Source organism: Cydia splendana, chromosome 1 (genome assembly GCF_910591565.1).
Source record: "Cydia splendana chromosome 1, ilCydSple1.2, whole genome shotgun sequence".
Classification (NCBI taxonomy): Eukaryota; Metazoa; Arthropoda; class Insecta; order Lepidoptera; family Tortricidae; genus Cydia; species Cydia splendana.
In genome coordinates, this window is record NC_085960.1 from 21,517,680 (window position 1) to 21,589,768 (window position 72,089).

A 72,089-nucleotide genomic window follows, 5' to 3' on the forward strand; every position below is an offset into this window, starting at 1 on the left:
CGAATCCAGAATTATTTATTTATTGCGAAATTAGATGTGATAATTATATTAAAATACTTCGGGTTCTTCAGCACGTTTAATAGGTACACTTACAAGGCTTACAAGTAAAAAGTTATCCCGACTACGTAGTATTTTTTGTATAAACGGCTTTAGAAATCAAATAAAAATGTAGCCTATCTTAATGAGCTGTAAAAAGTACTCTATTGACACCTCATTCACCAAAATCAGCCTAAGCTAAGGTACTAATACCTAAAAACTGAGGGGTTAGGTTAGAATATTATAAATTTGAATGCAAATATATCTGTCGCAGTCGGATCGTATAATCCGCCGTATTACATTACGGCTAGCCGTTTTCAAAAACAGGGGCGTTTTGAAATGCGGCGGTTTAACGATTAGCCGGATTGAATGCGGCTGAATGAGAATCCGCCGGAATGTATTCGGCGCCATACGTTCTTCAACACGGCTAGCCGTAATGTAATACAGCGAGTCATTAGCCGCCGCTTTGACAGTTTTTAGTTCCCATTTTTAACACCCGTGGCGCTGCCTGACAAACGCTGGGGTGTCCATCAAATCTGGAGTTCGTCGGACTGTTTCTTTTCAAAAAACATTTCTTTCGCAACTTAACTAGACGGAGCCCCGCTTCGCGGGGCTCCTATTTCTTAGCGGTTTGCCCTTCGGGCATCTGAAGCTACCTAACGAACCTAACCTACCTACTTATTGATTTAGTGAGACGTCCGTGAAAACATTACACTTTGGGGAAAAAAGCGTAGGTAGGTAAGTAGGTTAGGTTCGTTAGGTAGCTTCAGATGCCCGAAGGGCAAACCGCCCAGAAATAGGAGCCCCGCAAGCGGGGCTCCGTCTATTTAAGTTGCGAAGGAAATGTTTTGGAAAATAAACACATGTAGTGCGGTGGGACCATGGTAAAAATAAATTAAATTGCAAACATTGTCAAACTCCGGTTACGTAGGCGACCGAAAGAACTGGTCACTCTACAATCTAAAATAGTAGTACGATGCGGCTAAACGTTGGCCGCCTTATTGAAGAACGTATCGCAATGACAATCCGGCTAATCGTCGAACCGCCGCATTTCAAAACGCCCCTGTTTTTGATAACGGCTAGCCGTAATGTAATACGGCGGATTATACGATCTGACTACGACATATCCACTGCTAAAATCAAATCGTATTTCCTTTCTTTTCATCAAATGACTACAGTAACGAAGATGAATGGTAATGATTGTAATGAATAATGAAGATACTTTAACTTTAACAACTACTTATATGTTTGAAGTCAGTTGAGTATTTCAAATGTTATATTAATATTAAGTATACATATAAATATGAAAGTAACTCTGTCTATCTGTTACCTCTTAACGCATAAACCGCTGAACCGATTTAGATGAAATTTGGTATGCAGTTAGTTTGGGGTCATAGGATAGTTTTTATCAATCATCATCATTTCACACAATCGAAGCGGCGGGCAGAAGCTAGTTCAGTATATCTCTTTACCCGTAATAATAGCGTGACGTAAAAAGTTGTCACTCTCACTTGTTCAGATTCAATAAGGCGCTACTGGTGTACATAAAGACACAGACACGCAGCACTTTTAGCACTTTTGCATTCGGATGACAACTGCAGCTGCATAAGGCTAGATACACACGGCGTAATTTTTTCGCGCATACCGTACACGGGATTTTATCGAATACCGTAGTGACAGCAAAGTTTGTATGGCAACTTCTAAAATCGTTTACACGGCTAGACGGCTTTCCCGCATAGACGCCGTGTGAACGATTTTTAGCGTTGCCGTATAAATTTTGCTGTCACTACGGTATTCGATAAAATCCCGTATACGGTATAGGTACGGGATATATTAACGTGTGAACTAGCCGTCCTGTTGCGACATTACTGCTGCGGTCCAGACGTGGGCGCTGGCACTGCTTTTCCATAATAAATAGAGCGCTTTTAAAGTAATAGGGCGAACTCTGCGTTCGGTATACCAGTACAATTAAGCTACGAAATATAATTTTAAAAAGTAGTTATAAATTAGGAATTCAATGGTATTTCAAAATTACGAACAGCAACGAAAAAAGAAAATAGAATTGGGTTAGCAATCCATTTGGTAATAATTTATTAGACAGTTTTGCTTGTCTCCTTATCATGCTTATCTGTAGGTATCATTATGAGTATCAAAATAAAAAGGGTACATTACATAATGTTTGATATAACATAACTTTTAATTCTACTATTTATTTTCGTACAGAAAAGTCTGATTTATGACATTTATTGCGCTGAATATAAACTTAATAATATAACGTAGATAAAATTAAATATTGATGGATGCCTCCTTAATTATTTTTTTTTGTTATCCAGTAGTTACAGTCACTGTAGTTAATTATCTAAAAAAAAAAATTCAAACAGCTAAGTTTTACTTACAAATGGATTGTTGTATAAATTATACGCTGTTAAACTAGAAGTCTTTATTAATCTTAGTCATCGTCAAACTCCATTTAAATTGTCTGGATTATTTAGACACTTCATTGATTATGAAATTTAGGACTGATCACTAATAAAATTGTTCGAAGCATTAAGAAAACAATTGTGAGGTTATCAATCTTTTAGGCCTTGAGACGGCAATAGGGTCCTTAGCATTTTACTAGATTCACTTTACATTTAACTTCCAAATAATACTACTAGGTACCTAATCAAATTTAATTTGACAATCAAAATAAATAGTATAATATATTATGTTAATAATTTATAACCTTTCCAAAATGCCGGCTTAACATAGGTATAGCATACAATTTTAGTTAACTATTAACGTAATATATAAACCTTATCTATGTTACCTATAATTCAGTCACCTTTATTTTAAAGAAGCACTTGCAAAAACATGAAATGTGAACACTTTGCATTGAAAGTACCTTTGGTACGATAGCAAAAAAAAAACAACTGTGATTTGTAACAAACTTGCTTCTACTGTCTATGATACCCAACTCGTGCGCAGTCATTGACGTATAATATCTAAGGACGGGCGTTACGGGCACTAAAAATGGTACTAGTTCAGCGGTGTTACTCACGAATTCTAGCCAAGCCAGCCAGCGAATTCGTGCAGTCTAACGCAACCAGTTGCGACCAACAGCGCGCGTAATGCGAACTCCTCAACCAATCGCGTGCGTGTTACGAACTCATCAACCAATCGCGTTGTAGCGGTGTCACACCGCTGTACTGGCCCCTCTTATGCATCATTATTATTGCCCGTAAAGCCAGTCCCTAGATATCTATGTCAATGTGGGCAGTAAATAAGTTGGATAGGCTAACACAATATAAATCAGTTTGGTTACTAATTTAAAGTTTACCAAACAATTAGGCGTTACGTTTTAACTATAGAATCGGTTCCTTACTCGGTAAATGTATCTACTTAAATATATCGAGTGAAAATAACAAGTAAGTATTTAAATATCGCACTTGACGCAAAATAGCGTATCTGTAAATATCTTGGTAGCGCTTCGACAAACCTATTGAACAACCGAGTCATTTGGTAGTACCTACATACCATTCTCTTGAGTCCCAAAAATTCCACCTTTTAGTCTTACGTAACAAGAAATTTTACATATATATGACGATTTGGTAAAAAATGCCTACATTTTGTTTTTGTCATCTACATTCTCATAAGGCTTCTTCGTAATAAACTCCTACGTTGATCTGAAAAAGACGAAACAAAAGTTATTATACTTACAAATCAAATCATACATAAACTAGCTGTTGATAGTGCTTGGTATAGTTTTGAGGAAAACTATTAGATACGTACGATATAAAAAGTTTACTCCATGTAATATCATACAACTAAGTATGAGAATTGGGCAATATTTCGATAACGATGTATGATGTTAATATTTTTATTGGGTCTAGCCCTTTGTACTTGTAGTGTAAGTACTAGTACTTCTAAAAGTATAGTAATAATGATATATTATAATAATATGTAGTTATTGTATTGCCCCAAAAGTGCATACCCACTTTATAAATGGAATTCTTCCATAAATCGGGTATATATGTACTTTTTGTAGCTCGCTGTACATAATAAAGAAATATTAACTATAATTACTCATAAAAGCGAAGTTAGGCACTTACATATTATTCAGTGCTTATACTACACCACGTGTATAGGACACCCGTCTTTAGCATTAGCCACGTGGTCCAACGGTGGTGGAATGACGACGTAAGTGTCGCGGCTGGTGGACGGCAGGCAGTCGTCATCGAACAGCGGGGGCGGCGGGATGACGTCATCGTCCACCTCCTCCTCAATCACCTCCTGCCTCTTGCTCTTCCCAGGCATGTAGTTCATCACACAAGTAACCGCAATTAGAAACAGAAAAAATATGAACACTATGTCGAACATGATTAAGAAGTTTAGCATTACAAGTTGCATCACGTTAGTCCGGAACTCCCAGGTTGCATTCTGCGTGTTCTCTTACTGGGTAATCATTTTCCTCATTTACAATAACGTATTCTGCATCTTTAAACATTTTTTCAACATTGTTTTATGAAGCTTTTAACGCCGTGCTCAACGTTACGGGTCAGGAATCTGCAACAACGAAGACCAACTGTAAGTTTTATACTATTCATGGGCTGCTCAAAGCGTCAATGAGTAAGAAAAATACGACTAAGTCATTGTCCAAGTTGGGTAAGCCTGACTGCCAGTAGAACCTCTAACCCAGAAGGGTATTTAGGCCTTATTGGGTTTTTCCTCAGGATGTTTTCATCCACTGAAGCGATTGGAAAATATCAAATAATGTTTTGTTCATAAGTTTCCAAAAACTGTTTAGTACCTACGAACCGGGGTTTGAACCAGCGACCTGACCGGTTTAAAAGTCGTACGCCTTATAGTTAGGCTGCCAACGCTAAATTACTTCAAAGTAACAAAATTAAATAATAGCTTCAAATGTCTCGTGAATTTAGGAGAGGGGCAGAAAATTCCCCTTTCTCCAGTTAATTATCCATTAAAATGATTTGCAAGGTTGGATCCTCAGCCTGTATACATCGCTGCGAAAAATATTGTATCGCTAAACAGGACTTTCTCGCGGTTTACAAAAACGAATAAATTGTTCGGTGCTCGTTCTTTTTGTTCTCAGCCCAAATAATTTATTGTTCAACCCTTCATTTGGATAGGTTTTTCGTGTTTTTGTAGCAATAAAATAAACGATTGGCGATATGTCAAACGTTTTGCATATATTGTTTGGCAGTCATATAGGTATATAGTTAAGTACACACAGGAAAAATCATAGAAATCTTTCTAGTTAAATGATTATAAGAAATTATAATTTTCCTTTAATTTAAATTACGATTATGTATGTGTGTGTCAAAACTAACGAAAAAAATATTGTAGGTACTTTAGATCGTTTTTATAAGTGGCAACACAGTAACTTAAGTCTAATCCATATTTCCGCGGACAAGATTGACAACTCAATATGCACAAATTTTGCTACAGTTTGGCCAGTGTTGATCCCTAATGGACTACCATAAGAATTTGCTGCTAAACTTGCCTCCAGGATTAGGCCAACTTTTAGGGGCGTTATAGGGGCGCTACTGTCGCGTGTTTAGTTCAAATGCAACTTTCAATACATTTCTCATGGGATTTTACGAGTGTTCGGAATTATTTTGAAAATTGAACGCTCAAGACTCCACTTTTTGAACCATTCACTATGCTCGCTCAGTTTTGGAGTCTTTTACTTTCTCGGGGTTGATAAATATTAGCACGGGCGGTTATACAACAACTATGATTTATTGTAAAATAAATAACTATTGTCTGTTGTTACTAAACTTACATATGTTTCATTTCGATCAGAAAAATCGCCCCAATTCGTGTTTTAAATGTTTATAATTATTGCAATAAATGATCGGTTTGGAATATGTATGCAAAAGCTTATTACTATGTAATAACTGTTGTTTAGGAACACGTTACTCTTGCTTCTGTACCAAAACCATTCCTTTTTCTAATTTATATCATTGTTCCTTCCACCACCTTTCCTACCAGCGGCAGGTTTGTTGTATACAGGCTACGACATTCCCAATACGCACATACACAGCTACTGTAATTTCACGGCTTAACGATGCCAAATAACTTGAGTCACGTTATTGAATATCGATTACGGAAAAAGGAGCGCCTCGAGGAGGGCTAATATGACTATTTACGTAATAAATATTTAAGCAGAATTGGGCCAAACCGCGGGCTGTTTTGGGTTTTGATGAGTCACCGGACTTGTCTATACACGCCTTGATAAATTGCCCGTCGGCGGCTGCCCGATCAGCCCAGTCATTAACTAGGTACACGATTTGTGTAGTTTCCTTACACGGGTTGAGCTTTAAAGCCTTCAATCTAATATAAGTTTAGGGTGTGTTGTAGAAGTGTATTAAATTATAGGTACAGGCTTAAGAATAGTTAGACAAACTCATTTGCGAGATGTTGATCTACCCGTGTGTTTGCAAGCGTTCTTAATTAGACCAAGTGTAAACAATTCAGCACAAATAGAAGGAGGAGACGCGTGGTATACTAGCGTGTTCATTACTTACGGCTCGATTCGGAAAATGAATTAGATTTCTACTAGACTTCAACAAGTTACGATACGGATAATTTAAAGATATTTGTAAGATAGATATGTCAAATTTGACGTTTCCGCTATTCTGGAGGTCCTCTTGAACGATTTCGACAAGTTATGACTTAGATATCCAAGTCACATCTAGTCGATATGTAATGTAGATCTAGTTGATCTCTAAATCGTCTCAAGATCTTGTGATTATCTCGAAATCCGAATAGGTCTCTCTTACAAACTGGATTAAATGGTTCTTCATTTAAAAGTTCATGGCTTTTTCATTTAAAAGTTAAATTGTAATAACATTGTTGTCTAATAGTCTAATGTGAATTACCTAATGTTCTTTTGATTGAATGGAACAATTGCGTTTATTTGCATAAGCGCATGTAGTGGATTTGGATTGTTATTTAGTTGAAATATTTGATAATATGTCGCCGCGCTGACAATCAGATTAATATTCTAGCGTTAAATAAAGAAATTGTGGTCGCTTATAGAACAGATTCCGTGGATCTCTTTTTTATTTGTGATTAATACTTATATTTATTTTTAAAAGGTACCCAAAAATTACATTCTTACTGTGCTCTGGTTTGAAACCGAGGATATTCTTATATGTAGGCACCTATTGAAGACAAAGTTACAAAAATAACATATTATACGACCCTATAATATGTTATTTTAAACAAATGGCTTCCTTTTTAGTTCTTGCATATTTGCCTGAGCTAAAACGAAGAGGCTTCGCTTTTTTTAAATAATGTAATGAACTAGAAGTCTAGAAGACGTACCGACGATAAGAAAGTTTTATACCCTATAAACAATTGATCTGGAATTTGTCTCAATGCATCTTGCACGTAAATTGGAGTGAGCAAAATGCTTGTTTGATAGAGTGTGATTTAAAATGTTTTCAGTCGAATATTACAATTTTTATGGGAAGTATTATTAACGTAAACGAGCCTATTTATGACGCCCGGGCCGCAGCCCGCGGTCAAAGGGTCTTTTTAATTCGTATCGTAAAAATATTTCATCAAAGCGTTTCCATGCAAAATGCCTGTAACTGCTTGATGAAAATCCCAAATAGTATAACTTGTTGGGAATTAATTATATATTTGAGGCTTGAGCGCTGTAAAATTTAGGTATACTAAATAGTAGTTCGCCCCGAACTGAGAACTCGCGGTTTGCCAAAAATTATATAGAGCGATTGACTTTGTTGCACCTACTTACTCGTATAGTTGGACATAAAATAGTAGAACATAATTTTCAAGAAAAAAAACCGACTTCTATGGGGACCGGTGAAAGATTATTGAACATAGATTTGTTTATTTATTTGTTTATTTGTTTATTTTATTTTACAATTAGCACTAACAGTTAAACCTTACGTACTAATCGATGTTATGTTACTTAGATGGTGCACTATATAGAAAAGGAGGTAAAACCACCCACTTTTCTAGTAGGTAGCATTTTGTTTCTGTAAGGGTCGCAGTTTTAGCCTCACGAACCCACTTCTCTGATAGCAGTTCAGTTCTGTGAGGATTGCAGTTCGAACCTAACCAAAACCACTTTTCTAGTAGCATTTCGTTTCTGTAAGGCTCGCAGTTCTAACCTAACCTAACCCACTTTTTTTCGGTTCTGAGAGGATCGCAGTTCAAACCTAACCTAACCCACTTAACGGCGCGTGATGCGGTGCGGTGTACGGGGGTTTGAGCGGGAGGGGCTAGTAAGTTTGGCATCATTATACTTTATACCTACATTTTATGGTAGGTAATCATAGTGGTTTATTTAGCTTAGGTATCAGTGGTTTTCCGGGTCAAGGTCCGAGTCTGGGTCCGAGTCCGGGTCCGGATCCAGTTCCGGGTCCAGGACCAGGTCCAGGTCGAGGTCCAGGTCTAGGTCTTGGTCCAGGTCCAAGTCCAGGTCCAAGTCCGGGTCCAGGTCCGGGTTCAGGTCCAGATAAAAGCCCGGATCAGGGCCAGCTCGACAAAATCGAAATTCGAAATCGCCAAACGTGTAGTCATTGAAGAGTTCTGTTCTGATCATTATCAGCAGTTCCACTTCAATAAATGCGACAGTTTTTAATGTAAATTCTTGATTTTCTGATGAAAATACACAAATCTCTATACGCATGACTTTAAGATTCGTCGAGTTCCCTCGATTCCTCATGGATACCATCATCAGACCTCGAGCTAGACAAAAATGTGGCTTAAAAACTTAACTTGCTTAACAAACATAACGAAGAGGACAAATCGCCAAACGTGAACTATGCGTCGTTGAAGAGTTCCGTTCTGATCACCATCAGCAGATCCACTTCATCAAATGCGACAGTTTTTAATGAAAATGCTTGATTTACTGATGAAAATACAAAAATCTCTATACTCATGCCTTTGCGATTTGAGGAGTTCCCTTCATTCCTCGTGGATCCCATCATCAGAACTCGAGCTTGACAAAAATGTGGCTTAAAAACTTAACTTCCTTAACAAACATAACGTCTTCGTTATGTTTGTTAAGGAAGTTAAGTTTTGGCCTCTTGGCCAAATCGCCAAACGTGAACTATGCTTCGTTGAAGAGTTCCGTTCTGATCATCATTAGCAGTTCCACTTCATCAAATGTCACTTTTTTTAATGTATATGCTTGATTTGTTGATAAAACACATAAATCACTATATGTATGCCTACAATTAAAAAAATATTTTCAAAATCGGTCCAGTAATGACGGAGATAGGGAGTAACAAACAAAAAAAATCACAATCGAATCTCCTCCTTTTGAGATTTGGAAGTCAGTTAATAAATGAGGGCGCCACTTTCTACGTAGCTGTCATATTTTTGACGTAAAATGCTTACACATGGCAACAATTTATAGTCTGTCAAGCCATTTCCGTCAGAAGAAAAAAGCGGCTAAAAAATGTAGGCGCGTAGGGTTATCGTTCCATAGAAAATTTGAATATCGCGCCTTTTTCTACTGACAAACTTGTTTGACCGACTATAGTATGGAAATTTTAGAGTTCCATTTTATTTAATTTCTACTATTTTATGTCCCACTATAGGCGGCAATGGATCAAAAATCGCGTGGATATATATATTACAAGGTCTGTGGAGCCCTTAACTGATACTGTATCTGTGGTAAGCCGAAATATTTCCTGTCAAATGTCAAATACCTATATTATGTTTATTTTTATCTTGCTAATTATTTCAAAATGGTAAATTTAAAAACGATATTATAAAAGTGCAAGCCGAGCACTTTCATTTGATACCAAACTCAACCATACTTTCTTGCAAAAAGATGACCAGAATAGCAAGACCCCTCACAAATAGCTTTTTAGCCTTCTAAGCTCTTCTAGCTCAATAACCCCTTGATCGAGCCTGCTCAGAATTTAATGACTAAAATATAATGCCCTCAACTACACGTTTATCCAATCTCATTTAAATTAGAACAAATTTACTTAAGTTCTTGAGTATCAAACTATCCTCTGATAGTTCAGCTTAAAAACATCGAAATGCCGGGACGTGCCCTTAGCCAGCCGCGTGTTCCAAGTCGAATGTAAGAACTTCGTTCGCTTCGCTCGCTCGTTCGAAAATATATTAAGCACCTTATTCAATCATATGACGAATTTACAAACCTCATAGCATTCGTACTTATTCTTTAATTATTATTTCGCTTTGTACCAGAGGAACTGCATCGCCTTATGATACTTAAAATTATCAGTTAGATACCTTAAGAGGGTAGATTAAAAGTGGTAAAATTTCCATACAAATGTTTTCGACATTTTCCTATCCGGATATTGGCCCTATCTGAGTATTTTTAGGGTTCCGTACCTCAAAAGGAAAAAACGGAACCCTTATAGGATCACTCGTGCGTCTGTCTGTCTGTCCGTCTGTCACAGCCTATTTTCTCGGAAACTACTGGACCAATTAAGTTGAAATTTGGTACACATATGTAAATTAGGGACCCAAAGATGGACATATTTTTTTATAATTTTAAAATGCATAGGTTCGAAGTTATTTAAGAAAATAGCCAAAACAATACCATTCTTCCCCCTTAATCTCCGAAACTACGGGGTGTAAAATTTTGAAATAATACACAAATAGTTCTTTACCTATAGATGACAGGAAAACCTATTAGAAATGCGCAGTCAAGCGTGAGTCGGACTTATGTACGGAACCCTAGAAACGCGAGTCCGACTCGCACTTGGCCGGTTTTTTTATATGAGTTCAATATTACCAGTAGGTATCTGTGTCTGTTTGTTTTGCTTCTTTGATATTCTTATTTTTATAAGAACTAGGTTATTTTAAATATCGCTAAAACGGCCATGTAAATACGCCGTAAACAGACGCCTAGCATACAAAATCGGCAACAATAAACGCGAAAATCAAAACAATCAGACACAGATAATTTCTTTCTCATTCCGTTCCCAAATTTTTGTTACGATTGGTTCAGTTTTGGAGGAGGAAAATGTCGAGAACGAAACCTTTTTCTGACATTTTTCGCCTAAGGTTCAGTTGTCCTTATCGCACTAATTTTATGAGCCGTCCCCACCAGCGCGATGGAAAAAATTACCTAAAATTTTCTAATCTGAAAAAGGGATCAGCTTTGATGTTTAATGATAAATATTTAATAATATTCATTTGAATTTGATTTGTAATGTTTCCAAGTTAATATTTCCTTCGTTTGTTTCTTGTCAAAGCTTGTTTAAACCTCGTGTCTTGAAACCCTCGCTATGCTTTCGGTTCAATTTTGGAATCTTTCACTTGCTCGGGTTATAAACATTAGCACAAGGGACAAAAACTTTTGGTTTTATGTATCTAAAGTAAAGTACCTGTTACATAACTCTAACTGTGCCAATCAATACGTGATATTGATATCTAAATGCCTTTATCTATCAATAGGCCGAGCAGCAAACTGCCTCTTATCTACGGAAAAAGACGTTGTACATAAGAAACGTTTTCCTTGTTATTTCCGCACCGACAATATCGAATAGAAATTGATACAGCACTCGCAAGGGCGGCGAGGCTCTTTCACACAAATCTATGTTAGTAGGTAGACTGCCGTGTCACGCCAAACTCCGTTAACTCGAGTTACATGAGTTACGGTTAACCAGTCTAAATCGTCTTAAAAACCATTAAATATATATCTTCTAAAAGAAATTTTTGAAAATCTTCATTATTTACCGAGAAAAGCATATGGCTAACTCATGTAACTTCATTTTTTTGCCGATGGCGTCAGGCACAACTCAGTTAACTTGAGTTGTATGACTGACACAACCAAAATATCAACATTGTTTCTTAAGTTACCGGAGTTAGGCATGACTGGCCGAGCGCTTGATTTATACGACAACAATATTGGTATAGTAAAACGTGTCACGTTTGATCACGCGTATGTCATGTAACTTGACTTACATGACTTCGTGTGACCACTATAGTATGGAAGAGATGCTCATGCGAAATCATTTAATTCGAATAAAATGAAAACTATACAATAATGCGAAAAAAAAAATTAAAGGGCCTAATCTGTGACCATATTTCCTACATGTAGATAAGGAAAAATAAAAAAAATACGACGAACCGTCAACGATAACAGCATTTGAATCTTTAAAACTTTAAACGTAATTATCTCGAAACTCAACTTTTAAAGTTACATGAGATGCGCGTGACACGGCAGTAGATTGAGTTTAGGTCTGTATAAAGATTCCAAAACAAAAACAGTGACAGACATACGAGTATATGTTGCTGAATTGCTGCATCGTCAATAACTATGTCTAATAAACTGGCTGACGATGTAATACAAATTTAAAACGATGTCTCCTTTTAATAATATAAAAAATATATATATAGTTATACTCGTATCTTGACTAGTATTTTATTATTTATGTGACTTTTATAATGAAGCGTTTTATAATCGATTTCACTAAGGTAGAAGTATTGTAATTGAGATTTTAATGACACTTAGATTGTAATATGATTGACATTTTAATGTTTGTATAGAAATAAAATACTGCATACAGCTTACTTGGGAAACCGGGGGCTCAGACAGCAACCAAATCCCAAGAATGCCAACCGACTTACCTACTATCTAAAGAGGAAACTAGGATTTAGAAGGATTAGTCCGGTTTCCTCACGACGTTTTCCTTCACGAAAAAGCGACCGCTGAACATCAATAATGTTTCGTAAAAGAATTTGAATGGGCGGGGGATCGAAATCGAAAGTCACACGCCGTACCAGTACCAACGCTCTGGCCTGATCTCTATGCATGAGATCAATGCCTTTTATTTAAAGCGAGTACTCAGGAAAACAAATTAACTAGTTTGTTTTTAGGGTTCCGTACCCGAAGGGTAAAAACGGGACCCTATTACTAAGACTCCGCTGTCCGTCTGTCCGTCCGTCCGTCTGTCTGTCTCCAGGCTGTCTCATGAACCGGCGGTTGAAAATTTTCACAGATGATGTATTTCTGTTGCTATAACAACAAATACTAAAAACAGAATATAATAAATGTTTAAGTGGGGCTCCCATACAACAAACGTGATTTTCTTGCCGTTCGTGCGCGAGTCCGCCGACTCGCACTTGGCTGGTTTTTTTATGATACCTACCTATCCGAATTTTGACGTATCCGAAGGAAAATTTAGACGTCTTAAAAATCGAACTACCCCGTTTTTTATAGATATTATATGTATGTCATACTCTCTGTTTAATTTTAAAGAACTTCTGAGTTAGCATAATATTTATTCTAATTGTACGTGCAATATCATCTCAGCGTCGTTATATTGTTAAAAAAAAATCACTGCTCTCGTAGCAAAAGTTGTTCCCAAATTACGTCATCATCACTAGAATATTGTTCCACTCACCTTTGCTCTTATAGTGCTACGTGTAATAAATCTACTTAATGCACTGCGAGGGATCATATATATCACGGCTATCATGGGAGCTTACAAACATTTGCAATAAAGAGGGTATTGTTCCCTAAATCTTTATATTCTCATGGTATTGTAATTTTGTAGCGTAAACTTTCTAAAAAAGATTATGGCCGACTGCTTATATAAGACTTCTGTGAGGAATTTAAGGTCAATTTAAGTTAACATATTAAGATTTTCGTTTCCATTACCTATAACTGACGGTTTGATGCTGCTGAGCTACACTGAGTCTTGCATTGTTAACATATGACATATTTATTGTCAGAATCAAACACAAGACCGACTGCTATAAAATTATATTACATATAGGTACGTTCACCTCCATACGGAAAGCATTTGGGCCGTTAATGTTTCAGTGCGAGTGTTGGGCCCAGACAATAGGATCACGTCAAACATACTTATCCCTCCCATACTGGCCTTGACTTCGGGGATATATTGCTGATTCGATTCTATTATTACTGCCCATATCCCAAAATAATTCACAAGGCATTGAAAGTACTCAAACCTACGCGCAAACCATTTTTAGCTTCGTGCATTTGAATATTTATTTATCAATGGACGAGTGGACGTGTGCTCCAGGCGAGGCAGCACAGTAGCAGTACATCGCACTTGCTAAATTGGGAGCAACAAATTGAAAACATGATGTAGAAAAAAAATTGACTGGTAGATGCCATCTCATGGAAATAGAAGTACATAGGTTTTACGGGGAGAGGTTTGATAACTGGGTTGAAAAATACTGGGTTGTTATTCATTTTATGAACCTAATTGGACTGTAGTTACTAACCGTTTGTTTGTTTGTTTGTTTGATTTGAAGCATTATGTATCGAATGTTTGTATATGTAAGTATACGTTCCTCGTAAATTGTGTTCAAAGGGCTTAACTTTGTGGTTGCGATAGAATATTTATAGTATTAGACTAAACTTTGCGGTGTATTCTCAAATTGTTAGGGACCGGAGCGAAAAATGCCGCAGAACTTAACGTTGCCTTTGAAATAGCACGAAAATTCTTTAAGAATTAACGAAATAATTTCATACGCGTAATTAAAACAATAATTTTCATAACATGCCGTATATTATCTATTATAAAAACGAATAATAGGTACTATTATTGTGTGCATGGAAAGTGAAAGTGTTCATACCTATTTACTTAAAATATGACGGTCTTCAAATTATACTGGTGAAAAAAAAATAAGGTGTCCCAGTTCGATACGTTCTGAACGCGCCCAATGTTTACCGCAACCGGCGTTGCCGTCGCGTCGCCGCGTGATGTGTTTCCTACGGTAAAATGTTGAAACACATTGTTGAGGGTAAATTTACAATACTTATACACCGCAAACACACCTTTGAAATGCGGACATGACAAGAACTTAGTAAACAAGCGATTTGCTTAAATTGTGGCACATGTGTAGGTATATATTTTTCATCACACTCGCTCAGTCCCAAGTAACATTTTAGTCCTATAATTTTAGTTTTTATCGCTAAAAGCTTGTATAGACGTCGTATTAAGGTTTCAGAGATGACCACCTGTCGTATAAAAGCGCTTGGCAACACCTTTTTGCTCTATAGGCTTATACAGCTAATATATTCTATAAGCAATTGATGTAAAGGTTTACTTCATCATTTTATAGAGCCGTTACAGGCGTGTACTATAACAGGTTCAAATATAATCACTATAGAGCAATATTACTGTATAATAGTATTTGGAATCACTTTTATGCAACTAATTTGCGCTATTAAGGTTCCCTGCCAAGCCGCTATAGTTTTGTGTTTTAACAGTGACAAAAACCCAACTATACAACGATTTTAGGATATAGTGGCTTTAGAGATGACTGCTATAGTACATAATACTTTAGTAGTTTGCGCTATTAAGGTTCCCTGCAAGCCGCTATAGTTTTGTGTTTAAACAGTGACAAAAACCCAACTATACAACGATTATAGGATATAGTGGCTTTAGAGATCACTGCTATAGTACATAATACTTTAGTAGTCATATGAACACTATTATAGAACTGTTTTGCTCTATAGTAGCGTTTTTGGGACATATTTATAGCGTTAAAAAGCGCTTTAGTAGTTTTTAAATCCCTATTATATCTCATCGCTGTAAACGTCACAATGACTCTTTTATATCACAAAACTGTTGTATAGTGGTTTTGTTTTTTCTTTTAAAAGACAACAGCGTTATAGCTGAGTTTTTATGTCTTTTATAAACCGAGTTAGATACATAAAGGTAGAAAACGACTACTTGTAAATGATCAATTTGATCCGTAATGGCTACTTATATCTTGCTTATATAAGTTCAGGCCTAAGCCACATAATGTGGTTCCGTACAAAATATTTTTATATTTTAATGAATTGATAAAAAAGACCCCAGTGATATTAGTGATTGTAAGTGAGATTTATCATCAATGATTTAATACAAGCATAAAATCGTGACGGTTTAGATATTTATCGAAATCCATTATTAGCACATTTTTTTTACCAATCACATTGAAAAAGGAAACAACAGTAATTACTACATCTAAATAAAAAAAAATCCTATATCTTTCTAAAGAGTTTGTACGTGCAACTGGGTCACAGCAAAATTCTTTTGGAACCCTAATTTTAATCATGATGGCGGTGAATATTTCGTCGTAAGTTCTATAGTTAGCCTATAAAAGCGTCGGATTTACTTCTTGGCTGTATAGTAGTAACTATGGTGAATATCATAATATTTTATTAAATTATTTTATTAAAAACATAAATAAATCGAGGGGGCATTTAAAATTCCTCATTAACCTAATACTATTCTAACGGTAAAACTTCCGTCCCATATACTTTTTGCACTAAGGACCGAATTATTCGACATCTAAATGGCGCATATTAATATAACGTCTTTATTGATCACCATTTTACTTAGTACCGTTTATGTGAAGTAAACACACAACAAAACCACTGACAACAGTTGATGGAAAACTTGATAGCAAATTTCGTAGTAAAGGAACTATGAATTCTACAATAGTATAAAAAAGCACTATAATAGAATTTCAAATACTACTATAGTATAAAACAAGCACTATAATGGAATCTCAAATGCTACTATAGTATAAATTAACACTATAATGGCGTTACTGACAACAAATTAGCACAAAAGTGATCATCACATAACTTTTATAGACCTAAAACGTCACGACTGACACTGCTACAGGTCTACTATATCACTGAATGGCACATAAGATGCGCCATTTCGGCTTTATACAATCTTCTTAGGTCTTTTATAGGAACTTAGGTGGTATTTGGGAAACGTTCTATCGACTACTATAGAACCACAAATTGTTACTTGGGGTAAATGTGGAATTGCACGCAGGTTTAGCGGGAGTTATAGAAAAAGCGTTCTCCCTAGGGAGTTATGAAGTTTCTAGTGCCATAATTAACAGTTTTTGTCTTTATACTTAATTTTTGTATGCTTTATACTTTATTCTTAATTTAATGTACAAGTGTGATGAAAAACATTGTGTGTAACTCGGGGCGTAATAATATTGCAAACTCGAGTCTACTTACTCTCGTTCGCAATATTCAACTTACGCCCCATGTTGCACAATGTACTATAAGTAAAGTAATAAGGGTGAATAGACATCATAACTGTTTAGATTTTTTACAAATACGTGACAAACTTCCCTATTTCGTTAAAATTTACATTAGTAGAGCAGCGTATGAAGACTACAATTTGATATGATATTTACAAACTATTGCTATTTCTTCAGAAGTTGAAAATCGAACCAGATAGGTTATATTGTTGGAAAAATCCTTTTTTTGTGCATTCAAGTACAAAGCCGGACATAAATTAGAGTTAGACTAAGACAAGTCTTCAACGATTTTAAAATTATTTACAAGTAATCCTCGTTAGAATTATAATTGTTATAATAATTTCAAAATCAAATAATTTCGAAAAAGTCAGTAGGTATCTGTTTATTTATTTATTTTAGGTATCTGTTGTTTTCGATCTTCGACCACGGAGGCAAGAACAGTATATTCGCTGATATTAGTAATATAATATGTAAGTAGGTAAAGACGCCGCGCCGTTACGGTCGCCTGGCGGAGACATCGCGATGCAACGAGCTTTGTTGTCCCAATTTTATTTTACCGACAGCCAATTTACTGCTATTGTAGAAGCTTGGCAACGGTATCTATGGACTGCCTGAAATTTAGTACGTTGTGATATACCTACTTAAAACGTATAGGCTTACTTGTGTACTTACAGGATAAAGTGAATTTAAACGGTATTCTGAATTTGAATGTGATTTTGTTAGAATGAATGAAAAAACCATATGAATTAAAATAAGCATGTTTTAGTCACAAAAATTTTATCTTTAAAATTAGGCCTAATCAGAATATGATCAATACAAAAAAAAACGATTATAATCTAGAACACACCGACCACTCCTAACTACGGGTTCCTCCAGTGCACCCCGTAAATGTAATCGATTTACTTTACTATTTATTATGGTCACGCAACCTGAAATGGAGCACTTCAAATTGTTGGAAAATGTACAGTAGGAGCCCAATTCAGAATTTAATTTCTTGTATTGAAGCTGTTACGAATCTGATCTCACAGCTATCAAAAGTGACGTTTCTGGGCCAGAAATGGGCTCCCGATCTTTTAACTAAAATTGCTTCAGTTCTAACAAACACAGTTTTATCGGGCTTTGTTGATGATGGGCAGAATGATTATATACCTACATTTAGTTTCAAGTGACATTCGGATGGCAGCTGCAGCTGCATTACTGTTGCGGCAATACTGCGCTGTCAATTTCTTTAAGAAAATGAGTGACGGATATTATATGATATTTTTTTATTTGGCAATAGTGCTTACTTGATGAGCAATAAATACTGACTATATATTATATAGTTGAGTTAAGTACCTAAAGTAACTTACAAGTTACAAGTAAGGACGTGTACGAGATTGCAATCAATAATAAAGTTGCCACTGTTGGGTAGGTATTTATTTTAATATACCATCCGTAAATAAAGTCAGCCTAACCTCAAGAAATATCATATCGCGTTGGAAAAGATTTGCGGATAGACGCAAAAGTAAACATCTGAAATTGAATTCTACCAGCACGGGGTTAGACAAGCCTGTGGGTACACAAAAGTTGGTTGGCACTCAGATCTGTTGAATAAGTATCTTACCCCTGCCGTAGCATTTACTACTCACTGCCTTTTGTTTGTGGCTTGTGGTCGATCTGTCAAACGCTGATAGGTTTTCGTGTGAATCAATTTTACTTATGTTATGAACTATTTCATTTGGATATTAAAAAATACATCACATGCCAATTCGATCGTACAAAATCGTACAAATTCGGTTGTTAAATGTCATTCAGTTATCGGACATTTCGATCGTAGTGTTTGTCATAACATAATATTATGTAATTTAATTCACTTAATTAATTAAATTTATAAAATGTTTTACCTTATTGACCAATTGGAATACACCATGAATGCCATTATTAAGATTATTTTTGCATTTCGGTATTTTTTTGCCGTCAATGCTGCTTCAGTGTTACATCTCAAATTGTGATGTAAGTACCTACTCTAGAATCTCAATACAGTAACAGGTTTTTGTTTTGAAGTAATATCGATACCTTTTTTGTAGCCCTAATCATCGTTAATTCCTTCTTTACAAAAACATTAGTTACCTCACTAAAATGTAGACTGTAACTCCTTATTAAAAGCAATGATAACAGGCTGCTAAAATTAAGATAAATTAAGATGTTCTCACTTTAATTGTGGTGATAGCTAGATAGTAGCGCCACACATTGAGCACTAGACACGAATTTGATATGCGGGTTGTGTTAACAAGTTAATTAATTCAGCTTTGTTAGCCGCTGACCTAGAGCTTCGTATACGACCGTAAATTTACTAGGCAAATATAGTTATTCGGTAATGTTAATTACAATTTACAATAATGTTAATCAAATATAGGCTAATAACTAATCAAACGAAGTCTACTTCTTAGCTAATGATAAACAAACATTACCTTTTGATTTGCCAAATCCAGATCGGGAATACCACCCATTGCTAGCTATAAAATATGAAAGTGATAGAATTATCAAACTACCCGTCAAAGTTAAAAACTTAGCTGAACTTGTAAAAAAGTGAAACAAGTTTTAACAAAAACCGAGATCTGGAAAAGTTTGGAAGAAAAGATTTAGTCAGGCGAGCTGCAGAAGCTTTGAATAGTGGGGTCGAGGCTCAAGCGAATCCATTAAGCGCCCGGATAACTCGAGTGGTGATTATTTGATTCTATAAGTAAATAAGTGAACATGCATGGTTATAATCCATATATGTAAGTATTAATATTTGCGTAGGTAAGTATACTAGATGTTTTATTTTATTTTCTCCTTATTTTCTTATAATCACGATATTTTTGTGCTCTCGTTATTCCTGATATGCAACAGGAGAAAATAAACAAGTTGTACAAAATACCTACAAATCATTAGTAATGTTTGCAACAACAGTTACTATTATATTAGTTAATTTTACACGCGTAATGCAAACCACGTTTGCATAACACGGACAAGCTAATCTATATGCGTAATACATAATCTTCGTACTGATCAACAAGGCAAACTATCGGGCCCAAGAGCAATTTTAGGGTTTACGAGGGTGTTAGTAGACTCTAGGGTATTATTTAAATAATATATGCATGTGATGCATTACACACACTAAATGGAAAAGTCAATCGCCAGTGCTGAATAGACACATTGAATTAAATTATTGCTTATTTTTATTACTTAATGCATTTATTTATCTACATTAAAAAAATATTTATATTAGGTAACGTTTTCAATATAAAATTAAAAAATTTCGCGTTTTGAACACATATTAACTAACATTTATAGACGGGTCTATAGCGAATTTATAAATAAAGGTTATAAAATAAATTCGCGATAGACCCGTCTATAAATGTGAGTTAATAAACGTTTTCAATGATTAGACCTCAATGCTAAAGTGAGGTTCTTCTTTACGTTTTTGTTGTCAACCTTGGCGAGCACTTCAAATTGGAATTGAAATAGAATAAAGGAGTCTTGAATATTGAAACAGGAAAATAAAGTCAGTACCTATAATTTTATTTTACGAATAATATAGCTAGTAGGTAATAAAAATAATAAACAACCCATTCCAGTCGCAGAATCACAAAGTGGTAACTAAATGTCAGATGTGTCGTAACAGAGTCCACACAATGTGTCTAGAATTGTTTCGAAACAAAGTGTCGTCGCCGTGTCTACACTTTTCCGTAACAAGGTGTCGACACATTTGTGTGCACTTTGCGTGCGGTTTGCGACTAAATCTGACAGCAAATTTGTGACAGCAAATGTCAATATAAAATGCCTCTTGAAAACCAAGGTTTGTCAAACTACTATTAGTGTCTCGTGTGCTCGTAATTCTAGTAAGTCATCATGGGCAATGCAAATGATAATAATCGACCGAAACCATATAAACACCCAACACCCGTCAACCTTTTACAGAAAAGTTTTTAAAGAAATGCAATAAGCTACTTAGGTCAGGCAACGAATGCTCCAAAAGTTGTAGAGGGAAATGCTCGGAACACAATTTTTGACTCCGTAACTCGGTTTGACAAGTTAGGAGGTGAACATATCAAAAGTCCCCGGCCGTAGCCCTTGAGCGGGGGGGAGAGAGGGGGCTTTGAAGGTCCCATTTTCCGGTTTTTCGATTATATCTCGGAAACTACGCATCTCAGCGACATGGCCACTTATACAAAATGAAAGTTAATTTAATTTGTTACAAGTTTATTCCGTCAATTTTTTCGATATGTTGAATAGTTTTTGAGATATCCGCTCTTGAAAGTTTATTTAGGGCTCTCAATTTTATCTTGATATATCTATATCAGTAAAGGTGCTAGGCCGTGTTTGGTATCGTTTTCGTATAAATCTGGGGTGCTGAATCCATTTAAGGTATCACATTGACACCATTCCACAAAATAATAAAAAATCTTTTTAGGGTTCCGTACCTCAAAAGGAAAAAACGGAACCCTTATAGGATCACTCGTGCGTCTGTATGTATGTCCGTCTGAATACACAAAATAGTTCTTTACCTATAGATGACAGGAAAACCTATTAGAAATGTGCAGTCAAGCGCGAGTCGGACTTAATGTACGGAACCCTTAATACGCGAGTCCGACTCGCACTTGGCCGGTTTTTTTGAAACTCCTCTTGACGCTTAACCACTGAACCGTCGTTGAAATTTGGTATAGAAATAGTTTGCGTCCCGGAACAGGACATAGGATAGATCTTATAACCAAAATCATCTTTTGAAGGTGTGAAAAGTGGCGTGGAAATTTGTACGGGAAATCAATAACCGCTGAACCGATTTATATGAAATTTGGGATGGTCTACATCTTTGATTTAGTTAAAAATGATAAAAAAACATGACTTCAAACCTAAACTTAAACAGTATTATTAACTTCAAGAAGTCAATTCTGAATTCCCCCCTACACCTCATTTCACACCTTTAAAGGATGATTTTTGAGATAACTTATTGTGTCCTGTCTCGGGACTCAAAATATATGTGTACCAAATTTAAATTAAAACTGTTCAGCAGTTTAAGCGTGAAGAGGAGTTTAAAAGAAAGTATTTTAATAAGTTTATATGTTTTTACTTCGGAATGGTGTCAATGACCTTAACTAAATTTGGTACTGCGAATTTATACGAAAACGATACCAAACATGGCCTCGTAGCTTTACTGTTGTAGAAGTCAAAATAAAATTGAGAGCCCTAAATTCTTATTACTTGGCCAAACTTGTGTAGAAGGAAAAGGTAAAATAAAAGTCTTCGGCAGGAATATAAGACACAAATATATTTTTTTTTGCGTTACTATTTCAATCATCAAATATAAACATACCTTGATTATATTATTCTAGTGAGATCCTCATAGATAAACAAAAACATTTACTTAAAAAATTACAAGGTCGAAATGTCACGGAACTTGTGAGAGTAATATGTGAAAAATAAAAACTTTTATGACAAAAAAATCTGGACACAATTTAAGAATCACCCAATTGCGTCGAGGAATCATCTGTATTTTTGCTTGTTTCATTACCTCCTCGCTTCTTTTTTGTCCTTTGTATTCTGTAGCAATTTGTTAGATCTGAAAATAAAGATAACTTGCGTCGTCACGGATGTCGATTTATAGGTTTTAGGGAGTGCAGAATTCGAAAACGATGATCATTTTATAATCCAAGATGGCGGCTACGTATTTTGTCATAAAAGTCGTCATGAATATCGTTTTATAGGTTTTAGGAAGTGCCGATTTCGTAAATGATGACCAGTTTGGAATCCAAGATAACTGCCGTGCACTTTGTCATAAAAGTCGTCATGGATATCGTTTTATAGGTTTAAGGGAGTGCAGAATTCGAAAATGATGACCATTTTGGATTCCAAGATGTCTGCCGTGCACTTTGTCATATGACCCGTCATGGATGTTGATTTATAGGTGTAGGAAGAGTAGAATTCGAAAATGATGACCATGACCAACGTGCACGGCAGACATCTTAGATTCTAAAACGGTCATAATTTTCGAATTCTCCACTCCCTAATACCTATAAATCGAGATCCATGACGACTTTTATGACAAAGTGTACGGTAGACATCTTGGTTTCCAAAATGGTCATCATTTTCGAATTCTGCACACCCTAAAACCTATACATATAGTAGTTCGCCCCGAACTGTGAACTCGCGGTTCGCCAAACAGATCAATTGAATGCAGTGCTACTTAGTCTGAGATGGGCATTTCGTAATTGATTCCTGATTCCACGATTACTTGAAATTACTTTGTAATCTGATTACCGATTCCTAGATTACTTTGTAATCTAACAATACCGAATTACCAAGTACAATTCCATTTGAGGAATCAGGAATCAATTTTTCGAATACTACAATTACTAGTAATAGAAATCAATGTCGATTCTTCATTAGGTACAGGAATATATGTTACTTGATTCCTTTCAGATTACATTTCGTACTACTACATAAGTAAGTACTATCAAAAGTACATTTCGATAGTAGATATAGATGTTGTTGACTTAGGGTCGGTTGCACCAAACTGTTCGTATCGTTAAAGAGTTCGCTAAATTTGTATGTATGGAAAGTTTCATAGTAAAGTGCCGGGGCGCGCCGGCTGACGTTGATCAGTCTGTCAAATGTGGTTGGTGCAACTGGCCCTTACTAGGATGCATCTACCGATACCTTATTTGAAACAGGTGTGCAGATTTCGAAATTGATGACCATGACCAATAAAACGACATCCATGACGACTTTTAACATAGTGCATGGCGGCCATCTTGGATTCCAAAATAGTTATTATTTTCGAAATCTGCGCTCCCTAAAACCTATAAAACGACAGCCATGACGACTTTTATGACATACCGCATGGCCGCCATTTTGGATTCCAAAATGGTCATCATTTTCGAAATCTGCGCCCCCTAAAACCTATAAAACGACATCCATGACGACTTTTATGACATAGTGCATGGCCGCCATCTTGGAATCCAAAATAGTCATCATTTTCGAAATCTGCGCCCCCTAAAACCTATAAAACGACACCCATGACGACTTTTATGACATAGTGCATGGCCGCCATTTTGGATTCCAAAATGGTCATAATTTTCGAAAGCGGGGCCCCCTAAAACCTATAAAACGACATCCATGACGAGTTTTATGACATAGTGCATGGCCGCCATCTTGGAATCCAAAATGGTCATCATTTTCGAAATCTGCGCCCCCTAAAACCTATAAAACGACACCCACGACGACTTTTATGTCATATTGCATGGCCGCCATTTTGGAATCCAAAATGGTCATCATTTTCTAAATCTGCGCCCCCCAAAACCTATAAAACGACACCCATGAAGACTTTTATGACATAGTGCATGGCCGCCATTTTGGATTTCAAAATGGTCATCATTTTCTAAATCGGGGCCCCCTAAAACCTATAAAACGACATCCATGACGACTTTTATGACATAGTGCATGGCCGCCATCTTGGAATCCAAAATGGTCATCATTTTCGAAATCTGCGCCCCCTAAAACCTATAAAACGACACCCATGACGACTTTTATGGCATAGTGCATGGCCGCCATTTTGGATTCCAAAATGGTCATCATTTTCAAAATTGGGGCCCCCTACAACGTATAAAACGACATCCATGACGACTTTTATGACACAGTGCATGGCCGCCATTTCGGATTCCAAAATGGTCATTATTTTCGAAATCGGCACTCCCTAAAACCTATATATCGACACCCATCTCGACTTTTATGACAAAGTGTTTTGCTACCATCTGCATGCAAGACATTTCTATTATTTTTACGTACAAAAATGGCCCCCTGTCAACTTTCAATCGAGATTTAATCGATAATTTATTCGATTAATATTCAGATTAATTCAATTTCAATCTATGTTAGGTCGACTAAACTAATCGCGATTAAAATTTGAGAATTAACTTTTTTTATTCCATTAATTAGTCGAATAAACAGTTAATCGATTAATGCCCATCTCTGACCACGGCATTTTTACACTTTGAGAATATCTGAAAACAAATCAACACAAGGAGCCATTGTGCAAATCCAGTAACATACCAGTAACTTTGTTATTACTTTTGATAGCGCGTGTCATGTGTCAACACAGAGTCGACACAAAGTCGAAACATTGCAACTACTTTGTGACTGCAATATTTCTCAGCCTTAAACCATATTTATACATCATAATTAACAAGTTTCGTAGTATGTAAAGCGTTATTTCCGTTATTTAAGTATAGTACACGCATCGAAGTACTAAAAATGCTTCAAATAATATAGTTATGAACACAGGCACTGAGAAGTAAACAATTTCATTTCCGGCTAAACTAAAACAATGTGGTGGCGCGTTGATTATATTACACTTAGTTTATCAAATCACTCGAGCAGTTTAATTCCCCATAATAATTTAAGTCCTATTTAATTGTAATATAAATGCAAACAATATATAATTACGTCTTGTAATCCGTTTTAGAGATGGCGTATTAATGTCACTTATTTTTATTTAACTATTTTTCCATCTGACAGTTTCCATTTGACAGGAACAAAATGAACGAATGAACGAATGATTTTGGCATAAAGTAGTCGCAAACTCGAAAAAATGTGTGCACACGGCGACCACACTTTATGTCACTTTGTGTCATGTGTCGACCCTTCCCCATTTCTGGTAACTGTGTCGACACGGCGACGACTCTGCGACTGGAATTGTGACCGAAACAGACGGTGTCGACACTAGATGTGTCAACACCGCGTCGTAACGGCGACTGGAAATGGTTGTATGGGAATGATGTTGCTTTATAATATTATGATTGTAGGGTTGAATAGTTTTTTATATGTATTTTGTACCTTAGACATTTTTTAGTTTAATCTTAAGGTTATTTGAACTGTACTATATGTATTTTAGGAATAAGAACATTGTATACCGTAAACCGGTTGATTGTGACACTCACTAATCAAATAATACTTATTGTAACATCTGTATACTGACATTGCACAATCTGACAATAAATGATTACTTACTTACTTTAGCAGCTGCTGTACGTACCCACATTAAATTACAAACTTAAAAGAAAATGAAATGTGCTGTACTTTAGGGACGCATTCAACTCAATAATTTACACGAAGCGAGGCCTGAATTCGGTTTGCGTTTCTAATTCCAATTCAATCAATATCAACGAGTCATGTTTGGTTCAGCTGTTAGAAGTGCAGGAGCGAGTGAAACAAGACTACTAATTCCGGTTACAGTAATACGTAAAATTTTCAGTACTTATTGACTGCCAAAGCCAGCCGTTGAGCGCTATCAATTCTATCATCCACCACCCTTGGGAACCAAGTCAAAAGCTTAGTGGATGAATATCTACATAGCCTGTCGGTTCCATTGTCTTACTCCCACGCCGTTATTAATATTATAACAACACGGCTCGGGCTAATAGTCGTTTATTTAAATAGCCGCGAAATACTCGTTGGCCCTTTCAAATGATTTTATATTCTATTTTATTGTGTGAAAACTTTACAAAACATTATCCTTTATGCTTGCGCCATATTCTTAAATAATGATTGTTTTTAGAAAATCTTCAGAAGTGCATACCGATAATATCAGATACCTACTTAAGTGCCTAAATTAAATATGTTTTTTTCTAAGAATTTTTTTGGTAATGTGACTGTATTTTAATGTTTTCCATAATGAATGCACCATTTTGTTTATGCAATATTCAGCAGTATGAAACGTTTCCTACCTTGATCTTCAAAAAATTTATGAAATAAAGTTTATATCAGAGAGACATCCAGGAAGCTGAAAGAAATAATCTGCCGTACGCCGGAAAGCGGACTCGCTTTACAAAAAACTAAAAAAGAGGCCAGTGTCTAGGTAAATGCCGATATTAAAATTATCATCTTAAGATGCATAACGCAATTAGAATTAATTTACCAGTACCTCTACCATCAGTTGGCAGAGTATTTTTCACTTATTTTCAGTGAATAAACGTGCCGTGAGTCACGTTTTACGTTTCTTTACGGTCTTTTATGTACCTAACTTCACTCCACTCCAAACGATGCTGTCCCTTCAGGTAGGTACCTTCTCCGAAATAATATCAAATATCTTAAACGCCAAGATCTTGTAACACTGTAAGAAATAAAACAGACTACACTAAATATGTAAATATATTACTTCATAATGAAATTTTATGAACAAAAAAGGAAAAAACATATAGGCACGTCTCAAATTTGGTAGGAAATGGATGAAATCACAGAGTAATCTAGAATTCATTCCTGCTTTAGGTAATAGCGTTCCATTCGAGTCAAAAAACGACCCAAATTCCTTCAATAAACTTTTACAGCTTTTTTCAGAGCAATGTTGCTACATTGCAGTTAATTGCTTCTCAATGAAGCCTCACGACTGTACTTTTTTTGTGACACATATATAAATAGTCTTGGCGTCGACTTGTTGACAGGTTTATCATTTTAAAATAATTATATAAAATTATCTTCGTCACGTAGAACCGGCCTGGAGGCGTATTCAACCAGATGTAATGTCAATTTTGCCACTGACAATTATATCCATAACAAACCCAGATCAAATTGGTAACCTGTTAGTACAATCAGAATACTACCTACTACCTCATCCTACCTACCCCCTACCTACCACCAATGCCTACCTACCGATGCCTACTGTATCATGATTGTTACTTTGGACGCGAAAAACGTGACAACGCATGTCACATTTGTAGCGTAACAATGTATCTACTTAGGTACCTATGTATAATTAATTACATACCTACCCTAAACGGGTCTGGTTAAGTGGATTTACGTTGCCTTACGTTATGACATGACATGCAAATCCAACATTTGCGTGTTCGGCACAACAAACGTCCTGCAAATTTTATGCTACGTCTCTTAATTCTCTCACAACCTGCCCCTAAAATAAATTATTCCACAAGACCATTAAAGCGGCATGATGAAATGGGAGCAAAATAGATATTTTTTCTTTCATTTTACCATAATGTTTCCTCACGGGCAATCTTTTAACAAAAGGCCCTCCCCAAACGAGCTGTGTAATGATTATAAGTGGTCATATTCCCCCCTGGCCGGAGTGACTAGAGAGCCGGTAATGTGTCGCTGACCTTTTCAGAGCGTCGTGATATCACCTCCATCATTTATGACTTGACGTAATGATATAATTAGCTATATTAGCGTATAGTCGCAAATGTTTCGTAATTAGTGTGATTTGTGAACTGACTTGATTTGAATGGATTAATTAGAATATTGCTCAGCCTTATATGCGTAGATTGTAATTTCGTATAGGTATATAAACTAGCAATTACGCGCGTCTTTGTACGAATGGAGTTTGTAACAACACTACCATAAAAAATCCGGATAAAAGGTACCCTGTTTGTTAATCTAGGTCAAATTAAACTACCTACCACTCTTACTGTGTACGTACTAAATATCATCCAAATCTGTTTAGCTGTTTTTGCGTGACTAAACATTCACAATAGTAATAAGTAATAGTGGTACTTCCTGTACCTATGCTGACCTACATCTAGGTAGGTACATAAGATCATTTTGTTTTAAAGGCAGGTAATTTAATTATATACCTATGGTAAAAATAAAGACTAATACGGCTACCTAACACTACCTAGAGGTTAAATAGCTTGCCTCGCTTTGATTGCGAAATTAAGATTGTAATATGTACGTACCGAGACGTAGAGTGATACACGACCTAAATATTTTGGTGACGTATAAATTTGCATAATTGCCATTATTTTGACATATTTTTTTTTATCACACATACAACTCTTAAAAAAAATTACCTTTATATATTTATAGCTAGCACACTTGCGTAATCCGATACATGCCGGTGTCACTTCACGAAGTTTTCAGCGCGGGCGGCGCGGGCGGCACGGGCGGCGTGCGGTGTGCGCCGGCCGGCGTCGGGCGGCAGACTGCCCCGTCGCCCGCCCGACCCCTACTGGTTTCCATTCCACCTACAAACACCGGGACAACATTGTGCTTACAATAAGCACGGTGCATTTTCAGAAAATTCACAACATTTCAATTCATTTCCAGATCAAAACAGATCATTGGCGTTGCGTTGCGTTGTTTTATTACAGAGTTCTTGTGAGCACCTTCTTCAGACCAGCCTTGGTTGCACCGTATAGTATTGCACTTTTACCAAACTTCGTTTGGTAGTTATGCTTAATTCCAACTCAATCGCAACCGGTAAGTTAGCCAAATTTAACTTGCAAGATTTAAAATACTCATATTACCTAATTATTAAAAAGGTTTATTTTTTGAAATAATTTGACGACCGGTCTGGCCTAATGGGTGCTGACCCTGCCTATGAAGCCGATGGTCCTGGGTTCGAATCCCGGTAAGGGCATTTATTTGTGTGATGAGCATAGATATTTGTTCCTGAGTCATGTACCTACGTATTTATTGTAACATATTATACTTACATATCGTTGTCTGAGTACCCACAACACAACACAACATTCTGGAGCTTTCCGTGGGACTTAGTCAATTTGTGTAAGAATGTCACGTCAAGTTAAATATTTGTACATAGATAGATAGATAGATAAATCATTTATTGCCACAACAAAGGTTATAAATTACAATTGGTTTTACACTCTTAAGCTATACTTAACCTAGACAATATAATTATGTATAAATAAGCTCAATTATTGTATGTCTCAAACGGCCAAAAGTGGAGCACTTAATTATATGTATGTAACACCTGTTTGTAACACTACCTGTTTTTCGTCAAATAAATGAATTGAATAGAAAAAAAGTATAAGTAAATAAAGCGTAGTTCCGAACTTAGGTACACAATACTTACCTATAAATAATATCTTAATTCGTATTTTTAGACATAGATGTGATTTGTAAACAAGCTTGCACAACCCTGTCCATAGAATTAAAGTGTACCTAATAATAGAGAATTTTCCGTCCAGAAAGAAAACAGCCGGAACCGCAGGCTAGTCGGATTAGGGCCCTCTGAGAAAACTTCATTTTCCTCACTTACACAACATTAAACCGTGACCGTTTATATTGAGTTGCTTTCATGTTTTGTTTTGTGTTTTTGGACAGCATCTATTATTTTTTTCTAATTTATTATTGAAATAAGTTTCAATGGCAGGTAGAGATGTTAAAATGTATTTACTGAATTAAGGAGAACCAACAATTACCTAAAGTGCTAAATAAGGTTTAACTTTATAAAAATGTCTGACTCAAAGAACTATTTGTTTAATTGTTTACTTGATAATAAAATCAAAATTATAATTTTCGAAAAACCTGGGAGTTTTAAGAGGAAAATGGATGACCGCTCCACCATACAACATCGAAAAAAAAAACGAAGGGATATAGCTGCGGTTAATGTACATCAAATTGTGTGAAAATATTGACTATAATGTATCCATAGAGCAGCGGTCGGCAACCTTTTAGCAGCCAAGGGCCACATAGCAGTTAACGAAGTGGTCGCGGGCCGCACTTTGTTAATTTTTATGACTTTATCAGACATTGTCATTTTGTCAATATTACATTTAAATAGCCAGGGAGGCTCGCGGGCCGCTGGTTGCCGACCGCTGCATAGAGGATAGGTATGCAAAAAGCGGTTTCGAGGGATGGTCCACTTTCCTTACGGATCATAAGTTAGTTTTCAGGGGTTCCAGATTTGACCTAAATTTGGCGAGGAGAATCATTTCAATTCGAGTTTTAGTTATTAGATCTGTTTGCTATATGATATTGATATGATACTGATCTAGGTACTTAATAACGGGGCGCGGGGTGAATTTTGCGAATAGTTTTTGTGTTTGTTAGTTTTTAGTTTAGGGTAAGATTTTGGCAATTTTTATAAGTAGTTTTTAAGATTTTAAAAACTTAATAACTAAAACTAGAATTGGTCTGTCAATTTGAATGTTGTACAATACGTGGGAATAAACCTAGTGTTGTAAAACCTCTCTCAAACACTCCCAGACTAGAAAAAGTACATATTTACCGAATGGAATCAAAATACTGTTTCCCCTTCTCTCAAAATGTTCGCTATAGTAGAGAGAAAAAGACAGAATGCTGTCGTTTAAACGCCATGTTTCAGCCATGCTGTTCGGGTTTTGAAGTCGCGTGGGTGAAAACAATATCCGCTGCGATCGCCCGACCAATTACTTTCCTATCTGGGGCGACGAAATGACTCCCGCATGTGTTGGAGTAAACGCAGAGACCTGAAATTTAACAAAATAATTGTTGGCATTTTATGATACCTAGGTGAAATAAGATTCAATCCATGGTAAATGTATACTAAAAGCCAGCATAAAATGTATCAGATCATGCTCAGTTTAGGGTTCTTTAAGTGTAGGCTGATTTGTGGTTTATAGCACCGAATTTTAATGTAATAATATATGTCGTACCCTGGCTGTCAGCAGGGTGACCCTCTCGGGCCAGCAACTTTTAGTTTGGCTATAAATCCAATTATCAAAAATTTAAAATCAAAATTCAATGTGTGGTACTTAGATGACGGAACCCTAGGAGGTGACGTGAATACTGTACTCTCTGATTTGTCTTTTATTAAGAGTAGTTTCGAAAATATTGGTTTAGAACTGAATTTCAGCAAATGCGAACTCTTTATTCAAAAATCTTCTTGTACTTTGACCAACTTACAACCCAAATTTGACGATCTGACTCCCAATATCAAATCAGTAGACAAGTATTCTCTTTGCCTCCTGGGTTCTCCTATATTCGAAGAATCTTTTCCCGATTATATTTCTAACTCCATAACTAAATTCAAAAGTCACACGGATCGCTTACTCGAAATTAGCCCTCATTATGCTCTTGTGATTCTTAAATTCTGCCTTTTTGTCCCTAAATTTACGTATGTGCTCCGCTGTTGTCCTTTCTGGAAACATCAAAATTTATTGTCGCCCATAGATGATTTGATCAAAATTAGTTTAGAGACGATTCTAAACATTCAGCTAAGTGAGCCTTCCTGGTCTCAAGCGTCCCTCCCCATTCGGTTTGGAGGTTTAGGAATTCGCAAAATTTCCAGTGTGGCTTCCCCAGCCTTTTTGGCGTCCACTCATAGCACGTCTGGTCTCATAGGAAATATCTTAAGGGCTTTGCCCACAAACTGTGAGATTGCGGGCTTTGAGGACGCCAAAAATGCTTTTAAAATTGCTTGCCCAGGCAAACAATTTCCAGACAACCCAAATTCACAAAGGAGTTGGGATAATGTTTACTGTGATTTAACTTACAATACTCTCCTAAACAACTGTACAGGTCCAGACCGCGCGAGGCTTTTGGCGGTCGGAGCCCGGGAAGCCGGTTACTGGCTACATGCCCATCCTTCGCCCAATACTGGTACTTTCTTGGATCCGGCCTCCCTTAGACTGGCGACTGGTTTGCGACTCGGGGTTTCGGTGTGTACGCCACACATATGCTCTTGTGGCACGGACGTGGACCGACTGGGACACCACGGATTATCTTGTCAAAAAAGTGCAGGCCGTTTTTCGAGACATGCGTCGCTTAATGACATAGTCCGTCGGTCTCTTGCCACCATCAATGTGCCTGCTCTTCTTGAGCCGACTGGCATTATCAGAGATGATGGCAAGAGGCCCGATGGAGTGTCCTTAGTTCCTTGGAGCTTGGGACGGATGTTGGTGTGGGATGCTACCTGCGTAGACACACTGGCACCGTCCCACCTCCAACGGACTACTGTAAAAGCGGGCGGAGCGGCGGAAAGCGCCGAAATTCTAAAACGTAACAAATATAAGAGCCTCGGTAGAGAGTACCATTTGGTGTTGAAACTCTAGGTCCATGGGGTCCCAGCGCGCATAAGTTGTTCGCAGAAATCGCGAAGCGTCTGGTTGACGTAACTGGTGACCGAAGAGCTGGCGGCTACCTCGCACAACGTATCAGCATTGCGATACAGCGAGGAAATGCCGCCAGCATCCTTGGTACAATGCCTCAAGGGCCTATTTTAGATTTAAGCTAGTTATTAATTTCGTTTAGTAGTACCACTGTATATATATTATAATATATGTTGAAATTAAATTTTTATTCAAGAAACTCTTAGCTATAAACTCTTAGATATAAGATATAGTTATATGTTTGCTATGCCCTAACAGGGTTCATGTTTGATCCAGAAATGAAATACTCAACACCTTGTAAAAACAACATGATGATGCAATAAATATAAATACTGAATCTTTTCTTAATTTATTACTACGACTAGCTAGGAATTCCAGGAACAATATAATCGAAGTTAGCAAATGTATCTACCGTAGGGTACCCTAACTTCATCGTTCCCATAATGCGTGTATCCATATTGCAGGAATGTATAGCTATTTTATCTCATCCGATGTTTACAGAGGCTCATTTCCGCAGCAAAAATTACCTGTGCAATTTTTAATAACGTATACATGCTACCATAAAAACTAAGTGGAAACTCGTTTTCCCTAGTTAAAACTAGTTTTCCGTATCGCCTTGGTGAATACGAGTTTTCAATAGTTAAAACTAGTTTTCTGATATGCCTTGGTGAAAAATGAGATTTTTTAGTAAAAACTAGTTTTCGCAAAATGCCTCAGTGTCTCAATCCGATACAAAGCAGCTTTTAAAAAAAATCGATGCTCAATTTTTCTTTCTGTTTCATTTTGATTCCATAATCCAATTCTCAGAGTCGGCAATACATAAACAACAAAGCGAATCTTTACCTTATCAACCAGCCCAACTTCAGTAAAATCAAATTGTCGGAAAATTGTTGTTGACCGGAAATCCTCTCTGAAGTTGAGCCACACCGTTGATTTTGCGAGTTATGGGCTGGTTGTGAAGTTGTATTCATGTGAAAAGCTAACCTTGGAGTACCTCCTCAATAACTGAAGCAACTAAATTTATCCCAGTGTAAAGGGTAACTTCGTGAGGGTTGTAAAATTGTAGGTAAGTAATTTTCATATTGAATTTTTACACATTTTAATCAAGGTCGAATGCCATGACACAAAACACAAGGAAACGAGTTTATTTGCAGGGACAGACTTTAATCAAAACTATGGCTTGATAGAGAAAAAACCACGAAAACATGTATGTACATATTTATGTGTTCATTTCATTTCATGAACGCAACTAAGTACACTGGAATTTTTGCCACACTGTCTGTATGTAATGTCGTATCTATTAGTAGTTAGTAGTTCTAGGTGTGGCTTTTTAATCGGCTCTACATAATGTTAATATGTAGGTAGCTGTGATAGAACCCATACACTTTTGCTCGCATATTCGGTTGAGCTGGCAGCGTGAAATGCCGCAACGAATTATTTACCCGAACGAACATTTCATAGGTTTCATAACGTTCGCGGCTTTTTAACTACTAGCAATGGAAAATGTTTGAATTTTGATACCAGGCAGGCCTTATGGAGGTTGTTTTAAAGCACGAAACGAAAGTTGAGAATACGTCAAACTGCTGTCGTATTCTGGATATGAGTTTACACAGCATATCTACGTACAGTCAACTGTAAAAATATGGGTGTACAAATCGTCTCAAAAATATGTCTCATAACTTTTATGTCAGTGAATTAAGAACTATGTGACATATTTTTGAGTAAGTTGTCAACACCCATATTTTTACAGTAGACTGTACAATTAAACCCGTAAGAAGTTTTTTCGGCCCAATTTGAACAATACTTATAAGCTGTCACACCGATACGATACTGATATGTCAGTGTCAAAAGTGACATTTCTTTAACCAATAACGTCACTTTTGACACTGACAGATCGGTATCATAATTATTGGCAAGACATCTTATGAGCATTGTTCGAATGGGGCCGATTGTTTAAATTTGCACTTAAATTGTAACCCCCTTATTCATAAACGTCTACTAAAGTTGACAAGCCGATAATAATCGTTTGTCCCTTTCCGACGTATTGGTATGATGGAAAGGGACAAACGATTATTATCGGCTTGTTAACTTTAGCAGACGTTTATGAATAAGGGGGTAAGTAGTTATCTACTTATACCTTAGGTATATCTGCACAATTGCACGTGCATAAACATTAAAAGCTTTATTTCTCGTAAATAAAAAGATTTAACTAAATTATGTCAAAAACACGCGAAGCCAGAACAGAATAGACATTAATAAACTGGGTTCATGTAATGAAGGCGAACGCTGTCTTTGTCAGCACTTGTTGCATGTCCTTTTTCCTTGTATTTAGGATCCGTATCCGAGCATTGTGCTTTTTACAAGAAAAGTTAGAGCGATCCATTTTATTTTATGTTATAATGGAGTTTTGTTAAGTTCGTTGTGTTTCATGTACCAAATGTACCAATTACATTGTGCAGTTCGGTTGATGTGTATAATTATTAATTAGTTTACTATTCATGATAATCCACCTTTGCTCTTTATACCAAACTAAAGTAGGTATATAACTAAGTAGATACGTACAGTTAAGTAGTTATGTATTTCTAAGCTTAATAGCTTCGTTTGCAGGTGTTTCTGATTAACACAAAATTAATTTAGCTACAAAATACATGTAATAATTACTACTCTCTCCTCAAGCACGTTTTGCATCGTTTAATACGAAAAAGTAAATAATAATTCGTATAATCAACAATTTATATTAGCATCGTGTCCGTGTTCAGAATTTTATGAATAGAAATCGTAATTATGCGTTGACATTTTCAATGATCTTGGAAAAGCAAAAACAGCTTGACTGATTGCTCCCTGCCAAGTAAAATGTCAAAATGGCGGCTCCGACAATGGGCCTTTGAATTATTATGCTCAACATACATTAAATCTGACTGAGCTTTGAGTTAAATTAATTAATGTCTAGAATTATTTGTATCATATGAATATACAAATAGTTTTATGTAATTGTAGTAAGTTTATGCTGGGTCACATTTAATTGTAAAAGAAACTGTTGACACGTTGTTGTTCTTCTCTACATATACCTTTGAACCTTATTGGGTTATGTGCACTTATGTATCTATATAAAAATTAGATAGAGAGGAGGACGACACATTAAGAATATTGAATAGTAAATACTTCTGTAATTAGGTAAAAGCAAATATGTAGAATACAAGCAAATATTAAGGCGGCATTCCACTAATGTGCGGCACTGTGCGGTACAAGCATATTCAATTATTCAGTATTTACAAAAAGTGCTTGTGACGCACAGTGCCGTGCACTGGTGGAATCCCGCCTTTACGTGCGTCTGAAAATTCATGTTCAAGCTTCGAGAAAACGTGACTGAAGGGTGTTTGCTTGTGTTACTTATCAATAATATTCATTCACAGTATCGAATTAAATATTCGATAACCTCAGTTTCCCGTTGGTAAACTTAGTGTACCTATAACAAAACTAGGTTACATTTCTATATTTACTACATTAACCAAAATACCTTTGAACGAAAAACGAATACGGTACTTTCCCTTTTAGTGTTCTAGCTACGATGGTGAAGTATCTCACATGTATACGTATTATTGTGATGTACAAAATAAAAGGGTGAACACGTCTGCCTATCTACATATTGACATTTATTGGTGACAATAGGATAGCTGCCGTATATTTGATACTGTCACTCGATTGTACCTTATTTTCTTTTAGCAAATTCTTTGTCTCACTTTCCCGTATTTGTTTATTGTGATCCCCTTATAATGATCATTTCCGCCCGATGATTATCTGACTTCGGTATAAAATGAAATGAAATGTATTTATTTGTCAGAATATGGTACATTCAAACAAACAAACAAACAAACAAAATTTACTTTATTCAATGTAGGCCTAGCAACAAGCTCTTATGAATCGTAATTAATCTTAATCTAATTATCAGAGCAATTTATTGATGTTAGTATTATTCCATAATAAAATTGGATTATTATACATATCAAATTTAACACTAAAAATTTCACAAAAGGATCGTCAAACATTAAAAAGATTGTATAAAAAAATACTAGTCTAGAATTTCTAGAATAAAATCTAAATGTCAAAAAAAAAGCATAAGTAACAAAAGAAGTAGATAGTATTACATCGGAATATCCATTTCCTCATCAATAATCAAATATACCTAATAAATAAATAATCATTTCGAATAACAATTAATCCCACGTTGTAATATCATTCATGTAGTCTTGTGTGGTATAATAAGCTTTAGAAATAAGTTTACGCTTTACATAATTCTTAAATTTATTAATAGATAATTCAGTAATATGGTTTGGAAGTTTATTATAAAATCTTACACAATTACCCATGAATGATTTTTTAATTTTATGGAGCCGAGTGAAGGGCACTGCGAGCTTATGTTTATTTCTAGTATTAATATTATGAATTTCACAATTTTTCCTAAAATTTACAATATTTTTATGTACATACAGAATATTCTCATAAATGTATTGACAGTGCACTGTCATTATGTCAATTTCCTTAAATTTATCTCTAAGTGAGTCTCTATGGTTCATTTTGTATATTGCTCGAATAGCCCTCTTCTGCAGAACAAAAATGATATTTATCTCTGAAGCACCGCCCCACAGTAAAATACCATACGCCATAATGCTATGGAAGTAACTAAAATATACTAATCGAGCTGTTTTCACATCAGTTAACTGACGGATTTTGCTCACTGCAAAAGCTGCAGAGCTCAGTCTATTCGAAAGAGTAGCAATATGGGGACCCCACTGGAGTTTAGAATCTAAAGTTATACCAAGAAAAACTGTACTATCAACTAATTCCAATTCCTCATCCTTCACAATGACACTTGTTTGTACATGCCTTACGTTACTACTAGTGACAAACTTAATACATTTAGTCTTTTTCTCATTTAACAGTAAATTATTAACATTGAACCAATTTACTACTTTTGAAATAGCATTGTTTACATCATTGTAAGCTTGTTGCTGACGTTTGACTTTGAAAATAAGTGAGGTGTCTTAAATTAGAATGAATGCAAGTTCCATCATATTCTAAACTGGGATTCGATTTGTCTTTGAATACCTAAACTGACAGAAGATCACATTATATAGGTATTTATATAGGTAGTGTTTCCGAACGTGATTATTTATTAATGTTAGCGTATTCGAACGGGTTCCTCCGTTCGTCCCGATTTTGTGATTATCTATGTTTTTATTATTGTCTGTTGTGAGTAGGGCATGCAGTACCGGTCCCGGTACCAAGAATTTCATTTCCCGGTTCTGGGCATGGCCGGAACCGGGATTCCCGGTTCTTCCCGGTTCTCAAGGCATCTTTTGATTACTTTTAAGAAATTGTTTGTGTTAGCGTACAATCTTTATGAAATACTTATTTTCATATAAATAATTGCATAAGAATTAATAAATGACTTATTTTATTGTAAACAAACACATAATTGGCATTCCAACCTATTTTACCAAATTAACCGACACACTGCCTCGGCCCGGGCGTAGCGTAGTCGATGCACTCAGCACTATGACGGCACGGCCTGCCTGCACGAATTTCTACTTTACTAGGTTAGTTTGTCGGGTTATTTGAGTCCCCCGTTTCATAGCACCATTATTAAATGTTATGTTATATAATGTCCCGAGTAGACATGTGCGCCGATGGCAAAATCATCGGCAGCGGCGTCCGATGATTTTTTGACCGGCGGCGGCGGCGTGATCGGCGTGAAATCGGCGTGGCATTATTTTTGATATTGCATGAGAACTTGGCTGTAGAAACTCTACATTAAAGCCTTCTGAGTATTTACTAGGCTATCCCAAACATATTATGTGTGTTTTCTAAATTACTTATTGCCGAAAATTATGTCCCATCATGTCACTTGGCATTGGCAACCATTTCTTACCAACCTATCGGTTACCAACGGTATGTTTAAATATTAACATAATTTAAGAGTCGCTTGAAAATCAGAAATCAGAAATTATTTATTTGCATTGATACAGTATGGGGATGTTACAATATATGGTGTTACAGATCTTGTGGGTGCATTACATTTGTTATAATTACTTTTTATATATTATAGTTTGATATATCGTTATTTTGAATAACGTAATAAATGGCATACTACCGTAATACCTAATTAACGGTATACATAATGTTATTATTGGTATAATGGTCATAAGGTATATTTACACTTCGTCTAATATACATTGCCATATTTATTACATACTCTAAAGCATATTATTTGTTATAACAAGTGACATCACATAATCATTTATGTAGCATAATAGTTGCATGACATAAATGGAATTAGGTTAGGTTGGAACTGCGACTAACAAAAGGAGGGTTAGGTTAGGTTAGAACTTTGACCCTCCGTAGAATAAAATATTCTATCAAAAAAGTGGTTTAGGTTAGGTTTGAACTGCGGTCCCCGCAGAACGAAATCCGTGAAAAAATAGGTTAGGTTAGGTTAGAACTGCGACCTCCCTAGAATAAAATAGCTAGCAAAAGCAGTAGGCCTGCGTACTAGTTATAAAAAGTATGTAAAACATTACGTTATCAGTAAATGAAATATGACAAAAAATGTTATACGATATATGTATTTATACTTGAAAAAATTGTATGAAGTATTACGTTATACAAAAATATAATATAGCAAATGTCATTATAAAACATGTCTATATACTATTTGAAAATTATATTACATTAGGCATTATATCAATGAAAGTTTAGATGAAATCACTATATAATAAAGGAAACGTATAATAAAAATTACATTATAACATACAATAATATATCAAATGGCGTTATAACAAATGTATGATAGTTTTTTCATAATTATATTAAACATTACACACCCAGATCTTGTACCTAGCTTGCATGCAAGCGTGCAAATTCATCATTATAATCATAACTTTAAATAAATATATAATGTCAAATTGAAATAATTGAAAAAATTAACATAATAGGCATATCACAATACAATAAACTGAAAAACTTTTTATGAGATAATACATTGTATTTCATAAAAGAGTTATATGGATTATTAAGGTTTACTTTGTTTTCTTCATTGCTAGCTTAATGATGACCCTTGGTGATTTAAGTTCCAATAAGTATAATTGTTTATAGCTTATTAAATAAATTACGAAGCTGACTTTTATATTTTTGAAGTGAAAACTTCTTTAGCGGCGCTGTGCACTTTTTGTGATGGGGAATGTTAAACTCGCGACAGGTCACGTGCCCGTAAGACGTAAGATTCGTAAGACGGACACGTGACCTGATCGAAAAACTGTTACAATGTCATTGAGTTTTCACTTCTGCCGGCACTCCCGGAGTGCAACCCGTTGTTTTTTAAGTGAAAACTTCTTTAGCGGCGCTGTGCACTTTTTTAATAATTTTAAAAGAAGCTGATAATCACCATAAAATGACAATAGATCGTGTGTATTAATTTGAAGCGAAATTGTATATTATGTGATAAATAAATCAAATCATATATATCATATGATCACCCTTATGCGTGTCACCAACCACATAAAAAATTCTAAGAAGAAAATAGCATGTTTATGTCCTAGGTCCTAGCTGGATCATATCCTAGGACCTAGGATATGATCCAGCTATTTTCTTGACTTTAGTTGTCTGATTAAATTGACAATCAAGAGACTAATATTAATAGACTATAAAACAAATTTCGTTCTATAAAAAAGCTGTGCGATAATATATCAAATAATAACCTGTGATCCAGAGACTAGATCTTGTTTAAATTAACGCTAAATGGTTATCACAGCTTACACCGCAACGACACGGCTAAAATGATGCTAATTTGTTTCACTGGCAAATAATAACCGAAAAAGCATAAGAATCTTTAAATTATACCTCTGACACTATATACTCACTACGCAACATAAAATAAGACACGATAGGTATCAAAATTTACCACGCCGATTATACGCCGGTCAAATTTATCGGCGGCGGCGGCGTGGAAAAATCGTCGGCGGCGGCGGCGCGGCGGCGCGGCGCACATGTCTATGCCCTAGTTGTGAGCCATTAACCCGTCGAATGCCTTGTCCCGGATACGTCACAGACAATTTGAACTTTAATTTATAATTTCAAGGTTATTAATTCAATACCAAATCTTTGACACGGGCGTTCGAGGGGTTAAGCCTAATAAAACTCATCACTTATAAATATATTTTATTATAAACATGGTGTAGAAGTGGTAAATAAAAATGGAAGCAGAAGAATATAAGAAACTTCTTGAGCAGCAGTCTCAATTGGTAGCCGTGATGCAGCAACAAATGCTCATGCTACAAGAGCAAGTAAAAAATGTCACATCGCCAGATGTTAAAAGCCGCGTGTCCGTGCCCTGGCCACAACCTTTAGAAGTAGATGATGGCGATCCTTATGAAAATCTTACCTTTTCAAGAGCCGCTGGGAAGATTATTGCCTTGCTACCGGAATGAATACTTGGAGTACCGAAAAAGATGAAACAAAAGCCGGCCTTCTCCTCAGCGCAATCGGTAGCAAAGCCATGAAAAAATATATGGATTTTGGCTTGTCTGAGATAGAGAAGAAGAGTCAAAATGAAATATTAGCAAAAATGGAAAAGGTCATATTTCAAAAAACAAATGTAATATACTCGAGGTACTTGTTCAATATCAAAAACCAGAATGAAGAAAGCTTTGACGAGTATTTACTGACTCTGAAGAAATTGGCTAAAAGATGCGATTATAAAGAGTTTGAGGAAGAGATTTTAAGAAACAGAATTGTGGTGGGAATAAAAGATGGTGAAGTGATAAAAGAGTTGCTAAAAAAGCAAGACCTCACTTTAGAAACAGCCATCAATATCTGTCGTGCTTCTGAGGGTGCTGCTGCACAAGTTGCAGATCTAAAAAAATCTGAAGAGGTCAACAAAATTATCAAAAAAAAGCTAAAGCTGGATAAGGACACACCTAAAAAGTGTAAATTCTGTGGAGGTGTTCATGTATATCAAAAGAAAGTATGCCCAGCCTGGGGACAGCGTTGTGAAGAATGTGGGGGCCGAAACCATTTTAAAAGGGTTTGTAAGAAGCGTGGAACGGTAAAAGAATTACAAGAAGACTCGGATGACAGTGTAATCATAGCGGAGGTGAGGCACAATGAAGAGTCAGGTCATGCTGAGGCACCACTGTTGTTCCATATTGGTGAGAAAAAACAGAAAATATACTGTGCTTTGGACACAGGAGCTGCAGTTTGTGTGATGGGAGCAGAATATTATAAAAAGTTAACTGGTCAAAAGGATTGAAGGAGGGGTGGAGGCTTTGACTCCACCAGTAAAAAAGCTGAAAGCTTTTAACGGCTCTCCCATCATTAATTATGGAAGTGCATCCTTCATAGTCACCAGAAAGAATAAGGATTATAAATTAAACTTTCACATTGTTAATGTAAAACATGAACCGCTTTTATCAGAGAAAGCTTGTGTAGCTCTGGGCTTTATTCAATACTGTGATAAAGTATCAACAGAGCTGGATCGTTCTAAAGCAGGGCAAATAATGAAACAATATGAAGATGTCTTTGAGGGTTATGGCAGCCTCCCAGGTGAAGTGTCATTAGAGCTGGATGAATCAGTTCCGGCCCGGATTCAGCCTGCACGTCGAGTCCCAGTTGCACTAAAAGAAAAATTAAGAATGGAACTGGAACAACTAGAAGCTGATGGCATCATAGTAAAGGAGACGCAGCACACAGATTGGGTAAATAACATATTGATTGTTAGTCGTGATTCAAAATTCAGATTATGTTTAGACCCTATTCCATTAAACAAAGCTTTAAAGAGACCAAACTTCCAATTCACTACTCTAGATGAGATGTTGCCTGAGCTCAGTAAAGCAAAGGTTTTCAGCACTGTAGATGCTAAGAAAGGATTCTGGCAGTGCCGTCTTACTGAGAACAGTAGTAAACTGACTACATTTTGGACTCCGTTTGGTCGTTACAGGTGGCTCCGTCTCCCGTTCGGGCTCTGTTCATCGCCTGAGATCTTCCAGCAACAACTCACCAGTCGTCCTTAAGGATCTAAAAGGCATTGAGATTATAGCCGATGATATTTTAATTTATGGAGTTGGAGAGACAGTTGAAGACGCCGTGTTGGATCATAATATTAAATTTGAAAAATTACTAATAAGGTTAAGAGAAATAAATTGTAATTTGAATAAAGACAAAGTCAATCTGCTAAGAACATCAGTGAAATTTTATGGACATATGTTAACCAACGAAGGTCTAAAGGTAGACAAATCTAAGGTAGAGGCTTTTAACAACATGCCTACTCCAACATCTAGTAAGGATGTTTTACGTTTTCTGGGAATGGTTGGATACCTTGGCAGGTTCATAAATAATCTCAGTATTCAAGCTACGCATCTTAGGAGGCTAACGAGAAAAGATGTGGATTTTGTCTGGTCTGAAGCAGAAGATAAAGAGTTTAATATGTTAAAAAAGAAAGTTAGTGATTTACCTACATTGCAGTATTTTGATCTAAATAAAGAAGTGGTTTTAGAATGTGATGCCAGTGAATATGGCTTGGGTGCTGCAATGTATCAGCACAATCAGGTAATAGCTTTTGCATCTAGATGTTTGACAAAGACAGAAAAGAAATATGCTCAAATAGAGAAAGAAATGTTAGCAGTGGTGTTTGCGTGCATCCGGTTTAATCAATATGTAGCGGGCAATAGTAGAATTATTGTCAAGACAGATCACAGACCATTAATTAATATTGCAAATAAACCACTGATTGAAGCTCCAAAAAGACTACAAATGATGCTACTCACACTACAAAAATATAATGTACAGTTACAATTCATTCAAGGAATGGAAAATGTTGTAGCAGATGCCCTATCCAGAGCTCCAGTATCAGAGGTATGTGACACTTATGATCTGGAAAATAAAATCAAGGAAAAAAAAGTTTATAAACTGATAAGCAAAATTTCAAGTTTAAAATATTTAAAGATCACAGATAAACTCTTAGAAAAAATCAAAGAAGAGTCCATAAAAGACACACTTTGCCTACAGTTAAGTGAATATATTATTAACGGATTCCCCAGATACATATCAGACATGCCAGCAGAGGTCAAGATTTTTTACAAATTTAAACATGAACTGTCCACATCAGATGGGCTCATCTTCAGAAATAACCAAGTTTTGATTCCAGAAGCGTTAAGAGCAGAGATGATGCAAAGAGTTCATGTCAGTCACAACGGAGTTGATAGTACCCTTCGTTTAGCAAAGGGAAACATTTTCTGGCCTGGAATGTCGGGTGAAATAAAAAAAATATGTTGAGAAATGTACATTTTGTATGGCACATGCTCCGTCACAACAAAAACTGCCTCTAATGTGTCATGACATACCGGCTTACCCTTTCCAATATGTATCCATGGATGTGTTTAGTGTGGGAGATCTAAAGTTTTTGGTCACTATAGATCATTACTCAGATTTTTTCGAATTAGACAAAATTTATAATTTATCAGCTAACGAAATCATATCCATCTGTAAGAAAAACTTTGCTCGACATGGTGTTCCTCAGAGAGTATGCACAGACAATGCAACTAATTTTGCCAATGAGTCATTTAAGAAGTTTGCAGATAAGTGGAATTTCGAGCATGTAACATCATCACCACATCATGCAGAGTCAAATGGAAAAGCCGAAGCTACTGTGAAAATTGCAAAGAAGCTAGTACTTAACAGCCTAGAAACCAAAGAAGATTTATGGTACAGTTTACTTCATCAGCGTAATGTTCCTATAGAAATGGACAATACCAGTCCCTCTCAGAAATTATTTTCTAGAAGAACACGTTCTGGACTTCCTTGCCTGTTAAGACATTTAAAGCCAAACATAATTCCTGGTATTCCAGTTAAAATAAAAGAAAGAAAAGAGAAGATAAAACGAGAATGTGATAAAAGATGTGCTGAGCTGCCAGAGTTACAGGTAGGACAGAATGTTGTTACTCAACTTCAGCCCGAATCAGAATCAGAATCAGAAATTTATTGGTAAAAGTCACAGAATTTTACATGTCAGGCATAAAAATATATTATAACTAATATGTCACATTTTTAAATCATATATCTTTTTTTTTATCACACAGTTAGTTATTAGTTTAAGTTTAATTGTAAGATATTTGCACAGCCATTGCCAGTTTAATATTGACTAAGTATTACAATATTTATGAGTGGGCCAATGATATCATTTCAAAGTATTCGTCAATTGTGTAACAAGCCAAAACTAGTAACCGATTCTTAACCTTGTTTTTAAAAACTGCATCGCTGGGCGTGTTTAGTATGTCAGCTGGAAGACAGTTATAAATTTTAGGCCCCAGTACACCGAGTGTTCCTCGAACCTTAGCTAGCCTCCGCGACGGCACGACTAGAAGGTGCTGGCCGCGTGTGCTCCTGCCGGGGGCATGGTGCTGGGCGCGAGTTGGATACGACCCGAGGTTGTACCGGACGTGTAGGCAGGCTTCAAGAATGAATACGCTAGGTAGGGTAAGTATTTTCAGCTCTTTGAATAGGCTCCGAGCGGGATGATCGTACGGTTTGTTAGCAATTATTGGAACGGGATTGATAAGAGATGGAGTTTTGGTATCATCACGAAGAAACTAGATAAAAGATCGTACATAGTACATGTAAATGATAAAGCATACAGAAGAAGTAGAGTTCACATAAAGCCTTACAGTGGGGACATTATAGATGGTGGTCACCCTAGTCAGACACAGGTCCCAGATCACCAACCACTGCACGATAGAGAACCAGAGTTTACTGGCTTTGAATTAGTGGACGAGAACCAGAATACTAACCCTCTAGTGGTTCAGCCACCAATCAGAGAACAACATCCACCGATGGAACCTGAAGAGGCCGTGCGCCGCAGTGGGCGGGCTAAGATACAGCCACGTCATCTAAGAGACTATGTTGTATCTTGTTTTGAGAAAGGGAGATGTTTCCGAACGTGATTATTTATTAATGTTAGCGTATTCGAACGGGTCCCTCCGTTCGTCCCGATTTTGTGATTATCTATGTTTTTATTATTGTCTGTTGTGAGCCATTAAGCCTAATAAAACTCATCACTTATAAATATATTTTATTATAAACAGGTAGGTAGGTACATACTTGTCTGCCAAATAATTTACGTAGAGTTAGACCAAGAAAAGTCTGCAGCAATTTTGATAGCCCACGCAGTGAGTGTTATTTATACGTCAAAATTTCATAGACATTTGATGTTTAAAATAACACTTGCACTGCGTGGGCTATCAAAATCGCTGCGGACTTTTCTTGGTCTAACTCTACCATAATAAAAGAAATAAATCTTACTTCATTCCTAAATGAAATTTTGACCCTTAAACTTAACCAAAGACGTCGTTTTGCGACAGATTGTTACCGAAGCGAAAAGTGTCTCCTTTAGACTCGTTATTTTGCGAAATTCTTATACCTATTAAGTTGAGTATCGCTCCCTCAAGGCGTGCCTTTTGGTTGATTTCAAAATTGATTTAGCCTTCGCGCTTTAATGGTTTTTTAAATAAGTCTAGTTAAATGGATCATAAGAATGAGTTCCAATTAAAAACTTTCCCCGCCGTTCGTGAACTATATACAAATAAACATAATATCGTGACATTCGTGACGTCACGTAAATATATATTTTCTCTTGACTTGTCTTGAAAATTAATTTTGGGTGTGGCCTGTAATACGAGCAAAAAATTTAACTGTTAGCTGTACTCCTCATACTGACCAACAATGTTTCAGCGACTTTTAAAAATAACGTGTGTTTTCATTTTTTTTTTATTCTAAGACACAATGTATCGCGAATTTTTTTATGTTTAAGCCATCACACGCAACGTAAATCACAATGATAATGGCGTACATTGGAGATAATATTTATTTTGTATGTAAAATAGGAAGTCTAGACTTCATATTTTTATTTAAATTATTGAACTAAAGTGTCACCGTTTGAGGAGTAGGTACAATCTATGTTTTAATTATTTGCTCGTGTTACAGGCCACACCCGGCCTTAGACAGTTGTGAAAATTTACTAAAACGTTGTTCGAATCATAATGTCGAATAAGCTCTAGTTTATCATTATAATATCCAAAAACCATAGGTATTGTCCTTACTTTTATATTTTGTAAGATAAAACTTCTTTGAAGAAATACATTTATCCTTGGGCTTATACTATAAAAATATGTAACCAAGACCCTCGTTCCCACGAAATAAAATTACCTAAACCCTGTAAGCAAAATTGGTATATATCACTAAAAACATACCTAATGCCAACGTAGTAACTAGTAACTCTGGTTATTAGTTTACTTTATACACTTTAAGGTGCTTTTAAACTGACTTTGATACCTCAAGCGTGTAATGTCCGCTTAATGAAAGACCCCATAAATTGTGGAAAATATTTTCATTTAAAATTTGAGGGTGTCATATTACCCCGAGAGAACAGGAAGGAGATGCCTCAGTAGTGAAGTGTTTACGTTTTGTTGGTTAAGTTCTTGTTTTCTTTTTTTTGTGCATGGGTTTGAACTTTGCACAAAACACAGAAATATGACAGACTTAATGTAATATACATATATACATAGTAAATGTATTATCTACCTAGAGTTAGACCAAGAAAAGTCTGCAGCGATTTTGATAGCCTACGCAGTGCAAGTGTTATTTTAAACGTCAAACGTCTATGAAATTATGACGTATTAAATAACACTTGCACTGCGCGGGCTATCAAAATCGCTGCAGACTTTTCTTGGTCTAACTCTATCAGTCAACCGCACGGTCAAAAAGCGACACATCCAGATTCAGGTACCTGCAAGAAAAAGTTACTATCATCATCATCATATATATAAAATCGAAAAACCAGAACGGGATAAAAAACGAGGGAAGTAGCGAGATGGCGCCTTACAAATTTGTAAAAAAGTTTTTGACACGTTTCTCAAATACGACGCACGTATGATAAGAAAAAACTGTTTCAATCTATTATCTAAATATTATGGGAATAGAACTAGAGCATAATAACTATCACTTTCGATGCGTATTTAATTTACAATAAGCAAAATAAATTTTCATAACAATCTTTATTTTACGACGATCAGCCGTTTCTCGGCAACTCTCGGTTAGTTTCGTTTCGGTGGTACAGACTAGACCAAATTATTCGTAAGTTAAAGTAACCTAAATTATGTTTGTCATGTTGGTATATAGTTATTTCGGCGTTTTTTTACACGAAGTAAAATAAAAAGTGCTGTCAACCTCAACCTTAGTCTATAGCCTAATGTACGAGTGACTTATGCCATATATGACTTATCAATCAAAATAATATTATCATATTAATAATAAGTTGTATTTTGTTGTTTTAAATTTCTTTTTAAGTTATATTATTCAGATTGACTTTCACGGCTTCGGCAAACATTGCTATTCGTCCGGGGAACGGGCTGCCAGGATGGGCCAAAAATACAAAATTGATAGTAAGTTATAATGTAGGTAGATAAAGTGCATGTTCAGATATTTTTGAGCGACCTGATGAAAATAAGCAAATGTACAGTCAGCAGTCAGCCAAATATCTTAATACAACTTTGTTGCCATAGAAATAAGGATATGTTCCGATATAGTGGCGGAATATTGAGAGACCAAAGCGGTTAAGCTATAGTGGCTCGGACACTTAGAGAGAATGGGAGAGGATCGTGCCGTGAAGAGAGCGTACTTGGGACAAAAAATGGGACACGCCCGAGTGGCCGTCCTAGGTACCGCTGAAACGACGTAGTTGCTCAAAACCTGCTCAACCTCGGCCATGGCGTTGGCAACTGGCGAGAGCTATCGCAAGACCGAGAAACATGGCGTGATCTGGTGTCGGAGGCCAGGACTCACTTTGGGTCGTTGCGTAACCGTAGCCGTAGTAAGTAATGTTAATATCCAGAAAGGGAAATGGGGACTATCTACGTTTGTATGAAAAGGCGATTTATGGGCGGTGGTCGTCCATATTCGTCTTAAGGCGGAAATTAATCTAATGAACGTTTTTGCAACTAGGCTTATAAAAATAAATAATAATTTTATGTTGAAACAAGTTTTAAATAAATACCTACGTAGGTAGATGAAAAAATACAATCTTGCCTTTTATCAAGTCACATAATTTTTTGAGAAATTTGCGAATTAAGTTATCCAAATAACGGCTACAAATAAGAAATCCCTATCACAGTTATACTTAAACCCTGGCAGGGTTGAATACATAATAATGTCGGTATTTAACTAAACATAAGACAAACTTTTTATTTCATTTACACGAGCGGAGCTGCGGGCCCGTCTAGTTAGGTATATTTTTCAAAATTATCTTCTAATAAAAATGAAAATGACACCTTACGTCATCGATGATATGCGTGTGCGTTGCAGTCGGCATTGTCGTACTTAAATCCAAGCTTCAGTGAAGCTTTACATTCCTGCTCAGCTGTCACCGACCAGACTACTTATCGGCGCGATTCGGGAAATGATTTAGAGATTCACTAGATATGAAATAGTAAAGATATGTGACGTTCCATCGCAAAAGGTACCTTATGGCGGCTGGCGCTTACGCTATTATTAACGCCGCTCCAATATTCAGCCGGGGCAATGGTACCTTTTGCCGTGGAACGTCACATATCTTTACTATTTCATATCTAGTGAATCTCTAATTCATTTCCCGAATCGGGCAGTATGTGTCTTCTGTTGACTCGCGAGCCTGTGACGACGCGGTATGCCACGTTAATGAGTGGCATTCCTTACTGCACGTGACATCAAAGTCTGGACTGGAGCGGGGAAAGTAACGTGTCACTGGTGATTTAAAAGCCAACTGAGTTACTGTACCTATATTACTAAGAATAGCATGTACCTTTAGCAGAAGTTACAGGTTAAATCTTAGTTCAATTTTTAGATTTTTAGATGTTTTGGATTAATATATATTTAGTGATAAAGGAGGCAAACGAGCTGACAAATTGCCTGATGGTAAGCAATTACCATGAGGATGTGTTTTTTAATCTAAGTAGGTAAATAAGAGTAAATTATTTTTTTTCCCATTTATCGCGATGTATTTTGTTTATGGTTGCAAACTTAAACGTACTTTTATTTAAAAGTCAAATAAAGCGGGAATACACATGCCTGTAGAGTCTGCGTGGAAAGAGAAGAGTCGTCAAATATAAGGGAAGCAATACATCCTATGACTATTTTCTTTCCGCACAGATTCTAATACTCCTTTTAGAGTCAGCATACTTTCTAGTTAACAGAATGTGGTAGTGGCTGGCATACAGTAAATAGGTACATAGGTATACTAATCAAACTTGCATGCAATTTGCGTTTTGCATGACTGTATTTCTAAAACGTATTACTTGTGTAATGTTAGTAACAGGAAACAAATACAGTAAAGGAGAAGGGTTTGGTCAATATGCTATTAATTTTGCCCGTGTGTTTGTTGAGCAATTGATGACCAAACTTAACTGACCCCCGTCGAGAGGTTAGAGGAGTCAAGCGCCTTCGCTCCTTGTTTAAATCTAGATTAACCAAATCAGATCTCCGACGAGTATGTTATATAAGGAAAACGAACTACTTACCTGCTTACGACATGAGTGCTGCCTAATATCATAAATAATAAGAAATAAATGAACAGGAATAGATCAAAAATAAAAAGAGCTACGTAAAATTATTACAAAAATAAAAAAATAAATATTCTAAAACAACTTGGCTTTGCCATCCGTCCGTAACTTTTTTATCATGAAAACTATACCTACTAAACCTTAATTCCAGATCTTAAATGTTGAATGCGGCCATGAATCCCGTCATAGAATTTATCTTCCGAAGGCCCCGTAGGCCCGTATATAAGTCCCCGTAAACTTGTAAGGTATAAACTCAATTAGGTACGTACTTTTGCCCAACCCTTATTTTCAATGAACAGCATTGATAACGGGGTTTGCTTATCACTTATCAGAAATCGCGCGACTACATCTAGCGCGACTTGACATCCGTCGTGCCAGTCGAGGCAAAAGTAGATAAACGTGCAGGTACACAACCAGGCGCTTTTGACTTAGCAAACTCTATTTTTATATTCCAGTTAGTGAAATGACAGTTCTATTGACTAAATTGATACCCAAACTGCCTAATTCTGTCTGCCTATTATTGTATGTGTGATATAGAAACATAGTTTGGCTGCACACTAATGTAATAAATATGTAACGATAGTATTGTAATACATTTCATCAAATACTAAAATAAAAATAAAAGTTAGTAAACCCATTAAAATTTATCAAATTTCGTAATTGATTATAAGCAAGTTATATATAATTCATTGGCGACTGTTAAGCTAAATTTGCAAAATCAAGTACGAATGTGATTGCTGTGTAGTTTGGTCAGGCGCTTGAATTAGAAGTATTTTTATACATTTCATTTATCTGATTTATCATTGATTTGAGGAGTCTGGGATCCACTCAGCAACTTAATCCCATAAATTGGCACGGACACTAGTTTTTACGAAAGCGACTGCCATCTGACCCTCCAAACCAAAGGGAAAAGTATAGTAGCCCTTAGTGGAATTAGTACTACTTTCCTCGCCATGTTTTCTATATCAAATGATATAAGATATAAGTATCAGTTATGTATAAAAAAATACATCATTATATTATAATTATATTGCTAAAGTTAAGTACCTACTTAGGTGTACCTGATTCCTTCTAACAAATAACATAATATATCGTCGACTAACTTACAACTCGTAACTTACGCGTATTAATTACCAACATAAGGTAGAATGAGTACACACAGTAAAGGGTGTTATTACAGGCATTATATCTACCTACCTATAAAGTACAGAATAAACCTCAATATAACATCTAAAGTATTTCTAATAGCAGCGTGTCTGTATTAATTAAGTAAATAGCTAGAGCAATTTAAATGCAATCTGTGCAAATCGGTGCGTCGATGGCGGGGAATTATGGCGCCAAAGATAGAGATCGAACATGGCGGCCGGTTGACCGCCGACCGCGGGTGACCCCTACTTCGTTCATGCTATGCAGTGACGTCAGCAGCGGTCAGTGCGTAGGTCGACTTTTGGATTTATCGATATCGATAAGGTTAAAATTGTTATCTAAATTGCAAAAATATTGATTCATACCTATAAAATGAAGTAGCAAACCTATAAGGTGTGTAAATACTTACCATTTTTAAAGTAAATATAGTTGAGAACCCACCTCGAGTATAGTGTAGTTAATTAAACGACATCGTAATAAATGGCATACTATCTTCATTAAAATCAATAAATCAAAGCCACTACAGGGTCTATTATGATCAATGGTCAACCTACACTAATGCTAAACGCTCTACATGTTTCTAGTCAATGTTCGAGGATTTTCTTCTAGGAGCACCAACTGGTGCAGCAGCTGCACCACTTTTACTGGTCGAGTGCACGACCTGTACCTACTGCGGACTAAAGCCCGAGTCACACGGCTGCTCGCGACGGGCTGTGGCGGTGGCGGCGACGTCACCGTTGCACGTTGCAAAGACGGGGAGGTCCGTCTGTTTGTTGCTTCTGTCATGTGTCGAGTTGCATACAACTCTCACTACCTCACATAGGAGACAGTTTTACAGGAACTCTGATATAATTATCGTGTAATGGGAAGCATTTACTCTCTACCTTGACGCCGATTCTGATTAACCAATTTGTTATGGTTTCGATCTTGTTTTGATACGACCTCGAACATCTTCTTGGTGATTAGTGCACATCTCACGCACGACTTTTATTGCATTTCGCGTGCACTAATTAGCGTGAGAATCGTGCAGAATCGGCGTCAAGGTCATCGGCCTCGAATTTGGACAAACCAATTTGGTTTGTGCATATGTCACCGTAAAATTGTAAACACTCGTCAGTTTATAATATCGCTAGTTATTATAAACTGACGGTAGGGAGATTACAATCTAACCTAACCTAACCTAACCTACGTTAGATTATAAACTAACGGATTCACAATCTTACGGTGTCATATACATTCTATCGACAACATTTTATCGTGGAAAACATCGACTGTTTTAAGTCACTAATTCCTCAGACGTGACTTATGGCAGGGTTCCCGTCGCGTGGTCGGTAATACCTAGTATGGATTAGAAATCACAAATTGTAGCATAAACAATTGTTAACTAAGCATTACTTACTAATAACGGTTGTATAGCGTTATCGTTAGGATTTCGCACTGTCCTAATTGCAAATACAAACGGGTTTAATTTGGTAGGAAAACAATTATCTTAAGCCAATATTTCAATCGGGCGTTGCCTTACACTATACCTAATTAATATAACATGTTCTCCTAAATTCTAAATCATTTGCATACGTAACTAGAGCAGGTAAGGTACTTAAAACATAGTTATTTTTAAATACAACATATAATCGAATAAGATGTCTATTAACGTATTAGATAAATTTTCCTTCAATGTGTGCACACGTTTTAAAACAGGTAGAAGCTTTATAGCTTGCTTCAGAAAAGTATTAGTACCCAACCTAGAAAAAGGAGGAAGTAAATGTGAGTAAGTATTCCTTTATATTTGCAAAAAAATACAATAACATATTCTTTAATGTTCAATTCTTAAATTAAATAATATATTAAAAATGAAACATAAGTAACGCGCCCGGCCAAAAAAATTTAGGTAATGTTAGGTTTTGTGAAGTAACAATCAATGCTAGAACGATTTAAAAAAATCTCTTAGAAAATTAAGGATCTAACAAAGTAATCTTGGAAAAATAAAATTGTAATATGGTGTCGATATTACAAGCTGTCAGTTAGAAATGTGTTATTCTAATTATTATAGGTACCCCGGATTTATGGATGCGGGAATGATTTCGTGTGTTTATTATATTATAACTTTGTTTATTCTAAAATAGTTGCCAAACAATGAATAAAAAATAGGTAGTAGGTAAGTTCAAAACGGGCTTAGAAATGTTCAAATAGTTTATTTTATTTACAGTTTTTACCTATTTTTTGGCTTGTGTAAAACATTACCGTATCCGAAAAATCCGGGGTATGGTAATTATACACAATATTGAGTTGTTAAATATTTAACACGGGTGTTAGTCCTACAGTTAACAGTCTCTTCCTGAACGTCGCAACAATGTCCATTTAATGGCAGTAACAATATCTTCGTTAAGAAGACGTAACCATAGACATTACTTGTCTTCACGGCTAGACAGTATAATAATAGCGCCTAAGTTAAGAAGAATAAAGGACTTCCATTTGTAGTAATTCTCTTCTATTCTGTAAACTACGCCTAATAATGATATATTACAGATCGTTCAGGTGATAATGACAAACCATTCTTTGTCGCGTTGCATTGTCATTAAATTTTTATTTTTAAGATGTAAGTATTTTGTGCAAAAGTAAGCAATGTTTAAGCAAGCAATAAGTAGCAATATTGGCCCGGTCCATGCATATTATGGAAGCCTCGTTTACAGTGGAAACACGTAGAGATAAAAAAATCTCAAGACCTGTTCAGAAAATGACATAATAGGTAAAGGTAGATACTTATAGCCTTGATGGTTCAGGGTAGGCTTGGCTGTCAATTGGAAATAATATCCTAATATTTAATATTAACAATCATAAAGGTCAAAACTATACCTAAGTACTTTTACTAGGTTTCAAAATCCTAATAAGACTGAAGTTGCGCCGTTTACATTTTAGGGCTATGTACAGTAAACTGTAAAAATATGGGTGTACACAACTTACTCAAAAATATGTCCCATGGTTCTTAATCCACTGACATAAGAGTTATGGGACATATTTTTGAGATGATTTGTACACCCATATATTTACAGTTGACTGTACCTTACTTACGCCATTAGCAACAACAGTGCTCAATGTCCAGACTATATATGATACCGGTAAGTATGTAGCCAGTAAATAAGGAAATTATTTAATCTGCCACACAAGAGCGTACAGGGATTTCATCACGGCCAACACGATATGCGATAGATTACTTTCGAACAATTTTGATGGGAGGGCAACCGGCAGGCTTCTCCATTATTTCCACGTCAAAGTGATTAAATAAATAGTCCCTCAGCTAGTACAGGTACGGAGTTATTTCGTAATTACGGAGGTTTATTGCCCTGACAGGACCCGAGAATGTTTTGGCCTGCTGAACACAGCCGAAGGTCCCGCTAATGTTATGTACCTAATACTGTCTATGTGCAGTGCACACACTTTATATCCATGCTCACCTACGTGATTTTGCAGACTAGCGGTACGTTCGATTGCATTTGACTAAACTACGTGTAGAAATGGAGTCGGAAAAGTATCAGGGAGGTTTTCTTACATATAAAAATATAAGTACCAAATTTTCTAGGCAAATCTTTAATCAAAAACTAAACCGAGTCAAAATAGTTAATCACCATCTTGCTAAATTTTAGCTTTGGGGCATTCGTCGGTCTCAAATATAGGTAGGTACCTATGGTAATCATTAGTAGGGGTTTTACGACCTTGCCGTTTCACGAGCCCTAATCGGTTATATTATAAACACTCGACCTAATTCCGAAGCAAAAACCAGACGTGCGTAAGCGGTGTAACGTTGGGCTAATTGGCGTTTGACCGAGTCTTAGTAAGCTTATCAACCTAACACAATTCTTGGCCGGATTATTGTGGTAGTTATTAATACCGTACGGTTTTTTAGGCTGAACTACCTGTCTCCCAAATTACACAGGTTTCCTAAAAATTAAGACTTCGAAAATCTAACTGCGAGTGCTAACATCCTTTGCTAAATTTTTCATTTATGTAGTTAATATTATCCAATATAACTCCTATTTCTGAATTCATCTCAGCCATTTACCTAAATGGATATTCATAACTAGTACAAATTCGCATTTAGGTCGCATGAAATGTATATTATGTTAACTAATAAAAACTAAAATCTTAATTTAACGAAGAAGACTGACAAGACACCCATCAACTATTTACTTTCAGTTAGTATTCAAGTTCCGTACCTACCAGTTATTTAAATTGCTTGTCATTCAACTGTCCCCTTGTGAACATAATTGTGTTTTTGTGCTCCCTATTTATTAAGAAATACAATGTTTACCGCTGTCGGTTTCTCTTTTTATTGCGTAACGTTACTGTGCGAAGGATATATTGGATAGCAATTGATAAGGTTTCATCTTATCGCATTGTTAAGCTCCCTAGGGCCTTATTCTAACTGATTCGTCGTCTTAATTGAGCCAATGGTTCCTATCATTCACGTTTTTCGGGTGTATACGGTCCCGTGATGCCTGCGCTGCTTACAAGGTAAGTAATGTAATCTTTCCAATCGGTTTTTTAGGTATAAACGACTTAAGGGCGTTGGCCGACGTGCATTATGCGTAAACTTGACAACTCTGAACACCCGAAAGAAACATGCGATAAAGAGAACCAACATGACATGAAGCTTTTATTATGATGTTTGAGCATGACAGAAGATAGTGACAACTATTGCTGTGTCACGTCCCATTGTTGCGGAAATCGCTTGAGTATTAGCGCATATTAATTAATAATATACCTACGTACCTACCTCACTCTGCGTATGGTATGTATGTTATGAAAATGTATACCTAGGACTCCCCCATTTGGCATTTCCTTCCAAAAAATTGTAAGTACTTAATAGAATTCTATACAAAGTCTCCAGATTTCATTTCTATTGAATGTAGTTTAAACTTAGATAGTATTATGAGTTGAGTACAAACAAACATGCTAGTATTTAAACGAAAGCTGCATTGGAGTGTCGGCGATCGAAGAACTGCGGATGGATTCAACGTGATCTTTTATTCAGAAGTTATTGTCCCGTAGATGCGTTCGTCACAACAGACAGATGAGAGTGCAGTAAAAACTTGTTCATTGTTTTAAAACAATTGCTTCAGGGGTCAGTGGAAACGAGTACCAATGAATTTAATAAAGAAAATGCTTATTACTTACTAATTTATACCAGTAAATAATTCGAATTGGAACAGCTATAATATATTCCTTAACAAACAGAAAGTACAGACTACAAGTATTAATATAGAAATACAGGTACATATATTATGCCCAACATTTCCCATAATTATTTTTGTAATAATTGTAATATGAGTAAAGTTTATTTTTGGTACAGCTTATAGTTATGTGGTGACTTGGAGTTAAGGCGATCTCTTCTCTACGGGACCCTTCAATTTGAAAGTTGTAAATCTACACGCTGTGTTCTCATCGGTCAACTTGTGACGTTGATCGACGTTTTCATTTATTTTAATTCAACGAATCCCTTTATGATTAATTAAATTATAGAGCAGCCCTGAAAGTATAATTTATACCTTTACCAAATTATTTATATATTCACTATATGCAGGGCGTTTTATTCGAAAAGGTAGCGAAGGAAACCATAACCAGAGATAGGCCACTTGGTTGCTAAGGAAAAGGTGGTGATCCTTTAAGTACCTATAGTTTTTGATTTTACATAACTGCAAGAATTAATTTTAATTCGTTTGTGGTGAGCGTTCCGACTGAACATCTAGCGACCTTCACCAAGGAGGAGTTTTAGCCGAAAGGTGTTTCGGCGGTTCCGCGGCCGGCTCCCAGACACTGCGGGGACGTAATGCATCGCAATCATAATGTGATTTGTAGGTAGGTAGTGTCTCGTTTTAAAATATATTTCTATAATATGTATGCTAGTTTTATGGTATTTATGTGTGGGCCACTAGTTGCCTGAAAAAAAAAATCATTTCATATCATTAAACTGGGAGGCCAATTCGAACATTTATATTGACATAATGATATCTAAATGATTCCATTTAGATAACACTTCGCTAGTACTTGTACATACATTTACGCACGGGCGAATGACAACAATACTATAAATGTCTCATAATATAGATTTTATTTTGATGTAAAAAATTAAGTTTGAATTCGCCTCCTGTACGGATATGATGGTCGTTCTTGTCTACGTGACAGCGTGATAAAACGGTGTCCGTCACTTTCTATCCCACGGTGTTAAAAAGTGACAGTTATTTTATCACGTGGATAAAGATGGATAAAGCCATCAATAATAAGCCGGCTGATCTCTTATATGTTATAATTATAACACGTGATTGACGTGACACCTACATACTTGTCTGCATTCTTCGAAGCGGCAAGTCTTCTTGTCGTCTCTTAGTGGCTCATAAACTTTGTTTCGGTAGGTATTTCTGCGTAACAACGTTGGTAACCACAGTCTGGCAAATAGTTGGCTCCTAGACGCGCGGGTTTATTTGGCATGGTGTTAAACAAGCCGCGTGTAGGTAAACTATTCCGTCGGTAACTGCGTCAACAACGGGTATCACTCAAGTGATGTTCAGTATTACACAAAGTAGGTAAAGTGAGTGACGTTTCCGTGTGCTATTGAAATTAAGTTTTAGTACAATTCTTTAATAAATTATTATAAAAAAATGTACGTAGTACAGTATAAAAGTTAAGTTTAAGACGTAGTTCGGATCATTTATTTTTTATTATTTAATTATTTTATAGCTGTCATTTATTATATGTGACTAACTGTTACTTTTTTTAGCTACCTGAGAATCGATAATAGATATGTCGTAGTCAGATCGTATAATCCGCCGTATTACATTACGGCTAGCCGTTATCAAAAACAGGGGCGTTTTGAAATGCGGCGGTTCGACGATTAGCCGGATTGTCATTGCGATACGTTCTTCAATAAGGCGGCCAACGTTTAGCCGCATCGTACTACTATTTTAGATTGTAGAGTGACCAGTTCTTTAGGTCGCCTACGTAACCGGAGTTTGACAATGTTTGCAATTTAATTTATTTTTACCATGGTCCCACCGCACTACATGTGTTTCTTTTCCAAAACATTTCCTTCACAACTTAAATAGACGGAGCCCCGCAAGCGGGGCTCCTATTTCTGGGCGGTTTGCCCTTCGGGCATCTGAAGCTACCTAACGAACCTAACCTACTTACCTACCTACGCTTTTTTCCCCAAAGTGTAATGTTTTCACGGACGTCTCACTAAATCAATAGGTAGGTAGGTTAGGTTCGTCAGGTAGCTTCAGATGCCCGAAGGGCAAACCGCTCAGAAATAGGAGCCCCGCGAAGCGGGGCTCCGTCTAGTTAAGTTGCGAAAGAAATGTTTTTTTGAAAAGAAACAGTCCGACGAACTCCAGATTTGATGGACACCCCAGCGTTTGTCAAGCAGCTCCACGGGTGTTAAAAATGGGAACTGAAAACTGTCAAAGCGGCGGCTAATGACTCGCTGTATTACATTACGGCTAGCCGTGTTGAAGAACGTATGGCGCCGAATACATTCCGGCGGATTCTCATTCAGCCGCATTCAATCCGGCTAATCGTTAAACCGCCGCATTTCAAAACGCCCCTGTTTTTGAAAACGGCTAGCCGTAATGTAATACGGCGGATTATACGATCCGACTGCGACATATATATGAATTATATGTACATATTTAAAACGTATCGAAGAATCACGAATTACAAAATTAAAGTAGGTATAGTAAAGTAAGGACTTTTTAATAAAAGTTTTTATTTCAAATCATTATGTAACGTTGCAACCTATAACCGACACCTTTATTTTTTTTGTTCTTGATATGGCAACACTGTGCAGTAGCTGTCCAGTGCTGCCATATCAAGAAATCGGCTTCCCACCCTTATTTTCTTGGATAAAAAAAGTGTCGGTTTTAGGTTCCTGTTGGTCACAGGTGCCACTAAGTTATAATAATTCGGCGAATAAAAGTGTAAAGGTACCAAATAAAATGTATTATATCGGTATTTAGATATTAAACGAATGTTTTGATGGACTCTAGATACAGAGTATTTTATAAAGAACGCTGATATTCAATTTTTAAAACCTACCTTAAGCATTTAATTATGTTCAAAGTTTTCGTTCATGAATTTCATTGTGACGTAACAGTTATGTAACAACTGAATTAAATCCCGCAATGATAATGAGACTCGATTCAAACCTTATGAATATGATTTCGGCCGATAAGTCCGCGTCCAATATATCATTAATAATGGTCCAATCTAAATACAGCGCAGACGCATCGCGATAAATATTAATGCGTTTAGTGTTAGGTTAGTTAATGGGTGTCAGAGCCCTTACTATGATGTGTAGTTCAAAAATTCTAGAAGTTAGACAAGAAGAATAAAATTATTGATTTCCTTTTAACATTAAGAGCTAAGCTCATTAAGCTGCAAGTTAAAGTTCTCAGATGTGTGTTTTCAAATATATTTAAAGAAACTAAAGAAGTATGGTACCTTGTACACATAAGAGTACCTAAACTAAACTTATTCACGGCTACTTCAAATTAGTTAAATTACTACGTTTCATAAACTCTAATTCACATTCTTTAACAGGGATTAGATACCCTTATTGCACGCTTTTACTTAAGTAGTTTCACCGTGTATTTTTTGTGTCGTATTTTCTACGATGCAAACCAACAAAAAATATTACCTACGCAACCAAATCTAGTTTGGGCTCATTATAAAGCTCTCGAGGAGGAATTGATAAACGTGTGAGGGACATGAACTTTAGTTAGTAATAAGAGCATGTAGGTGTCAAAAAAAGACAGCAACTTGCTACCGTTAATATCTTTTCATCATTGGTGATACCGGTTTATTGTTTCTCCAATGTGTTGTCACAAAAACAAGGATTTCATTCCCGTTCCTAATGGTAAGGCCTTCGTACGCCATACGACGCGACCTAATATTCTTATCGCCTACTACAGAGCGCAAACGAGCATTTGCCTCACACGAATCACATAAGAAAAATCTCCAACTACACACAGTTGTTACGAATGTCGATATCACACTTTATATTGGATGTTCTAAGGCAATCGCTTGGTAAGATTTAAGAATAATATCCCAGGCCTTACAAGGATAACAACGTAATGTCTGGAGATTGCAGCCGTGTTCTGCTCATGATATATGTGAGGCCGTAACTCAGCAGTATGAATGCTTACTTACACATTTGTTCAACACCCTTAAGGATGCATGACTCAATTTTAGAATTTAGTGCGGTGCCTGTAGCCCTTACACGGGCAAAGAGAAGACTTAGTAGTAATATTGCTAAGCTACAAACTTAAATTAAGCCCTCTTGTATGTAAACAAACATTTCAAAGATCATATTGCTTCGAATATTGCCAACCGTAATTAAATTATATTTATGTTAACAGTTAAATTTAATGTTGATAAAAATAAACTGTTTTTAAAGAAATGTTTCCCTCTTGGTTACCCTTTTTTGCAATAATTGATTATTTATGAAAACATATAAACACATAAGCGGACGGATAGAGATTATATTTTATATTTTTTGTATCATAAATAATATAAAGCGCAAAGGTCGGGTTTAAGTCTAATATAATGGAAAAGTAAGTTTGTTTGGCAACCGGGGTTAGGTACCCATATTCCCTAGAGCATTTAGGTACACAGGCGACGACCAGGTTGTTAGGTAAAAGTTTTATTACCTTGTATCCCTATATCTTACGCCGACTTGAATTACAAACATATCTTATCTTATCTTTAAACGTACGTACATAAAACACACGATATAAAAGAAATAAAAAACTAACTGGTAAAAGTCGTTTTAATTTTGTCAAAGATTATGTATAAAAATTAAAATTTAAATATTTAATCACAATAAAAAAAATACAATGAATAAAAATACTTTAGAACTAAGAAATAATTCTTAAATACTACTTATATTTAATAAACTACTACTACTTATTATTGTCACTGTATATTTTTTACTGTGCAATAAAGTTTAAAATAAATAAATAAATTATTAGTTGGTTTTACGAATACATAATATAATTAATAATTTTATTTCTTTCTTACATCTTTAATACAGTAGAATTTTGAGGAAGTATATAACCTATAGGACAAACAATTCCCACAAAAAATATATCTTTAATGGATAAATCCATGCACGTATACTAAAAGGTTGATCTAATAATACAATATTTCATTTAATTTGTTTACAGACTATGCAGTCTAGACTAGGTATGTACCAACAACATTCATTGTTTCGTAGCACAAATCAATTTGGGGTTACACCGCAGACGCTATTTTCTTGTTTTAAACGTAATTCAAAAATTCCACGAGTGATTTGAACGCGTTTACCTCTCTAAATAGTTTCTCCCGAGTAGTGTTTTGGGTTGTTGGGTATTTTTAGGTAGGTAAAATATTAAATGCATCTTTCGGAAAATAATCCAAAATAGACTGTTTTTTTACGCTTACTTTAGACATAGGCTAAAGTTACCAAAATGTATTAATTAGTATTTAGAATTTGGAAATAAATGCATATCATTCATTTGGGTAAGTATATAAATAATTTCCCGAGATTACCGCGTTGTCGTTAAAATCTTAGTGTTAAAATACTTAAAGTTACGTTCGCTTAAATGAGGTTACAATGCTTTCTCAAACAATAATTATTATTACTTATATAGCCAAAAAAAAACAATGTGCTACCAGATTACTAATTTAAGATATCAATATAGAATCTGTACGTTTAAAAACTACTGTTTTATGTAATATTATATATTTGTGCGATATACAACATCATGATATACGACACTTGTCAAAACTACATTACGGGTTCACACCTTCATTGATTGATTATTACAATACCTCTTGAGCCTTCCAGGGAAATATATCCCTTTCAATCATAGCCTCAATGTAAAGGCTCTATACGCACAATACCCACATGGCGTTAAACCTGCGGATAATTTACGACAGTTGGATTGTATTTATAAGAGCCCAAGTTTACCATACCTTTACATATCCTTTCAAAAGGATGTACTTATCTAACTAATGTGACTTACAACCCTGGGGAAACTGTCATTTGCCATTTGGGCTAAGGAACTCTAAACGGTTAAACGGAGCACCCCTGGAGTTGAATATTGAGCCTTTGTATATGGCTAAGGCGACCGCTTACAAACATATGGATTGAACAATATGGTTGTTTATCACTCAGTGTGGTACCGCCGAACGAGCTAATTCTGGCTGGCGGATTGCTACACCGAGTATGGTGCTGTATGTGTCGCGCCAGCATCACACCGCCACGGCTGCTGAAGTGGCACTCACCTTTGTTGCCAAGATAATTGGAGTAAATGCTACCTATACTTAGATGAAATTTATTATACACTGATTTAAACTCAGGATATTAAACAGGACTTGATTGAGTCCTGTTTAGAATCGTGGGTACTCGATTGAGTACCTACATATGATTAAGCTTTTAAATTACCACCGACGTTTCGAACTGACTTGATTTGCCAAAAAGTGTGGGTACGCTTGACCTTATTTAAGGTCAGTCCAGATGGGACAATCTATTGGCAATTTGATTGCTAATCTCATCTAGAGTCCACCCGTACCTACAAAATTTAAGCCAATGTAAAGACATTCAAAGGAATTTCATTATTGCGTCCGCACCGCACAATTAAATTGACAATTTAAACAGACTGTGCAAAAATATGTCCCGTTGGAACTGGCCTTTATCCAAAGTTTTGCACACTAAGGATGTCACACGGTCGGAAAAAACACTACTTAACGATATTCGACGTAATTCGATTAGGTATTCCCGATTGAAAAAAAAAATATGTCAGAGTTGCCAATTTATAATATTGAGTGAAGTTCAAATCCTTCATTAGTTATTTTTTTGTTTCATTAGCTACGGGTATTATTACTAGGCGATAAGCAGACGGCGCCACAACCACATGCGGCAAAGATTTGAAGATTGCCGGAGTAGGTACCCAATGTACCCATCTACGTACCTACACCACAGGACTATATTCAACATTTAAGATTAAAGATATCTTGCAGAAACTAATTGAATTCCGCTCCGTTAGTTGTATTTATCAGTAGGAACTAAATTTATTAATTTTGACATAATTTTCTGGTCAATTCCGATGTTCGTGCTGAGATAATTTACTCGTATGTATGTGTAAATCTGTGAAGGAAATACATACTTTCCTTGACTCTGGATTTAGAACTATATTACTTATCATTAAAATGACCTATATTTATAAATACTTTTTTTTCTTTCGACAAAAAGTACCTAAATAATATAACAATACTAGCGACCCGCCCCGCCCCGGGTTTGCACGGGGTACACAATACCTTAATAAATTATACATCTAAACCTTTCTCAAGAATCACTCTATTGATAGATGAAAATCCTTTCAGTAGTTTTCGAGTTTATCGCGAACATATAAGTAAACAGACAAAGGGGGACTTTGTTTTATAAGGTGTATTGATAAATATATTATTTTAGAATATAATAGCATAATATCTTCACAGGTTAGGAGCGGGAGGAGGTAAAGAAAATGTGGCATGTTGTGACAAGCCAGAAGAGAGCAAGAATGAGAAGTCAGAAACTTCATCTGGAAACGTTATTTTTTTAAATAAAATAACTTGAAAAACACTAGTTTTGTAGTGATAAATCATTTTTATTCAAGATATTTTTATTTGTAATCGGTTTCGTGCAAAAAAAATATAATTTTTTTTATAATATTAATTCGTGTTGCTGATTTCGGTAAAAGTAAAAAAAGCGCTAAAAAAAATTAAAAAAAATTAAAAATTAAAATTAAAAGGCCAGTATATATAGGTATATATAAAAAAATATTAAAACTTATTAAAAAATATTTATATATGTAAAAATAAATAATAATAATGGCAGGGCAGCTTGTGGCGAGCTGTTGGGAAGTAATGATCCCACGGACCCAAGTGTTCCCGTGAGTTGGTCAGGGTCTCCGTCTCCGGCGTGTCTTCGTCGGTCGGAGTGGACCCCAAGGGGACCCGCAGGACTCTCAGCTCTGGCTTGCCTTAATTGGTCGTCCAGAGAGGAGTCGTTAGAGCTACATATATGCTTCAGGGGTGGAAGTGAAAGATGCATAAGACGCGAGTTGGCACAGTGGCTGTTAACAGCCACTGGGTAGAAAGCGGCGCACACCTCTCGACACCCCTGAGCCGCTCACACCGATGTTGCTCCTGGTCGTCTTCGCGACGGCAGTTTCAGGGGCCCATCTAGTGCGCGGCAAGTCACCACCTGCCTCGATAACTTGTGTAAACATTGTTATGGCAGGTGTCCGTACGTCTTTGTAATAACCCAGTCTCATAGTCCACCCAAACTTCAATCCATAGACCGGTATACTATTCTCGTTTTCTACAATAGTCCCAATGCCTGCTGAGACTGGTTCATGGGTGTCTATTGTTGCACCTGTGAACGGGTTCCAGCAGGCGTTCTACATGACATCAAAGCTCTCAAAGGGCGTAGAGGCCTACGTGTTGGATCTGTCTCCCCACGCAAGCCTATCAAAAAACCGGGATTATAGGCCCGTGATATCCAAGGTGATACAAATAATATAAATGTAAAAAGTATTTATATTTTATTATTCTTCCTATTTGGCCGCCGCCTACTCTATGGATGCGTGGCTGTCGATAATGTCACATATGTCATTGAAAAATATGAAATGAATTAAAGAAAACGTTTATTTAAGATAAGTTTATAAAATAGTGATTTAGTGTACATACGATGGACGAATAGACATTAAATGTCGTTTCTTTCGTTTCAGGTATGTAGGTTTACTTTTAGTTATTCTCTTACGAATGTAATAAAGATAAAAAACATATAGTAAATAAAACTTTCGTTTCAGATAAAGCAACGCATTATTATTATTTGTCCATCATACTACTGATAAAAAAATTATCTTATAAAACGACATTTTTGTTATTAAGTTGATCGAAAATGGAGAAACTTCGCTTTGAATTTACGATATTGCCGGGAAGTGATGGGAAAACAAATATTTACTCAGTTACCTCTATAACTACGAGTGATAACAAAATCTATGCTATTCCGGAAGAGCTACAATCAGTCGGTCATCATGCAGAATTAATGAAAACAGCTGCTTACAGTAAAGTAAAACATAGTTTAACTAAGAGATATCAGATAAGAAGAATCTGGATTACAATGACCGAAGAAATTAAGAAGAATTATATAGACGAGGATGGTAACATACATTTCGGAGATCGATACTTAGAAGAATTAAACCAAGAATGACCCACCACCGCACCTCAAAAAGATACGGATGCCTTAAGAAAATTATTGGAAAAATTAATAGAGAATACACAAGAAAACCGTCAACAGAGTTTGAAAAATATTGCGGAGAAGTTTGTTATTGAGAAATTTTCAACTAAGAATTCAAACGCTGTTCAGTGGATAGACATTTTCGAGAGAGAATGTGGGCGTTTTCAAATTGCAGACGAGAAGAAGGTTGAGATATTGAGGCTATTCATGGACAAGAGTTGCGCAGATTGGTTTAGTTCCATGATCATAAAATTAACAATGGACGCGGATTGGTCTGAATGGAAAAAGAAATTCTGTGAGTCTTTTGCAAATAAAGGATGGAACCCAGTTACGAATGTAATATTATTTAAATATAAAGACGGTTCATTTCTCGACTATGCTATTACAAAAGAGAAATTATTACTGGATATGAGAAGGTCGATTGATGCCGGCACTTTGGTGGATTTAATTGCATCTGGTTTGCCAGAATACATAATAAATAAGATAGACAGGGAGATATTAAATGATACTGTTGATTTATTTAATGAGGTCAGCAAGCTGGAACACATGGTAAATAGAAAAAGCTACGTGTTTAAGAGAAGAGTCGGAAGCTACAAAACTAACAATAAAAATGAAGACCATAACGCATGTAAAATTTGCGAAAAATTAAATAAAGGACCACGTTACCACCCAGAAAACTTATGCTGGTTTAGAACAAGAGACGAGGATAAGAATATAAAGAATGTTGTGAGACATGTCAACAATTCAGTTATTGAAGCTGAATTAAATGAAACGCATCAAAAAAACGAGTAATAACACCATTAATACACGTCAAACTTATAGTAAATGATAAATTTGAATTGAAGGCACTTTATGACTCAGGTTCAAACGTTTCTTTTATTAACGCAAAGCTTTTACATTTGAAAGGGAAAGGAAACAGTTTGAACGAAGCAAACTTAATTACAATTAGTGGTGTTAACAAGACAAAAGGTTTGACAAACTTAAAAATAAAAATCTTCGAATTAGAAAATAATGTAGATATAGATATTTTAGATGAAGAAAATTTCAAAGATGACTTTGTGATTGGATTAGACCTGATAAAGTTATTTAGACTGAGACAAGATGAAAACTTAGATGTATCCCAAAAACAGGAAGTAAACAATAATGACATAGATCCTACAAATGTTAAGAATGAAGAGATCCTTACCGATTTAGTAATAAATAATAAAACTCAAAGTGAAACAGAATACAAAATAAACTTTAATGAACATGTAAAGGAAGAAGATTTTGAAATGAATATAGATCATTTAAATGGAGAAGAAAAAGATGAAATAAATAATTTAATTAATAAATACAAGTCAGTTTTTGCTAAACATAAGTATGATATTGGCACAGTTAATGGATATGAAGCAAGGATAGATTTATTAGTTGACAAATACTGTAGTAAGAGGCCCTATAGGTGCACTGAAGAAGATAAAAAAGAGATCGAACAACAGATAGCAAAACTATTAGACAATAAACTAATAGAAGAATCTTACAGTCCATTTGCTGCTCCTGTTACTTTAGCATTTAAAAAAGAGGATAATAGAAAATCGAGGCTATGCATAGACTTTAGGGATCTGAACAAAATAGTAGTTCCTCAGGCTCAGCCATTTCCATTAATAGATGACCTAATGATTAAAACGAGGAATTGCAGTTACTTTTCTACTTTAGATATAAACTCTGCATTTTGGTCTATTCCATTACGTATCGAAGACAGGAAGAAAACTGGTTTTGTGACACAGGAAGGACATTTTCAGTGGACAGTCTTGCCGTTCGGGTTAAAGACCTCGCCTGCAATCTTTCAGAGGATACTAAGCAATGTATTAAGAAAACACAAACTTACTGTTTTTGCTGTTAATTATATAGATGATATACTCATATTTTCTAAAACATTCGCAGAGCATATTGATCACCTGACACAATTGCTAGAAGCGATAAAGACTGAAGGATTTAGATTGAAATTTACGAAGTGCACTTTTGCATCAAACTCAGTCAAATATCTAGGTCACATAATCCAAAATAACTCAATACAACCGATAAAAGATAACTTAATATCTATAAAGAATTTTCCTGTTCCAAAAACTAAAAAAAAGTATTAGACAATTTCTAGGGAAGATAAACTTTTATCATGAATATATACCAAGGAGTGCAATTATATTAGACCCGTTACATAACTTACTAAGAAAAAATCAAAAATTCGTATGGTCTGAAGAATGTCAAAAAGCATTCGATACAATAAAAAACCTGCTATGCTCCCAACCTGTACTGGAAATATTTGATCAAAATTTACCAATAAATATTTATACTGATGCTTCATTGGAAGGTATTGGAGCTATTTTAAAACAGACACAGCCTAATGGAAAAGAAAAACCAGTTGCATATTTTTCTAAAAAACTGAATGTGGCTCAAAAGAAAAAAAAAGCTATATACTTGGAATGTCTAGCTATTAAGGAGGCTGTAAGATACTGGCAGTACTGGCTGATAGGAAAAACATTCACAGTTTTCTCCGATCACAAACCCCTAGAAAATATGAATCTTAAATCAAGAACAGATGAAGAACTTGGAGATTTAACATACTATTTATCTCAATATGATTTTCAAATAAAATATGCGCCAGGAAAGACGAACTTGGAAGCAGACTGCCTAAGCAGGAATCCAGTTTTAGAATGTGATGAAAATGCAGATGAACAATTAAAAGTTGTTAATTTAATAAAACTTGAAGATATTTTAAAAGATCAGAGTCAAAATAAAGATATACAGAATAAAAAGGATAATTTAATTAAGAAACATAACGTTTATTTAAAAAAAATTAAGACAAAAGAGAAAATACTACTATCAGAGAGGTTTAGCAGAACACTTTTGAAAAACATACATGAACAGTTGTGCCACATTGGAGTGGGACAAATGCTGAAAACTATTAGTCCGTTATATTCGGCGAAAAATTTAACGAATAATATCAAAAATGTTTGTGCTACATGTGAAATTTGTATTAAAAATAAATCAAGAGGTCAAGACAAATTTGGACTTATGTCTCATTTGGGTCCGGCTACGAAGCCTTTTGAAATAATGTCAATAGACACAATTGGAGGATTTGGAGGTTCGCGATCAACAAAAAAATATCTGCATTTGTTGGTAGATCACTTCACTAGATACGCGTATATACTAACATCCAAAACCCAAAGCGCAGATGATTTTGTTAAACTACTCATCAATGTAACAGAAACAAACAACATTGGTATGATACTTACTGATCAATACCCTGGAATTAATTCTAAAGAATTTAAGACGTTCTTATATACAGAACAAGGGTATAAACATAGTATTTACAGCAGTAAACACAGCTTTCCCGAATGGATATAAATGAAAGATTAAATCAAACATTAGTAAACAAGATAAGATGCAAAATAAATGAAAGAGGAGAAAAACGAGCTTGGGCCACAATAGCACAAGAATGCCTAAAAACATATAATGAAACAAAACATTCAGTCACTGGTTTTTCCCCATCTTACCTTATGAATGGTACAGATGATAGAATTTTGCCAAACGAACTTAAGCAAGAACTGCAAAGTGACTTGATTAGAGATAAAGAGATAGCATATGGGGTGCATTACATTTGTTATAATTACTTTTCATATATTATAGTTTGACATATCGTTATTTTGAATAACGTAATAAATGGCATACTACCGTAATACCTAATTAACGGTATATATAATGTTATTATTGATATAATGGTCATAAGGTATATTTACACTTCATCTGATATACATTGTTATAATTATTACATACTCTAAAGCATATTATTTATTATAACAAGTGACATCACATAATTATTTGTGTGGCATAATAGTTGCATGACATAAATGGGTTAGGTTAGGTTGGAACTGCGACTCCGTACAAACGAATAACTACCTAACAAAAGGAGGGTTAGGTTAGGTTAGAACTTTGACCCTCCGTAGAATAAAATACTCTAACAAAAAAGTGGTTTAGGTTAGGTTTGAACTGCGGCCCTCGCAGAACGAAAAACGTGACAAAATTGGTTAGGTTAGGTTAGAACTGTGACCTCCCTAGAATAAAATACCTAGCAAAAGCAGTAGGCCTGCATACTAGTTATAAAAAGTATGTAAAACTTTACGTTATCAGTAAATGAAATATGATACAATATATGTGTTTATACTTGATAAAATTGTATGAAGTATTACGTTATACAAAAATATAATATAACAAATGTTATTATAAAACATGTCTTTATACTATTTGAAAATTATATTACATTAGGCATTATATCAATGTCAGTTTAGATGAAATCACAATATAATAAAGGAAACATATAATAAAAATTACATTATAACATACAATAATATATCAAATGGCATTATAACAAATGTATGATAGTTTTTTTTATAATTATATTAAGCATTACACACCCTAGCATATGAAAACACTCTAAAATCGCACAACTATAATAAAAAAGTTTTTGACAAAAATCGAAAGTATCATAAATTTAATGAAGGAGACTTAGTGTACGTGGAAAATGGAAACAAACTAAATAGAAGGAAATTAGATGAGCTGAAAATTGGGCCCTATAAAATTACTGAGAAAATCTCAGACTCTATATACAGAATAGATGTCGGTCATAAAAAAATAGAGTCTAACCTTTTCCATATAACAAAACTTATTCCAGTCCCCATTACAGTAGAAGAAGGAGAAGAAACCGAAGACAGTTCTAAGGTTGCGAAAATTTTATTTAAAAAAAATTCTTTCCTTAGGGGGGAGATGTAAAAAGTATTTATACTTTATTATTCTTCCTATTTGGCCGCCGCCTACTCTATGGATGCGTGGCTGTCGATAATGTCACATATGTCATTGAAAAATATGAAATGCATTAAAGAAAACGTTTATTTAAGATAAGTTTATAAAATAGTGATTTAGTGTACATACGATGGACGAATAGACATTAAATGTCGTTTCTTTCGTTTCAGGTATGTAGGTTTACTTTTAGTTATTCTCTTACGAATGTAATAAAGATAAAAAACATATAGTAAATAAAACTTTCGTTTCAGATAAAGCAACGCATTATTATTATTTGTCCATCATACTACTGATAAAAAAAATATCTTATATAAATATAAATATTTAAATATTTATATTATATTTATATTTATATTATTTAAATTAAAAAAAATTTTCGGTAAAAAAGCGCTGGTGGCCTAGCGGTAAGAGCATGCGACTTGCAATCCGGAGGTCGCGGGTTCAAACCCCGGCTCGTGCCAATGAGTTTTTCGGAACTTATGTACGAAATATCATTTGATATTTACTAGTCGCTTTTCGGTGAAGGAAAACATCGTGAGGAAACCGGACTAATCCCAATAAGGCCTAGTTTCCCCTCTGGGTTGGAAGGTCAGATGGCAGTCGCTTTCGTAAAAACTAGTGCCTACGTCAAATCATGGGATTAGTTGTCAAGCGGACCCCAGGCTCCTATGTGAGCCGTGGCAAAATGCCGGGATAACGCGAGGAAGAAGGAGGTTGATTTCGGTAAGAGTCTAATTGCCAAATTTGGCTATTAAATATGTGACGTCAAATTTGACTAGGTGTGACAAGAAGGTAGAGAGGGTTCACAAAATTATGTAATTCGTGTGACGTAATTTATGGATGACCACTATTACTGACAGTATCTGGTCCGCGTGTAATATCGTACTAATAAACAAAGTAGGTATACTACGAGTATGTTTACACTTACTCCTGTCGTGTGAAAGAAATGACCCGCGTAAAATTTTACTAACCCAAAAACATTGCTTCTAATCCCAAACACAATAGTTGATAAAGTTTAAGCTAATCAAGTCTTTAGTGTCTGCGTCATACGATCGAAATTGATACGGTCTACTTTTAACGATATCGTTAAAAGAAATGCTTGCGTTAATCAGGTACTCCCATGACATTTACTAAGGCTCTGTTACAGTGTGATTATTGGTTGGGATTTAACGCGCAAGCCAAAAGCGGAAGCGGACTAGCACGGCGGGAGTGCCCAACCAGGAGCGGGTGATCCATAGCAGGAGTGACAGCAGTGTTTTA

General features: G+C 35.8%; 1 long non-coding RNA gene across 1 annotated transcript; it reads right to left on the minus strand.

Moving 5' to 3' along the window:
- Nucleotides 1–3,037: 3,037 nt before the first annotated feature.
- Nucleotides 3,038–29,006, minus strand: LOC134791596 (uncharacterized). The gene is made up of 3 exons (XR_010144310.1): nucleotides 28,857–29,006; nucleotides 4,128–4,581; nucleotides 3,038–3,701 (listed from the first exon to the last, which is right to left on the minus strand). It is a non-coding gene; the product is annotated as an uncharacterized LOC134791596 (long non-coding RNA).
- Between the last annotated feature and the right edge of the window lie 43,083 nt (nucleotides 29,007–72,089).